Source organism: Beta vulgaris, chromosome 8 (genome assembly GCF_026745355.1).
Source record: "Beta vulgaris subsp. vulgaris cultivar EL10 chromosome 8, EL10.2, whole genome shotgun sequence".
NCBI classification, from domain to species: Eukaryota; Viridiplantae; Streptophyta; class Magnoliopsida; order Caryophyllales; family Amaranthaceae; genus Beta; species Beta vulgaris.
Window position 1 is genome coordinate 52,816,446 of NC_079209.1, and position 71,762 is coordinate 52,888,207.

Here is a 71,762-nt window from a genome sequence, read left to right on the forward strand (position 1 = left end):
CCATTTTCAGAGCAAATTGGATAATAAGAAAAAAATATAGCTTAGGAATACGATACACCTTATATATGATATAGGCTTTGTAAATAGCAATCAAACTGAGTTATACTCAAGATTATGTTACTTGATTTCGAGCTCAACTAAAACTTTATTTGGAATAATACATGTAAAACATTATAAAATTGTACTTATTACAAGAAAAGACATCTAAATGTATGAAAGATGAAAATCTCAGACAACTTATAAATATTTCGTGTTATTATGCTTAAGATTTGACAAGTGAAATTATGAAATTGGGCTTAATTTGAACACTCATTTACTTGATGGAGAGTTTCTTGTGGAATGAGATATAATACCTCTCATGATTGCTTTAAATGGATTTAATATGCTACTTATTTCAGCAAGATGAATATTTTTTTAGAGAGCTTATTTCCTGAGTTACTCCACAGTTAAGCGTGTTTGGCTGGGAGTAACCCAAGAATGGGTGACCTCCTGAGATGCTTCTCGAGGTGTGTACGGGTGAGGATAAAATGCGCCGGAAGAACGGTTATTGAGGATAGTTGTGGCCCTAGATGTGCATTGGTGACAATAAACTCGACTCCGTATGGGTCGGGTGTTACAAATGGTATCAGAGCAACCCTACGACCGCGTGCTGGTCGTGTGGATAATTAATCCAAGGTTAATCGCCTACTGGGAGAGGATTTCGGGGCTATATCACCTACTACGTGTCGAATATGTGATTAGTTTTCAGGCTGGGGCGACCCACATGCCATATGCCAAATATGTGGAGTCCTCAAGTGCAACGAGGGCGTTGTTGTTCTCAAATGGAGGTATATGCAATACCCCTCATGATTGGTTTAAAGGGATTTAGTAGGATACTCATTACAACAAGATGCATCTTTATTTTAGAGAGCTCATTTCCTTAGTTACTCCATAGTTTAGCGTGCTTGGCTGGGAGTTAGAGGTGGGCCTGGGCCGGGCCGACACGCGGCCCGACACGATTTGGGCCCGGCCCGGCCCGTTGTCCGCTACGTGGGCCGCGGGCCTGTCACGGTCAAGAAATTTTATTTCCGGCCCGCACCGACACGAGCCCGCGTGGGCCGGCTCGCGGGTCGAACGCTCCTTTTCTTTGTTTTTTACCCTAAAACTGTCAAAAATACAAAAATACAACATAAAACATGGGCCAGCCCGCGGGCCCGTGGACAAATTTTTAAAATTTCAAGCCCGGCCCGGCCCGCCATTTACTCAAGCCCGCGGGCCGAGCCCTTGAACAGGCTCGACCCGGCCCATGCCCACCTCTACTGGGAGTAGTTCAAGGATAGGTGACCTCTTGGGAAGTTTCTCGGGGTGCGCATGAATAAGGAAAAATGCGCCGAAAGAACTTGTGTTGGTTATTGAGGTTAGTTGTTGGCCCTGGATGCACATAGGTGATGATAAACTCGACTCCGTATGGGTTTTATAAGGCAAAGTTTTAGAACCCGTCTTCAAATCTAAATCCGTACAAGATCCCGTCTTTTAAGGCTATGAACTACTATCATGACCTCGCATTTTCAAGGTATAGTGGACTGAGCTTCACTGAATTGTATTGAAATCAAGTTAGACCTTTAGGAATTAAAGGATTACTTTGATGAATTAAAATGAAAACTTTAATACGGATTTAACATTTGAGTTCTACATCAATATAATTATTTGAAAGTGTAACAAAAGGAGTTTGTTTTAGGACTCCCTCCTCTCAACTCTCGAGGGTTAGTTCTTGCACATAAGGAAGTCGTTTCAATCCAATATGTAGGTCAAGTATCATTATTTTTATTGAAGGTTAAGCTTTATACATGGCATGATTGCATGAAGAATTAGGTTAAATTAAGACCTAAAAAGGTCCACCGAATCCAAGATAGTCTAACATTTGCAGCCTTGAAGCAAGGAAATAGATACTTTCCTTAGACGCTTTCTTCGAGAGTTGGGTTTGATGCAAAGTGAGTTTAGAGATACTCAGATCTTGGTTGTGTTTGATGCAAAGTAAAATAGGATGGCTTTCGTGGTCGAAGGGGGATCTTGGTTGTGGGGAGCCATGAGGTACTCGGATCCATTCAACTGTAGCCGAGAGGATCTCTACTCGTATACTACATAAATCTTTCTTTTTGAAATAAGTAAAATAACTCCCTCTTTTATGTTGAGAGTTAGTTTAGAAAAAGTGTTTCACTTGTTTCAGAATAAATAAAGTACATAACTTGTTTGTCTTATAAATATTATTTCCCACTTTTGATAAGGTGCTATCTTGGGTTATATTGATCTTTAAGGGATTGGACAATACCCATAGCTGGTGTTTAATATTGCTCTAATTCAAATTAAGCACTCCTTCCATCTCTAAAGAATTAGTCATATTTGCCTTTTTGTGATCACAAATAATGTACTTTAATCCATGTTTTGATAAGGTACATGAATATTTATTTGTAGGCTCTTTGGACTTTTGGAGAAGATGAAGCAACAAAACTTGTAATGGGTCATTTAATGGAGAAATGTTTGGAAATTTGGATGTTTAAGATGGTATTGTAATAGGTTGTTTGTTATGTAAAACTTATGTATTTATCTTTGAATTATGTTGGAGATAATTTCAATCATTTGTTTTTTTAGAATGGAGGCATGGAGGAAACATGAATTTTTGTAATTCTATGGTAATTTTTGAAGCAATTCTAATGTTTTTTCTTCAAAAATATTAAAAAAATTAACATAATAGTAATTTTACATTATTCAATCTTTACAAGCTAGGGAGCACTCGGGTCGAGCTGATCTAGCTCGAGTCGAGTTTACAGTGAAGCTACAAAAAAAATAACGAGAATGAGTCGAGCAAGGGGTTAGCAAACTTAACGAGTTCTCGAGTCGAGTCGAGCAGGGTCCTGCTCGCGACCGACTCGCTCGATTAGCATCCCTAGCTAGTAGGGACATTTATATTATGTTTTTAGGTGTAAGTACCAAAATGACGCTTGAATGCCCAATGGAGGTAGCTCTAACTCTGAGATTTTAGAGGCCATTTTGATGGAATTTCATTTGTCTTGTAAAGTGGACTTTCTCCCATTTTGATGGATGCAACCCATGCCCATATTTTCACATATGGTACCAGAGCCAAATCCATAGCTGGGACCGTTAATTTACTCTAGGACAATTATTGAAAAAGGAACCTTACATGTGAGGGAGAGTATTGAAGCTATGATGTATAGCGCACAACATATGTGAGTGTCCCACACTGATAAAAGAAGAGAGATGTGTTCACTTTACAAGACAAAGTGGCTACTCCCTTTATTACCATATGGTTTAATTTTAAAGTAGAACCTCATTTGTCTTGTGAAGTGGACTCTCTCTTCTTTTGATGGGCGCAACTCAGACCCTCATATAACAGCTACATGTGGTTAGGGTGGTCGTTGCCATCATCGCAATTGATCTTATTTGATCACTAGGCTGTTCCTTTTGGAGCGCCAGTTTGAACGGAATCTTGTTTCTTTAATTGAGTTACATTTTGCTATACATTGCCGTTCTCTCAGTTTTAATCATTGATCTATTATGGGTCACTAAGTTTTTTTTTTTTTTTCATATATGCTTCGATTATAATCAAGAACTTGATATTATAATGAAACTTTTTTCTTGGCCCTTGAGATCAAAGAGGTTGAGTTGCTCGACAAGCTTATGTAGGGACAAATATTTGGTCAAGTGAGAAATTCAATGTGCATTACGTGCTTTGACCCTGTTTCTTGTTCCATGCTTCATTGCTTCTTAGATTGACGACCTTATCACAAATTCTTGTATGTAGCCAACTGTACCTATAATATAGGTGTGACCGACCCATATGTATATGAGTAAACTCACGCACGATCAGTGACAGGAGAGAGAAAGCTTGTATCAAAAAATTTAAGTTTGTCTCTCTCTCTTGGCTTTCCATTTCCTTTTTCGCTCGACCACTCGACAACTTTCCCTAATATCCAAGGAAAACACTCCTTATTTGCTGCCCAAATTCGCACAATATTAAGGTGAACTTTGAAACCTTCGTTCTTTTAGCATACTTTGACTTTTTCAGACTTTCTTGAGGCTAACTCCTCCCTGTTTAGTTTAGCTTGTTAAAATTTCATAATTTTTCAAGTTGATTTAATACAGTTTTGAAGCGAAAGTTTGAAGTTGGTATGAAATCGCTGGTTATTAGACTAGTTGGAGTAAAACGACAACTCCGATCTACTGGAATTGAATTTTCGTGTGAAACTTTAACCGAGTGTTTATAAGGTCTATATCTAGTTCGGGTCAAAATTTCACAGGATTCCGAGTTGTTTTTGTCGAGATTTGCACGGAATTAAGGTGAACTTTCAAACCTTCATTTTCCTAACATATTTCGACTTTTTTTGAGTTTCTTGAATCTAAGCTGTTTTTCTCTGTGTTTAGTTTATTGTATTAAAATAAAAGAATAGAACTTCATGATGTTGAAATACCTTCAATGAAAGTATAAAACCAACAGTAATTTCAAATTAGACAAGTACAATTCCTTATATAACATAATTTACAAGAAGTACCATTGATAATGCTCCATTTCACATTAATAAAGTAGTATTAAATTAAATCTCACAGAAATAAACTAGTTTAATAATAAAAAAGCTCATAGAAACTATGTGTTTGACATAGAATATAGATAGTCATCAAATAAGACCATACAAGAAAACATCATTCACATCAACCTCCAGCAATACTTCCAGCAATAACAGAAGCAATTTCACCCAAAATAGTCACACCCAAAACCTCACCAAATCCACCTTCATCATCTTCACTAATATTGTTCTTACTTGACAAACACCCAACATGTATGTGAACATCACAAATCCCACAAAAATACCTCCAATGTTTGCATGATTTATCACAAACATCACATTTACTAGACTCCATTAATTGAAGCTTCAAAGTATGAGGAGGGTGCATGACATGTTTAAACAAAAACTCAGGAAATTCACTACAAACAGGATGCATAAAAAACTTGCACAGCTTACACCTATAAACCATCCCTGTAATAGGTTTTTGACATAGATGACATTTGTGTGCGAGATTTGGTCTCTCCATTAGTTCAACAGCATGTTCTGGATGTGTGAACGAGGAGAGCGAAACTGGGCACGTAGCACAAGCTGAATGGATGTTGAAATCGCATTGATCACATCGAAATCGCATTTCTTTACCATTACATTTGCAGATTTTGCACTCAAATTTTGAGTTTTTGTAGACTTCTTTCAATGGATGTTTTGTGTGTTTGTTGTGGGTGATCCATTTTACTTGATCCATATTGTTTGTTATTGGAGCTAATCCTGTAGAACTGTATATGTAGACTGTAGTGCTAGAATTCGTGGCTTCAGCTTTTCGAAATTTGGGTTGAAAAGTACGTTAATGGCTATATAACGAAGTTTGAATTTTCTCATGATGGATTTCTAGGATATTGTCTTTACATAGTCAAATGCATTTTCTTGGAAACTTGCATATGGATATTTCTTGGAAACTTGCATATGGATATTTTTCCTTGGGGACGTCTAATGTCGTTCTTCGGAAAGAGACTATCCGAGTTGTCACCCTTGAGGCCTTGATGTTATATCAAGTTCCACATCACCATAATCCAGGCCTTAAAAATTGTAATCAGTGGCGAATTCAAGATTTAGAATTAAGGATATTGTAATATTGTGATGGTATCAAACGTCAAAAAAATTTAAGTACGTTGATGGTGTAATATTGTGATGGTATCAAACTTTAAAAAAAATTTAAGTACGTTTTCGTCAGGTATCCTTCTTGAATATATAAAAAATATCCCTTTTCTTCATGATTTTGAAATAATTTATACCCATAACACAAATATACATTCACTAATCCTCAACCCATATAGTATTATCTTACTCGTATTACAGTTAATTGTAATACTAAAAAAAATAATTAACCTAACAAGTCACAAATTCACAACATAATATAAGTAGTATAATAATTTTATTATATTGAAATATTCACAAGTCACATATTCAATATTCACTATATAAAATCATGAAGAATGAATTCATGCTGCAAGATATTTAGCTTAGTACTAATGTTTCATTGATTTTCACAAAATGGCTCACTTTACAAAGAAACCTAGCTACTTGATCTATATATAGTTAGAATCAACCTAGGGAAAATGAGCAATAAGTAGATGTTGGTATGAGGTGTAGGATGAGTAGGGATGACAACGGGTCGGATCTGGACCGGGTCCAGGTGGACCCGGATCCAGATTCGTTTCCACACACTGGATCCAGATCCGACCCGGATCCAGTGGGTCTGAAAATGTTGGACCCAGATCCGACGGATCCTACGGATTCGGGTCCAAAACGGGTCCAAAAACGGATCCTTACTATCATCATGGAGTGACCTGAATGATTATCATATTCATGCAACATCATGAGTTGAAGGAACCCTAAACATCACAGAACTAAGTAATTTGAGTGTAACCAAGAAGAATAAACGCACTAATGAACATGCAAAAAGTAATTGTTTTGACAACAAATGTACATTCCCTTGCTTCCGGTGTACAGAGGAAAAATGCAAAAAGTGATTGATTTGACAGTTACTGTTCACCATTAAATGCGGGTAAACCACCATCCCACTTCTCACTTTCCCACACTCAACCTCCATCATTTCACTTCCCTCTACATTTTCTCTCTCCAAAAAAATTCAAAAACTCAATAACTTACATAACCTCCATATTTCCAATCCACAATAATTATCTTCCACCATCCCAAAATTAGTCATAAATTTTGCAAATATTTCATCCAATCCACGAATACAGGAGAGAGAAACAACGCGAGCAGGGGAGCGACGGAGAGCAGAAACAACGATATATAATTTCGACTGTTCTTGATTTCGTTTTTTTTCCTTTTTTTTTTCATTTTCTTACATTTGTCTTACTGTAATTTCGTTTTTTTTTCATTTTTCTTACTGTAAATTTCGACTGTTCTTGATATGTAATTTCGTTTTTTTTATTTTCGTTCGTTCTTGTTGATATATAATTTCGTTTATTCTTTTTTTTTGAGTGTAAATTGTAATTTGATGTTCTTGTTGATTGTTAATAAATAATTTCGTTTTGTTTGTTTGTTTGTTGATTTTTCCTGTTGTAAATTTCTTGATATATTTAGGAGTAAAAAATTGCCAATATTTTTTTTGGTCAAAAGGGTTGCGGTTGTGGTCAAAACCGCAACCCTTTGTAAAAAAAAGGGTTGCGTTTTAGGCCCAAAACCGCAGCCCTTCCATATTGGAAGGGGTGCGATTTTGGGCTAAAAACGCAGCCCTTCGTTGTGAAGGGCTGCTACGAAAAGGGCTGATGGCCAAAAACGCAACCCTTAGGCCTGTTTTAACTATAGCCCTTCCGTTTTTTTCCACTAGTGTTCTCTTTCTTCTCCATCACCAAAATCTCCCATTGCATTAGAAGAAATAACATTATCAATTGAAATTCAATCATTTCCATTTATATCCCCCATTTTACAAATTGAGTACATAAAACATGCAAGTTTTAAAAATGCAAAAATAAAATCAAATATCAACTTTTGGAAATTTATGATAGAAATGAATGAAAATCAGGGAGAAACAAATGAAGAACAAAATGAATGAGAGAGATAATTGAAATGGTTCTTGAAAAATAAATGAGAGAGAAAGAGAGTGAATGAGTGAATGATATAAGCAACAAAGTACAGAAGCTTGAAATGGGGGAGCTGGCCCACTTTTAAAAAGATTGCCAAAAGCCAGCCAAATTTTTGACCCCCCTAAAACATAAAACGACGTCACTTAGGGGAAGGTGTAGGATGCTCATCCTACTCCCTTCCCCAAGATCTAATTTGCTGAAAATGAGACATCCTGCTAGCCAAGAAATTTCCTGAAATCATCACAACAAGAATCCGCGCTTTTACCGTCCGTCAATAAAACAGACGGTAAAACACAAAATATCGTTCGTTTTTAATCTGACGGTAAATAGCATCGGAATTCCTAAATTTACCGTCCGAACAATTTTCTGACGCTATTTACCGTCAGCTCCATAATATTTACCGCTAAAAATCGGACGATAAGTGAGCTGATTTTTTTTTAAAAAATAATATAATTTACCATTCACTTTCTGAAATTACCGTCTGAAAAAGCGGACAGTAAAAGCAATTTTTTTGAAAAATAATTTAATCTATTTATTAGCCTTATCCATCGTTTCCTTTTCATTCTTTCACTCCTCCTTATCCCTCAACTTTAACTCTCAGTTCTCTCTCATTACTCAATCATCTCTCCTTCTCCTTTCTTTTTTCTCTTCTAGATCTGGAACTAGAGGTGGGCATGGGCCGGGCCGGCACGACACGATTTGGCCCCGGCCCGAGCCTGTTGTCCGCTACGTGGGCCGCGGGCTTGTAATGGTCAAGAAATTTTATTTTCGACCCGCACCGGCACGAGCCCACGTGGGCTGGCCCGCGGGCCGAACACTCCATTCCTTTGTTTTTTTACCCTAAAAATGTCAAAAATACAAAAATACTAGAGGTGATCATGGGCCGGGCCGCGGCCAAAAAAATTTGCCCATTGGCCGGGCCGGGCCTAAATTTGGGCCGAATTTTTGTGTCCAAAGCCCGCTATTTCGGGCCGGGCTTAGCGGGCTTTTGCGGGCCAAAACGGGCCGGGCCAAAAAATAGACTAAAAAATCGTTTTTAGCTTGCCTAAAGCCCGCCCAAAAACAAAAAAAAAACGACCGGGCCGGGCCCGGGCCGGCCCGCGGGCCGAAAAAATCTGCCCAAAACCCGGCCCAAAAGCGGGCCGGGCCAAAATGATCACCTCTAAAAAATACAACATAAGACATGGGCCGGCCCACAGAAAGCACGAGCCCGGACCGCGGGCCCGTGGACAATTTTTTAAAATTTCAAGCCCGGCCCGGCACTCATGGGCATGGGCCCGGCTCGCCACTCATGGGCCCGAGCCCGGCCTGACTCGCCATTTACTCAAGCCCACGGGCCGAGCCCGTGAACAGTCCCGGCCTGACCCATGCCCACCTCTATTTGGAACCATTGTTTGATCTCGACGAATTTTTCATGGCGGTTCCATTGAAGATTCTTATCTCTTAGATCAAAGGTTAGTTTAGTGCGATTTTTTTTGTTTACATTCATTTTCCTTTCTCAATTTATGTTTTTTTTTTTTCATTTTTTTTTCCTTCCTCAAATTATGAAATTCATTATTTTTGTTTTTTTCCTTTCTCAAATTTTGTTGGCTTTTTTTATTTTGTTTAAATTCATTTTCAATCTTTTTTTTTTTTTTTTGTTTAAACTCTTCAGATCTAGAAGGTAAGATAGGGGTGGTGAGGCTGGGAATTCGGAGTTGTGGTGGGGCTGGCGGTGCTTGTGGGGTTAGGCTGGATGGGTGAGAGTTGCGGGTTTTTTGGGTTGGAGGTTGGGTTTTTTTGGTTTGGGGGGTTGGGTTTTTGGGTGGTGGGTTTTTCGGTTCGTGGGGAGGGGTTTGGGGGTTGGGTTTGGGTGGGTGGGGTCGTGGGGTGGGTGGGCTTTTTTGTTTGTGGGTTGGTTAGAGTTTCCGTTAGTGGGTGGTTGTTTGGTTAGGTTGGTCGTGGGCAGCGGGGGGTTGGGTGGGGGTGGGCTGGGTTGGGTGGGCAGCCGGGGATTTGGTTGTTGGGTGGGGGTTTGGGGTGGTTTTGATTTTATTTCAATTTTGATTTAATTTTGGTAATTTGGTTAATATTCTGATTTTATTCCAATATTGGTTAATATTCTGATTTTATTTCAATTTTTGGGAATTTTTGATGTATTTCTTTCTATTTCTTGTTTTTCGATTTTTTTTTCTATTTTTGGTATTTAATTTTTTCAGATCTGGGTTTCTTTTTATGTTTTATATGAGAATTGATTTGATTTTATGTTGTTGAATTTGTTAGGACAGGCGGCAGCGGTGGTAGGGCAAGGCAGCGACGGTGGTTGTAAGGGTTGGGAGAATTTCTGGGTTGAAGTTTAGATTTGTAAAATGTAATTATTTTTTATTTTTATTTAGTGTAAAGTTGTAGATTTTAGTTTATAATTTTATATATTTTAAGTTGTATCAAATTCAAAGTTAATAAAATTGAAAGTTTTATGTTTTATATGAGAATTGATTTAATTTTATGTTGAATTTGATTTTATGTTCTGGTTGTTTTATCATTATTAAGTTAATATTAATTTGTCAGGGAAAACTGCAAAGGAAAAAAAAATCTATACAGTATTTACCGACCGCTAAAATTAATTAAAAAAATATGATCAATAAGCGTCTGCTACACTACCTATAGCGTCCTTTTCCTCGGACGCTAATTAGCGACTGATACCAGCAGACACTATTTCGCGTCTGAATTTGCAGACACTATTTAGCGTCTGAATTTGCGGACGCTATTTAGCGTCTGCTTATATTCGGACGCTAAATTCGAAATTTTAGACGCTAAATATTTAGCGTCGGCTTTGCGGACGGTATTTGGAGAATTAGAGACGAGGGGTTTTGCATCAGCCCTTTAGTGTCCGTTTGCGGACGCTGATCTATTTAGCGTCCTATTCCGTGTTGTTAGCGTCTGATTTTGGCGGACGGAAAGGAGTGACATTCTTGTTGTGCATGACTCACACAAGATGACAAACAGGCACATGATCCTAGAGAGTAGAAATAACGCTAGAAGACAAAAAACTATAAATGACAGAAAAAGAGAATACTAGTGGCATGAGACCATGGGCATAGGAAATTATCTCCTGCGCTTAAAACCATTGTGAGGTTGCACCTTGGCTTCTCTTTCAACACTCCCTCTCAAACTTGGGATGATAGACAGAACACCAACTTTGCGAAGTAAATTGGCATGCTGAGCAGTGGTCATTGTTTTGCTTAACACATCAACTAGCTGATCTTTAGTAGGAATGTATTTGGGATCAATAGAGCCATCAGATATATTTTCTTTTACAAAATGGTAGTCCAGCACTCCAGTTCAACATATTTGGTTCTTTCATGGTGAATTGGATTGACAAATAATTGAGTAGTTTTGTTGTCACATTTGAGGATTTTAGGACACAATTTTGTGAGGTTAACATCTTTGAACAGCTGTGTAATCCATGTGACTTCACATGTTGTAAGAGCCATGACTCTAACTCAGCTTCTGCTCAACATATGTTGCTTCTTGGATTTTCAAGAGATGGGAGATGCTCCAAGTAGAACACAAAAACCAATTGTTGATTTCCTTGACATTGGGCACTCTGCCTAGTCACTGTCTGTATAGGCAGTCAAGGTAGGAGCTGACTATGAGGCAAGGAATATACCTTGTCCGAGACAGGATTTCAAGTACCCGAGGACTCTCTTTGTAGCTTGCATGTGAGCCGTAGTTGGCTTGTTCATGAATTGACTTAGAATATGTATATATAGCATAGGCTATATCAGGCTCGGTGATTGTGAGATAAATTAGCTTTCCTATGAGCCTCTGGTACTTTACTGGGTTTTGTAAACGATCATCTAGTTCAGGTGCGAGCTTTAATAAGATTCCAAGGACAATTTTATAGCATTAGTTGTGTGCATGTTAAACTCCTTGATAAGATCTTGAGTCATGTAAAGACTTGTCCACCTCAATGCCTAGGAAGTCCTTAAGTTTCCCAAATCTTTCATATGAAAGTTTGGAGGATAGGAAGGCTTTAAGCTCAGTAATGGGATGTTGTTGATTGCCAGCAATCAGAAGATCATCTACATAGACGAGGACAATCATAAATGAAGTTCCCTTGCAATGAATGAACAATGAATTGTCAGTCTCTGATCGAGTGAAGCCAAAGTGTTTCAGAGATTCTGACAATTTGGCAAACCATTGCCTATGGGTCTATTTTAAGCCATAGAGAGATTTTTGAAGCTTGCACACCAATGAGTTGCATTCTGGTTTGACATCTTCTTGATTCAAAGTTATATGATTGTTCCATCTAGTGTACGTACCCTGGTGGTAGCAGGGTCATGAACCCATCTTCCTCCAATTCCTCATGTTTATCTCTTGTGCTTAAGACCATTGCGTGGTTGAACCTTGACTTCTCTTTCACCAAATCACAATATAAAATTCGATTTTAATCTTCCTCCAATTCCTCATGTTTATCTCTTGTGCTTAAGACCATTGTGTGGTTGAACCTTGACTTCTCTTTCACCAAATCACAATATAAAATTCGATTTTATGAAAATCTAATAATTCAGAGTGTTAAGGTAACCCAAAGGATTGTTAAATCTCTTAACATTGAATTTTCATTGGTCAATCATACATTAAAACATTAATTTTATTACACTTAGAGTTTAATTTATTACATATATATTAATATTTTGTTCTATGTGTCTAAGAGATTTTGCAATCCTTAGGATCATCTAAACATTTTTCCATGAAAATTATGTATATTGACACTAGGTAATAATAATATCGTTCAAAACATAAGATTTAAATTTTGTATTAAGCCACTAATAATTTTATGGGAAAGAAATTAGATGATTTACATCATTTATTTGATAAGTATACACCCAAAAAGTATACTATACCATGAATTATGTGATGTCATTGCTGTTGGAGCTGCTCTGCTAATACCTGTACTACTTGAGTGCCAAACTTAGTACACGAATTTAATTTGTCTTTGTTTAGGTAATCTTCAAGGTTGTTTGGACGACAATTTTAAAGGGAATATGAGTAGTCTTATTTTTTTTTTTTTTTGGCAGAATTTGTTTTACGAAGTTTGGCTGAGGTTGGAAATAATCAAAGATATATGAGTAGTTGAACTTTGTGTTCAATAGATCAATCTATACTAACATATCAAAAGGCGATTCTGAACAAGGAACGGTTCCAATGGCACTCTCCATATGAGCATTTTATTCCATGTAATGGATATACGATAAAAAGCAAATCTGAAAATTGCATAGTATAGGGTTCAATGTTGTGACTTCAAGTTTATATACTAAATTCTTAACCACTAGACCAAATGTTATTTAGTGCTATCATTTTAAAATATTATATTCATAAATGAAAATTTTAATTACTCAGGACATATCCCAGGCCTAAAACTAGTTATTTATTATAAGTGTTTTTACCGTTCAGTGAACCATACCTATTTCGCGCTTTAAAATCTTGTAAATCAAACTTGTATATTTCTATCCATTATTGCTTATCTTCTTGCAATTATATTAGAATAACTTGGGTTATGATTGTTGGATCCATATCAATTGTTACTAAGATAATGAAATACTTAAATTAACCTAGTTTCCTAGCTAGATGTTACTTCCTGATTTCTTTTTACTGTGGTAGGTAAGGAGATAGATTACAAGTGAGATAGAATATGCGGCAAGCAAAGTAGAAATGAAATAGTGTGCCATAGAAGGGAGTAGTATAAACGACACTTTGTTGTAACCTAAGGGAACACTCAAGAAGGGGGGGGTTGAATTGAATGACGAAATCTAATCGATTTTCACAAAAATCCTTTCACAGCTCAGTGCCAGGCTCTGAGCTGAACACTCGAAAATTGCTAATTTGCGTTTTTGCGAATAATAAACTTAAGAGATATTAGATTTGACACGAGATATAACGTGGTTCAATCTCACCTCTGAGATCTACGTCCACAAGAAACAAAAACTCTTTTATTTCTTTGAATCCTATGATATCAAACTCTTGATACAATACGATTCCCCTCACTACTAACCCTAGTAATGACTCACAATACTTAACTCTAAGTGTTGACACTCTTTATAATGTAAAAGTTACAAAAAGAACGATCCTCAAAGATGTGCTTCTTAGTTAAGCAAATAGAGGACAATTACAATTGTGAAATAGTAACTTAAACCTAACAGCTCAGTGCTATGCTCAGTGCCAAGGAAATAGTTTTCAGCTTTTTACTTAGACTCGATTTTCTCTCTGAAAACTTGAGATCTAAAAGTGAATTATGAATCCCTTTTATAGAGTATGGACTGGACGAATATCCTTCCAAAGGATATCTTTCAATTCCTTAATTCAAGGGATTTAATTCTCTTTTAGAAAATCAATCTTTATCTTTTTCATCTTTATCTTTATTCTTAAAAAGATATGTTTTCCATAATAGATTTTCTTTTCAACTCAAAAATTATTTTCCAAAATAAAATCTGATTTTATATAACTTGTTTTTAGGAAATTCCAGTTTTATAAAATCTCTTTGAAAAACACGTTTTTTAGAAAAACACGTTTTAAATAAAATTATTTTATAAAAAATCTTTTTAACACGTTTTAAGGAAACTTGATTTCTGTAAAAATCTTTTTTCTAAAATTCTTTTATTTTGTAAAACACATTTTAAGGAAATACAATTTTTATAAATCTTTTTCTAAACTAACGTTTTTCAAAACACAATTTTATCAAAACTTTTTCCAAAACACGTTTTACTAAAACACGTTTTTTCCGAAAATTTCTTTTTTCTAAAATTCTTTAAAATCGTTTTTATCAAAATCTGATTTTTGTTAAAATATTTTCAAAAACTCGTTTTTATCAAAATCTTATTTTTATTAAAATCTTTTCAAAAACTCATTTTTATTAAAATCTTTTAGAAACTCGGTTTTACAAAATCTTTTTCTAAAAACTCATTTTTCTTAATCCCTTTTTATTTCTGATTTCGAAAATCTATTTCCCTTATTTTGAAAACTAATTTCCTTTTTATATAGACATATAATATTAACATAATTATTTATTTCCTTAACTCTAAGAAAATAATAATTATACTAATATCATATAATCTATATTTCGACACATAGCATATCACCAAGTTTGAGCATATTACATTTTAATCTAAAGTTACTATTCTAAGAAATTATAAACTAAAACTTCATTCTTGATTCTTCTTTGATTCTTCTTTTCTTCAAAGTCTTCGTTTATCAATTTCTTTCTTCATGCATCTGTTGCAACTGTTACATACTTTCATGCTACAACATATTATATTAATTTTCATCATCAAAACATAACATGTGCATAAAACATAACATGTACATGCACAACAAATTCCCCCTTTTTGATGATGACAAACCATAAATATAATATTGTTAAATAAACAATTGTTCCCCCTCAAAGTATGCATATTGACTTTTGTTCCCCCTCAAACAATGCATGGATTGATTATTTACCCTTTTAGAACCTAGCCGTACATCAGATTAATAGCTTTCAATTATTCACTTGTCCCTACATGCTCATTTATATTCAATTCACATTAGCTCAACCTAGGATATCATCAAGACACAAAGTCAATATTATATACCTTCTTTTCCCCCTTTTGTCATTCTCAAAAAGTACATAAAGACAAAAAAATCATTCACACAATCAGAAGAGTTTAAAATAATCCAATAGCTCAACTAATTAAGCTAGTGATGCTGGTGCTACAACCAACACCAATTCACAATCTCCAAAATAATCCAAAAAAACATCCAAAAAGCATCAAAACAGTTTAACAAAAACCGACATGTTTTTCGAAAAACTACAAGGCATAGACAAAATTACATAGTAGGACTAGGATAAAAGGAAAGGTGTTTATGGTGTAGATGCTGCAGTTGTTTCTTCATGTCATGAACTTCTTCCACCACCATTAAGCACCCCACACTAATAGTGGCGTTGTCAATCCCTAACAAAAAGGCCATGTTTGGTATGGTAATTCCAAAAATCCACTAGAAGGGACCTCCAAAACTTGAGCCAATTCAGTGACAGTTAAAGTAATCACAACATCATTAACAACAGTGGATAAAACCAAATCATCACTTACCACCAAATTCTCATAAAATTGTTTAACCTCAGATTCATAAATTCCATCGTTATAACCCAGCAATTTAATCCATCCTTGAGTTCTCAATTCATCCAACAAAAACTTAAAGGCCGGTCATTTTAACCGAGTAGTCGGAAGAACACGTCCAGTCAGAATCTTGACCGGAGAAGTTTTCGGTCTCTTAGAAGGAGATTGGGGCTTACCGGAATTCGCACCTTTTCGTATGCGAGAGGAGGAGGCATCAGAAGTCGTAGCAGCGGAAGTAGTCGGAGAAGGCGGTGGGCGACAAGAAGAAGTCGTTGGCGCTGTGTTCAGGGACAATCTTGTGGTGGGTTTGTACTGGGCCGGAATGTTTGTCGGAGGGGTTTTCTTGGACGGTTTTTTCGTGGCCGGTATCTTTTTGTGGGAGTGTTCTGGGCCTCTTTTTTTTTTTTTTTTTTTTGAGAATTTCGAAGCAAAGGTTTTGATGCGTTTGACGGGTTTTGAGAGATTTAGGGGAAGGGCCGGTTAATGTGTTTAGGTTTAAGTCCATTATGCCCTTTTAATGCCTTGCATATAATTTTTAAAATGAATTTTGAAAACTATTTTTTGAAAAAGTTTTATAATTTTGACAAAGCAACATCAATGGATATTTTAGAAAACATGATACTTTTGGAATTTTTCATAGAATTTTTCTAGAGCAACTTAGGTGTCAGTTATCAGGACAGCATCAATAGCCTTTTCAGGAGTCTTGGATTAAATCAAAAATCTGACTTAGTGTAGATAGAATCTTTCGAACTCTTAAGCATGTAAAGGGGGCAAATAAGCACACAAACAACTAAGTACTAGAAATCAATCCCAAAGCTAATCTAAGTTTTTCAAATCTTTCACGAGCAAGTGGTTTAGTGAAAATATCAGCTATTTGGTCTTCAGTACAAATAAATTCAAGGGCTTCCTTTTCCTACATGATTACTTGTTTGTTTTAGGAACCCATATTTGCTTGGGTCCCTTTTTCTTACGTTGAGCATCTAGTATGTCTTTTCTAACCCAGATTTGAGTAACTGTTTGACATTCTTTGCAATTCGATTTTTCTTTTTGTTGCAGTCGTCAATTAGGTGCCATTATTTCCACAGAATTGCAAATAGATATTCAGGAAGCCCACTATTTTCTCTTTTCGAAAGTCTCTTTCGAAGGTCTGGCACTGAGCCTGGCACTGAGTCGCTGGTCAGATATCCTAATCCAGTTTTGTTCATGTTGTTTGTGGTGCAAGTTAAGTAATTTAGAGCATTCATTCCCATTGTCCATTTTTCGTGCATCTTTCGAGCAATAGAAAGTTGTGATTCCAAAATTCAACTGAGGTATTTAAATCACTACTTCTTTTTCGGGAAGTCTCTAAGTCTCTTTTAACTTTATCCAATCTTCTCTTATCTTTGCATCACTAGGCAGCATTAGTGGAACAATTCTAGATTGTTGTCTTGAGTTCTTAAGATCATTCAACTCGTGATTTAATTTTTCAATTTGTTCCTCAAGACTAGACTTTTCAGCTTGGAACTCAGTGACTGGCACTGAGTTGTTTACGAGATTATCAACTAGAGTCTTTTCTTGTTTTAGTGTGTTTATCTCTAAGTCTTTCTCGTCAATCCTTTTTATTAGAGTTTTGTTTTCTTTCAAGCAATTCCTTATATTCTGTTTCTAATCCAATTTTTAGCCTGGTCAAATTTTTTATTTCCTTTTTCATGTTATCAAAATTATCATTCATGTTTTGACAATCATCAATTACGTTTTCAAGCAATATGACAAGCTTACTTTTGGAAAGAAGATGAATTGAAGGTTTTAAAGAAGTTAGACTTACCTCACTGTCTTCTTCCTCTTCAAGAGGGTTCGAACTTTTAGCCATCAAGCATAGATGTGAGTCGTCATGGCTCAGTGCCGTCTTCAGAGTGGTCTGTACAGCATTCAGACATAATTTTGCTTCGTGGCTCTGAGCGTGGCACTGATCTTCGTCAGAATCCGAGTCTCCCCAGACTGCTGCGATCATGGCTTTCTTGTACTCCTTCTTAGACTGCTCTCGTTTTTCTCTAGGCTTTTCTTCATCCCACAGAGGGCATTCTTTAATCCTGTGATCATACTCACCACACTTGAAACAACCAGAGTTAGTAGCACTTTTTAGGGTTAGAAGAAGTGCCTTTACCTTTGAAGTTTCTACTTCTCCTGAAGTTGTTGCTCCTGTTCTCTTTTAAGAAATTTTGAAACTTTCTAGTTAGAGACGCTACTTCTTCATCACTTTCACTAACATCCGTTTCTACTTCAGTTTTTAAGGCCAACCCTTTATTCTTTGGTTCACTTGATTTAGAGTCTAAAACAAGTTCGTGAGTCATTAAGGAACCAATGAGTTGTTCTAGTGAGAGTTTTGATAAATCCTTAGCCTCTTGAATAGCAGTTATTTTAGGAAGCCATTTATTAGTCAAACTTCTTAACACTTTTCTAACTAAATCTTCAGAAGAATAGATTTTTCCTAAAGATCTTAGTTCATTAGTTATTAGTGTAAATCTAGTAAACATATCTTTAATAGATTCATCCTTAGTCATTGTGAACAGTTCATATTGTTGGACTAGTAAATCTATCCTAGACTGTTTTACCTCGTTTGTACCTTCATGTGCCAATTCCAATGTGTCCCAAATTTCCTTAGCAGTGGTGCACGCAGAGATTCTTGAATATTCATCAGGTCCAATTCCAGATTGGAGAATACTCATAGCTTTGAAATTCTTTTCTGCCTTTCCGTAGTCAACAGAATTGTACTCCTCTTCCTTTTTGTCGAACAGGTTACCTTTCGTCTTTGTTTTGGATAGGAAGAGGTCCAGTCTTGATGATTCTCCAGCATTGAAAGTCAGAACCTTGAATGTATATCCTCATCCTGGTCTTCCACCATCCATAATCTTTCCCGTTGAAAATTGGACACTTGGAATACTTGTCGCGAAAGTCGTCTTGTGTGTTCATGATTTCTATTCTCTAGATGTGAGTCTTACGAGAATAGCCTGCTCTGATACCACTTGTTGTAACCTAAGGGAACACTCAAGAAGGGGGGGGTTGAATTGAATGACGAAATCTAATCGATTTTCACAAAAATCCTTTCACAGCTCAGTGCCAGGCTCTGAGCTGAACACTCGAAAATTGCTAATTTGCGTTTTTGCGAATAATAAACTTAAGAGATATTAGATTTGACACAGATATAAGTGGTTCAATCTCACCTCTGAGATCTACGTCCACAAGAAACAAAAACTCTTTTATTTCTTTGAATCCTATGATATCAAACTCTTGATACAATACGATTCCCCTCACTACTAACCCTAGTAATGACTCACAATACTTAACTCTAGTGTTGACACTCTTATAATGTAAAAGTTACAAAAAGAACGATCCTCAAAGATGTGCTTCTTAGTTAAGCAAATAGAGGACAATTACAATTGTGAAATAGTAACTTAAACCTAACAGCTCAGTGCTATGCTCAGTGCCAAGGAAATAGTTTTCAGCTTTTTACTTAGACTCGATTTTCTCTCTGAAAACTTGAATCTAAAAGTGAATTATGAATCCCTTTTATAGAGATGGCTGGACGAATATCCTTCCAAAGGATATCTTTCAATTCCTTAATTCAAGGGATTTAATTCTCTTTTGAAAATCAATCTTTATCTTTTTCATCTTTATCTTTATTCTTAAAAAGATATGTTTTCCATAATAGATTTTCTTTTCAACTCAAAAATTATTTTCCAAAATAAAAATCTGATTTTATATAACTTGTTTTTAGGAAATTCCAGTTTTATAAAATCTCTTTGAAAAAACGTTTTTTGAAAAACACGTTTTAAATAAAATTATTTTATAAAAAATCTTTTTAACACGTTTTAAGGAAACTTGATTTCTGTAAAAATCTTTTTTCTAAAATTCTTTTATTTTGTAAAACACATTTTAAGGAAATACAATTTTTTGTAAAATCTTTTTCTAAACTAACGTTTTATCAAAACACAATTTTATCAAAATCTTTTTTCCAAAACACGTTTTACTAAAACACGTTTTTTCCGAAAATTTCTTTTTTCTAAAATTCTTTAAAACTCGTTTTTATCAAAATCTGATTTTTGTTAAAATATTTTCAAAAACTCGTTTTATCAAAACTTATTTTTATTAAAATCTTTTCAAAACTCATTTTTATTAAAATCTTTTAGAAACTCGGTTTTACAAAATCTTTTTCTAAAAACTCATTTTTTTAATCCCTTTTTATTTCTGATTTCGAAAAATCTATTTCCCTTATTTTGAAAACTAATTTCCTTTTTATATAGACATATAATATTAACATAATTATTATTTCCTTAACTCTAAGAAAATAATAATAACTAATATCATATAATCTATATTTCGACACATAGCATATCACCAAGTTTGAGCATATTACATTTTAATCTAAAGTTACTATCTAAAGAAATTATAAACTAAAACTTCATTTCTTGATTCTTCTTTGATTCTTCTTTTCTTCAAAGTCTTCGTTTATCATTTCTTTCTTCATGCATCTGTTGCAACTGTTACATACTTTCATGCTACAACATATTATATTAATTTTCATCATCAAAACATAACATGTGCATAAAACATAACATGTACATGCACAACACACTTATTAATAACTATAATCACATGATCAGAATCACAATGGCTATGAAAAAACAAACTACAGAATAATTATTCAAGCAATTTATGCTCAATTATCTTTAAGTTGAGGATCTTCAAAATTACATTTAGATGCAAACATTACAAATAATCACTCCTATATATTGCTATACTTATTTAAGTTATAACCACCCAACATTAACATGCAAATAAAACAAACTAGGTAAATAGTGACATATCATACAGATCACAAACATTGTGAAATCTAAACAACAAGCAAAACTTAATCAGGAAACTTTTCTCCCCCCCAAAAAAAGCTTGGGTTAAATGAATCTTAGTAGTTACCATCATCATCATCTCCTCCAGCTCCTGAACCAGCATGAGAACCAGCATATGAACCAGCTTCAGAACCAGCTCCCGACCCACCACCTGAACCTGAACTGCTAGAGGAGGATGAACTCGAACTCGAACTCGAACTCGAGCTACCTGATGAACCAGAACCTGAGCCAGCACCCGCCCCTGAGCCACCCCCGCCGAGTCCAACACCTATTCCTAAACCAACACCAACGCCACCTAGGTCCAAGCCTAGATCCTTTCTTGCAACACGTCCCTCGGAAATGTTTGCTAATGTGGACAACAATAATAAGAATGATAAAAGAGCTAGAGTTTTGATAGTTGCCATAATATTATAGGATATTGGAGTTAAATGTGATGAAGCTTAATTAGTGATGAGATGAAGTAGATGTGGTGGAATTGAGTCTGTTTAAATAGATGCAAGAAGTGGGATTGTTAGAGCCTTAGAGGAGAATGGTGGTGTTTACGCGGACAAAAACGAAATACGTACGTATTTTTTTTAGTTTTAAAATAAATAGGAAAAATGGTCGGAAACTATTGTTTAAAGGCACTTTCTTTAAAAAAAACTATCTTATATCACTTTTATCTTTCAAAACTACCTTATTATAAGTGGAAAATCTTTAAAATGCACTATCAGAATCTGAATTTGCTAACCTTAGTTAACTATTCCCTCCAAATCCCACATCAATACACGCAATATACCTCATGGGCTGATTTATAGGAGAAGCTTGACATCCTTCAGACTCATAAACCATAGAAAAAGATCTAATTTTGCAGCAAAAAAATTTCATTTTCAAGCATCAAAGAGGCAAATTTGGTGCAATTATGCTAGCAAATCACATAATCCTAAGTCAATTGTACACAATTTGCCCCAAAATCAGATACCAATTCTGAAAATAAGAATAACCCCAAGTTATAATTACCTGATTGAGAGAAGTGAGCATGAGGTGGGAGAAAAACAATTTAAAAGGAGAAGGGTAATGAATCTATAAAGGGGAGAATCGTGTGAAAGAAGAGGGGAGTCTCAAAAAATTAGAAGGATTTTGAGAGGATAGTTAATCATGGTTAAGAGATTTCGAAATTTGGTGGTGCTTTTCAAAGAATTTTCATTTATAAGTTAGTTTTGTAAAATAGATTTAATATAAAGTAATTTTTTTCTAAAAAAATGTGCCTTTAAAAGATAGTTATTAACAATTTTTCCAAATAAATATTTATTGATCATTCATAATTGTTTCCTCGTTTTTATGAATTGTAATAGTTTTCAAGTCAAACTTTATAAATCGTCACCATATATGCTTATTAATATATTAGATGTCTCAATCTTCATTTTTTAAATATCACCTTATTATTTTAAATTTTAATGACATGTAATTAAATGCTATAGTGGTACATATAATACTTCAAAAAGTCATTACCATCAAATTGTTATAGTGAATATGAAATGAATAATGGTATTATAATTTATAATTAAGCGTGCAAATATTGTATTTGGTGATTGGCAAGTGGATCATTTAGCTTTATTTCGTTTAATATGCGTAATAATTGTGTAGGTACACATAACCTCTTTCCCTAAATTAATTTGATTCTAGGGTTTATTGATAATTGGGCACGATGGCGTCACTCTCTATATAACATGTTTTGGAAAAGCATGGGTTACTCGCTCATTAAAAGAAAAAGAATTTTGTAAAAAAGTTGAACCCTTGATCACCAAACTATAATACCTTCTATTTATAACAAAATATATAAGAGCAAGTATTAAGGATAGGAGTTAGCTCAAGTGGGTAGAGCGCTCCCCCTCAACTTGACTCCTAAGGTCAAGGGTTCGATCCTTACCCCCAGCATAATGTTGGGGGTATTTCCTTAGCATGTTATGCATGCCTTACCAGCCAAGACTTAATTTCCTAATCAAAATATATATATATAAGAGCAAGTATTATAATTCTATAACTATAACCTTATACCTATTACAACTGTAAACAAAGACAAGAAATAATTAGGACTGATTAACAGATTAGGTCGGGTCGGGTTCTGGTTAATAATAACGGGTTGAACATGTTCCAATCCAACCGAACCCGTTTATTAAATGGGTTACCCATTTAATCCATTTACATATTTATAACTATTAAATCTTTATCAAAATTTTATTAGTTTTTAACAATAAAATCACATAAAAGTATATAGGATTAGATTTTCTTTTCATTCTACCACTAGAATTTTTAAAATTTTCACCAACTTTAACACAACTTTTTAGAAAATTTATATTATAACGAGTTAAACAGATCAAAGCAGCAGTTTAATTTTGGGTTGAAAATTTCAACCTTAACCTAACCCATTTAATTAAATGGGTAAGTCGTGTCAACCCATTTACTTAAATGGATAAAAAATCTCAACCTAAATCCATTTATTTCAGACTGGATCTGGATTTGGTAAACGAATTAGGTCAGTTTTCTACAACCCTAGAAATAACAATAAGTATGCCTCTCTAATAAACAACGATAAGAAATGCGAGTGAAATGAATAAAAAGCTACACTTTTCCAGTCAAAAAAATAAACAACGATAAGAAATGATTTCAAAATGACCTTGATATATAGACCATGAATAATTCCAAATTTTAATTTTGTCATTAAATTTGACTGAAAACTTAAAGCAAACTGATTACAGATCGTGGCGAGCTTAGTTTGTCATTAAGTCTACCATATTTCTCAAATATCATCAAGCACCTGGAGATATTTAATGGTGTATCGTTCATTTTTAACTTGTACTTAAGGCACACATGTTGTGGCAAACAAGTGGTAGTTGTATTATGATTTCTTTTTATGACAATTTGAAGTCTTTGATTTAGACATTGTTTTTTAAAGTCTCACTTATTTAGGGAAAAATGAGAAAAACTCAGTAGTTTTCCAATGGCTTTGTTTGTCAATACTAGTTGATCTATGAAAATAAACAGAAATTGTAAGTTAACTGAAAGTGATAAGATAAAGTTAAAACTGATAAACTGCTTAAATTGATAAGATAGCTAATTAGTTTAACTGTTTGAAAAAACTGATGATAAGTTGATAAATTATTTTGACAAAATTAGTTGTTATCAATATTTTTAAAAAAAATTTCAAAATTTCCGTCACTTTATTTTGAAAGGCAAAAATTTTAACTGTCATTTTATCCACCTGAAATTTTACTTTAGGTCCTTCACGAATAATATTAATCATTTTAACAACTAAAATATATTAGTACGATAGTACCTTATTATTTAATGTAACTAAAATACTTCCCTCAATAAACCCTCCAAAAAACGAAGAAAAAAACCCTAGCTAGCTATTACGTCCATGGCATATACTTCATGATATATTGGCGGCCAAACTAGATGATATAATCAAACTATGTGTTTGATGCATGATTAAACATATACAGTGAAGTTCTACATTCTTTAAATATGAACAAATCATTACATTATAGCATAAATTCGTGGTTGTAAATATTTGCCGTGTGAGAACACCGTCCCATGAGCTAGCGCACTACTTTGGCTTAGCTTGTTGATATGGTTATCCTAATGCATGACTTTGAAATTCAAGCTACAATGAAGAAACTTTTATGATTAAAATAAAAACTTGCTGCATGGGAATTGTGGCTGGCAATTAAGGTAAGAAGATGGAGTTAGTGGCTACCACCTTACCACTAGGTTCTGTCCACCATTAACAATTAGCTGAGGAAAACTAGCACCCAGTTACATGCATATGGGTATTATGTGGTTGACATTTTGCCATCTCAAATTCCTTTTAGGATGAGTACTTTGCTTGGGTAGTATGCATATGTGTAAATTAAGTTACGAGTAGGCCACCTTCTGGATCCGCCCCTAACTACGACGATGTTTACTTGGGAGAAAAATATTTCATAAAAAAGATTGTTATACTTTTTTATTTGTTGGTTTGTAAACTAAAATGTGGAAATTATTTTTTTTAAAGATGGAAAAATAGTTTTTATTACCATGAAAAACATTTTATATTCTCATGGAAAAAATGCCATATATATTTTCTTTCATTTTTCTTACCTTATTGATCCTATTTATCTTCTCTCCACTACTCTCTCCCCTTGATCATATTCATTTACCCTTTTCTCTCGAACTTTTTTCTTATAGGGATCAAAGTAAAGGAAAACCAATTTACAATGAAGTGTTTTTATTTTAGAAAATGAATTTCATGAAAAAAAAAAAACGTTTCCCATCAAGGCATAAGAAACATGTTAGTTCCCGACCCAAAATTTTATGTCCCATGCATAATATTTATGTATTCCTTTATGGTGATTTATGGGTATAGTGACAATAGTATGTATTTTATGTGAAAAGTGGCATATAAGTGATATACAAATGATACGAGGGAAGATTTCAATTTGTACGTTAGCCTATGCATGAATGAGTTTCCTCCCAATTATTTCAAAAATAAAGGAGTGTTCTAATTTAGTGACAAATTTCTATTTCTAATTCTATATAACCATTGATGTATCATTACTCATTTGACTTGTGGTTTTTTCATGAACGTAATGTGTGAATGTAATCTTCATTCTTCACCTCCTTAAAATTGAATATAGATTGAGATTAGAATCGAATTGTTTTAACTTTTTTTTTATGCAAAGTAGGATTTATTTATTTTATATGTTTTTGAATGTCAAAAAAAATCCACTCTTCCAAACAACATAATTCAACTTCTCTTTTGGTGCAAGAAGTATTAGTAAGGCTTACCGCTTGTGTAAGACTATCTTACAAGTAATAAAATTATGGCAAAATTACTCATTTTTGTTTGGGTTCTAAAAGGATCACTTTGTAAGTTAAACGAATCACTTTGCAAGTTTTAAGGGTTCAAATTGATTTAGAGAATGATTTTTAATTAGAATAATACAAACTTTTGTCCGTTCTCTCGCAATAATACAAACTTTTGATTATTTTTAAATAATACAAACTTTTGCCCAAAATTCCCCTGGTAGGTCAATTCCAGTTGTAACAAGTCATTATAACACGTGACATTATCTTTTTGGTTGGTTTTCTAATTTTTTATTTCCATTAGAAAAATAAAAAAAACCCAACATTTTCCTTTTTTTTCTTTCTTCTGTTGGTCCCCTCCACTCTTTTTCTCTCTCCCCCACTCCACCCCACCCCATCCCATCCCACCTCACCCCTCCCCTGGCCAGACACAACAGCCATGTCGCCACCTCCTTCACTTCTTCAAAGAACCGAATATATATCTCCTCTTTCACTGATCACACTTCCACTTTCCTCAATTTCAAGAAACACCTAGTTCCTTTCTCCCTTTTTCACACTCTCTCTCTTCTTTCACTTCTTCGTCTTACTCACGTTTCAACGGTGCCGACGAAATTCTATTTCTAGAATTGGATTCGTTTGAGATGTATTTGATATGATTGAAAATGGACCTAGACAACCGAGTACGGAGGAGGAGAGTTCGGTCCACATACACGTCCAAAGGAGGTTTTATACTAAAACCAATTGGCAATAGTAGGAGTAGCTCATCTAGCTTATATTATGGTACTTTCTCTCATCTTTCTCCAATGTGGGACAACTCACATGTGCACAACATACATGGGGTTCAAAAGTATTTGATTAATTGTGTTGTTGCGGCGAGGCAGAAGCATGTGATTAGCTATGGAGTGGAGGAGGAAGGAGTTGCCTTTATGATGGTTTGGTTTCGTTGCGATTGGTGGTTTTCAAGGGTGAGGGAGTGGAGAGGGGTGGTTTTCGAGGAGTGGGATGGCTGGGTTTGGTGTATTTCGGGGGTGGAGTGGCTAGGTTTGGTGTATTTTAGAGGTGGGGTGGTTGGGTTAGTTTGGTGTATTTCTGAGGTGAGGGAGTGAAGGGCAGTGGTTTTTGAGGCTGGGGTGACTAGGATTTGTGGTTTTCGAGGGTGGATGACTAGGTTTGGTGGTGTTTCGAGGTGAAGGAGTAGAGAGGATGGTTTTTGGGGGGTGAAGGAGTGCTGAGGGATGGTTTTCGGGGATGGGGGAAGGGAGACGTGGTGTTTTCGGGGATAGGGGAGGGGAGCAATGGTGTTTTCTAGGGTGGGAGGAAGATGTGGTGTTGCCGGTGGTTGGGAGGGCGGTTTGTGGTGGGGGATGGGGTGGTGAGGGTGGACTAGTGATTTTGTCCGTCGGGGAGGGGGAGGGGTTGAGTGTGGGGGAGGGGTGAGGTTTCAGTTGGTAGAGAAGGGGAGGAGAGAGAAAGAGATTTTGGGTTTTTTTTTAAAATTTTTTTTTACTTGTTTTACAGGTTGAAGGTCACATTGATCTACTGGAGGAATTTCGGGCAAAAATTTGTAATTATTTAAAAATAATCAAAACTTTGTATTATTGCGAGAGAACGGGCAAAAGTTTATATTATTCTGGTAAAAATTCCTTTTCATGAGGTTTTAGTGTTTATCTTTTGAGCAAAAGGGGTCCTTCCTAGAAGATTTTTACCCTTCCCCACATGAGATTTAGGTGTAAATATTTGTTGAGCTTCAATATATGCTAACTTACAATAAATAAATGTTAAATTTAGGTTTACCGGGCCAAGTTTAAGTAAGTTAAAGTTTAAAGCAAATAAGTTATATGTTAAGCCAAGTTAAATTAAAGCAAATATAAGAGTCGGCCAAGTTCAATTTACAGTTACAATAAGCTCTAATAAGTTTACATATATCAATTGTTAGAGCTAATAATTTCATAATGTAAAGTTAATCGCTAATAAGTTTATAAGTGAAAATCCGGTAAATATAATGCACGTGTTTCTATGTTTTCCATAGACTATAATTTGCGATAGTAGAATAATTAAAGTGAAAGGTTTCTAACTTTGATCATATTAGGTGATTTATATTTATAATAATGAATTTATTCATGTGATATTTTATTAAATTTCTTTAAATCTATAGTATAAAAATACAATATTAATGTATTTATCATTAATGTGTAATTAAATATTTCAACAGTAAAAAATGTGTAGGTTGAAAATAAAGAGTCAATAGATAAAGTGCAACTGAACTTCACTATAAAAATAAAGAGTAAATAGCTAGATAAGGTGCAAATTGATATTTAAATAAGGTGCAAATTTGATATTCACTATAAAAATTTTGCCATTACAATGAAAACACAAATCACAGGAAACTAGAAAAACATTAAAAACACGACGAACATGCAAAGCAAATTAGAATGACAATCTACTATGGGACACCCTCACACTTAGCTTATTCTGTTTGTACAGTACATAGATGCTTGCCATACATATATATATGGTGATCATTAAACAATAAACAAGCTCTTTTAAAAGCTTATCTGATCTTCAAATATAAGGTTTATCATATTGAGGGTACGTAACACTAACACATGAACTTGCACATGCATAGCATACGTCAAGTCTTAGTCCCCACCACCTCCGTAACCTCCACCGTGTCCACCTCCGTAACCGTGTCCATACCCACCTCCTTCGCCCGAACCACCGCCACCACCACCTCCACCACCGCCACCACCACCGCCTCCACCACCACGACCGCCACCTCGTGATCTTGACCCGGACCCGGCACTTGACCCGGCATAGGAACCTGCTTCCGAGCCGGCGTTGCCACCGCCACCACCTGAGCTTGAGCTAGATGAAGAGGAGCTTGAGCTTGAACTCGACCCACCGGACCCGGAACCGGCACCAGCTCCAGAGCCTGAGCCTCCTCCACCAAGGCCCAAGCCTAGACCCACTCCTAGACCGACCCCTACACCACCAAGGTCCAAACCCAAGTCTTTCCTTGCAACCCTACTCTCAGTAAACACAGCAGAAGTTGTAATAAGTAGGGCAATGAGTAGTGAAATAGATTTTAGATGAGCCATGTTGATTATTTCAAATTGATAGTGAGGAAATAGAGAAGAGTGAAAGGGCTATTTATAGTTGCTTATAGTACTGTGATTCACCAACCCCCTCCAAAAAAAAAAGGGAAGAAAAAGGTGCAAACTAAACCTTGTGGTTATATGTAGTCATGCATATGTAGTATGTACCAAGTAATTATAATAGTGGGTAAGATTTACCACCTAGAGAAGTTGTCTCTTATCAAAATAAACAATTTTAGTGAATGAGAGTAATGATAATATATTAAAATGTAATTTTATGAAAGAAGTTTTATGTCAATGTTCATATGGAAATAGATTTCACTTTTTTAAATGTTTTTTACATTTTAATTCATATTGTTGTCCAATAGTTGATATTACGTCTAAAATAATAATAAATAATACTAATGGAAATTATTTAAGAATAAAAAAGATAAACAGATGAATCAAAATTACCATTATTATATAATAAGCTTTATTATTTTGAATTGAAATTAGCTGCATTAAACTTAATTTAATTTAATAGAACAAACTAATTAAAACTGTGAAAGAAAATTTAAATTAAAGTTAACTAAAGTGATTTGGACTAAATTGAACTTGATAAAACTAAACAAAACTGAAATATGTTAAGATTAAGTTTAAAATAACAAGACTTAACTAAATTATTGATATTAGAGGTTCGAATCTTGCTAACTACGATTGTCTAAGTGTTGGACTTACTTTTAACTTTGCTTCCAACTCCCATTATAAATTTGAACTACAAAATTAAAATCAATTTATAAATAAGCTAAGACTTATATGGATTAAGCATGTACTTGATAAAACTTTAAATTTAATAAAACATGTATCATACATTCATACCTAACCTATAGATTCAAAAAATAATAAAAGAAATAATATAACTATGCATACAATTTCCCCATTACATGGAAGTGGAGTGATGATGTGATGCTTCGCTTCCTCTTAAAAAAAAAAATTGTGACAGTCCGCTAGAAATTAACTAAAATATTTGGTTTTATGTGGTTTTATGACATGTACAAATGTTAAGGTTGTGGTTATGCCATGTGATTTCCACTCAACAAACTATTGCATAGTGGAATACAATAATACATGGTACCGCCCATGATATAAAGTTTTTCCTGTACTTCGTGTAATATGTAATTTTTAAAAGTTGACTTATTATCATTTTGAGTTTCCGCATGCTCATACTTTTTGTTAAATTTTACCCTGTTACCTTACCAATTTACAAACTCCTATTTCATCACCAAGCTTTCGGCCAAATGATAATGAATCTTATCGTAAGACCTTGATATTGGTGATCTCCCACTGATCTGCAATGCCAGCTGAAATTTTCCACCCAACAGTCCTGATCTTCCACGGAACCATTACACGTTCATACTCCATATACATTACCAAATTTATTTCCTTTTTCTCACTTTGACGTGGGGAAAACATTTGGTTAGAGCTTTTAAGGTGGGCTAATTTGTTTCATTTACTTCAGTGATAAAAAGAAGGCTAATGTCAAGAGTTCGAATCACATGGTTAGATAGAGGAAGTAATTTTCGTACTTGGCTAAGTAGGGTGGCAAAGACTAAGGCTACCCAATCTTTTAATTTAGGCCTTTTTTTTTTGAAATAATTGAGTGTTTTTGTCTATAAATTACGGATTGTTGACGTATATTGACTCGAAGTAAATCCCTCAAGAACGTTCGTCTGAGCCAGTTGACCGTAGGTCAGAAACCTGAAAGGCAAAGTTATACTACCTCGGAGGTTGTTCCGGGATCACCCCTTCAATGCTCAAGTCATTTGAGGTTGAAAGAGAAAGTGTAGCGAGAGATGCTCTAGTTTGTTAGGTGAGAATTAAATACATGTTTATTGATGGGACTTGTGATATTTATACTATTGAGCTAGAATTCCCAAACAGGCAACATTAATACGATGGACTTTCCTTGGTATCAATCGCTATGTTAACTTTTCAATCAATTAGCCTTTCCAGCCCCTTTGGTGAATCCCTAGACACCCTAAAACTAGGTCAACTTCAAGGTGGGACTCACTTTGCCACCTGTTTGGTAACTTATGATGATTTGGCGAAGATACTAGCCTGGCTTTATTGAACCCAAACAATTAACCCCACGCCATGGAGGTAGGATAACTGCGGCCCGACCCAGGGGCGTGCATCCGTGGCGGAACAAGAGCCTTTGGACCTTTTAGGTACTTTCTCTTACGCCGATCGACCTTTCACCATTGGGCCCTCTATCAGCCTAGTGGGTCGAATGCCATATCCAGTGGATGCCGATCAATACTCAGCCATATTTGGCTAAGTATGAAAGCGGCTCGGCAATGAGAGAGAGTATCCTACTGGCCGAATGGGTCGGATGCCACTCGGAGGAGGGGTTAATGAGCCCCATGTTATCCAAGTGGGTGCTCATTGGTACTTAGCCATATTTGGCTAAGGTGTTGCCAAGAGTGAAGATTTTTGCGCGGAGGGCTTGTCTTGCAGCATTACCTACACGATAGGGGATTCAACGTTGTCTCCTCAATTATAATGCAACGTGGAGAATAAGTGGGAAGTGGTTTCTCTTAGGGAGTGGTGTGTTAAACTTCAAGATGTGTACAAAGAGGAGTGGTGGTGTATTTTCTGGCATTTGCTTTGGGGTATATGGTTATGAAGAAATAAGTGGGTCTTTGAAGCAAAGAAAACTGAGATTGAGGAGTTGATTCATAGAACAATGGGACGGGCTGGGGAGTATGTGGAGGCAAATAAGATGTAATACTCCGTATTTTTCGTAAGTTATTAATTATAATTTTTAAAAGGATTTTATTATTAATTATAAAGGTTTTATACATTATGGGTTTTTCAAATAAATTCTAACCCAATTATATATTGAGCCTAAGTTTACAAAATTATAATCCAAGTAGTTAGTTTAATAGTTGAAGATATTTCTTAAAAGAAAATCAGAAAAGATTTACAAAAAAAAAGATTTAGAAAAAGAAAAACAAAACAAAAAGAAAAAATGAAAAAGAAAAAGAAAAAAGGAATTTCGCGTATCACACGGTGGTGTGATAAGATTTTGGTTACCTTTGTTTAATTTTCTTTGTACTTATCTTTGATTTATATTTTAGTTATTTTACCTTATATAACTATGTATTATCGGATAGTTTATATCTTTTCCAAATCTTAGTTGGATAATCATAAATATTAACTATATCCTAGCTAGATTAATTTATCTTTTTCCTAAAATCATCTTTTAGTTTCCTAGTCCTATTTCTATTCTACTTATCCAACTAGTATAAATAGGGGCCTCCACCCATCATATTCTTCACATCAAATTTGAGAAATAAATCTCTTTTTTCAAGTTTAAACTCTCTCTCTTAGCCTACCTTCCTCTTCCTCTCTAGTAATTATTAATCTTTCAAAGTGTATGTATATGTAGATCTTTAATACTGTTATTCACATATAGTATTATGTTTTAGAGTTTTTATCTTGAATTGTTATATATGTTTTATGTGAGTTTTAGTATTAATATTATAAGTTTTAGCATACTCCATTAGTAAGTGTATGGTTAATTTGCTTTCTTAGTGTACTGTTAAGTCTATTAATTTAATAACTTTTTAGTGTGAATAATATAAGTTTCATGATACTCCTTGTAAGTTCATGTCACGATGGATTTGTTAATTGGTTTCCGTCAGCACTGAACTGGAGCTATGTAAGTGTTATATTGCAATTCCATGAGCTATGTAAGTGTTACATTGCAATTCCATTGTTTAATTACTTCTGTCAACTAACTAACTAAGTATCCCAGTAAAAATTTCGTGTTATTTGTTATGCTATTTGCTATTATCATAAAAGTTATTATTTCATATAGCATTGAAAATTTCCAGATGATTTTATGAACACGTTATTTATATCATGTTTTCATATGGCTAAGTTTTATATAAGAATTACTATTCTTTTTAAAGGAGTATTATTTTCGAAGGATTTTTATTAGTTATATGATCTTTTATGATCACAATTATAAAGAGACAACGACTTGTTAGTTATTAACAAGAACGGTAGCTATTATATTTTACCCATGTACTTTTTGTATAAGTCATGTGGACAAGGTAGTTCCCTTCGTAATAGACTCATTACGGAATACTAAACTTGGAGGGTGTGCACATTTTAGGAAAGGTACCTAGGCAAGGAAAAAGAGTTTTTATCAAAGTTATATACTTTATATTATACAAGTGTTACAAGTTTCCAAGGAAGGTTTATAAAAATATTTTGAATGTTTCATAAAGTATTTAAATTTCCGCATATACATGTACTCAGTATTTTTACTGACACACTTTGTTTGTTTGTTTTATGACTTTGTCCCTGTGATGACCCTTTTGGCGAGCAGAATTCACAGGTTGATTGATGCATACTTCTTATGGGGGAGCTAGTGAGGAGTAATAAATAGCTTAGTTTAGCAGTTATTATTTTCATAATTTCCTTTGTCATAGTAGAAACAATAATTTTTATTTATCAATAGAGATAGATAAGTTATTATTATTAATTCCGCTGCATTATCAAATTAGTAGTTAGTGGTTTTAGCCTTTAACGTTGTCACGTGACGGTAATACTCTTAAGTTTCTCAAGTGTATTATATTAAAATATATTCTTCAAAAAGAGAGAAATTTAGGGATGTTACATAAGAAGACACAAGGAAGGAAGAGTGCAGTGACTGAGGTGGTTAAATGATCTCCCCCTCAGACTGGTGTGACGAAGATAAACTCGGATGCGACCATTTTTGCAAACACCACCATTGGAATGGGTGGTGTAGCAAGGGACAAGGTAGGGGATGTACTAGTCGGCACTTGTGTCAAAGGAGAGGGAACTTTGATGTCGGTATAGCCGAAGCTATGGCAATGTGCCACGCATTAATATTGACGATTTTAATGGAAGCTGGCTTTCGAAACTTTTTACTTGAGATAGATAATATCAAGCTTCACACTCATCTGCACAAGAAGAAAGTAACATCCTCCTCTTTTGGCAGAGTGGTTAGAGATATTGTAATGCTAGCTAATTCATGTGAGAGTGTCTCTTTTGCTTTTGTTAGAAGGGAAGGAAATAAAGTTGCCCATCGACTAGCTAAGCTAAGTGAATTGTTTGGGGATGTGAGGGATGGTTGGAGGAATATCCTCCTGAGCTTAATACTGATGTATTTGCAGATATTTAATTGATGAATGAATAAACTAGTCCGTTTTTCTGTAAAAAAAAAACATAAATAAAACAACTCTGCACACATTCATCTCTTGCTACGGGCTACGGACAACTAACACTCAAGCAACTACAAACACGAACACGTGCAATCGCGACTTGCACATGACAATTGATTTAAATAAATTCATGATTTTGATCTCGACGGTAAAATAGTAAATTGCACAAACACCATGGATGATGCTACCATGAACACTAAACAACACACACTCAACTTTAGAAGAGATTGCTTTCTTCTTCTTCAACCTTTTGAGCAAAATTGCTTTGATTTCCTTGTTCATCCCTAGACATGTCTTCTTTGTGACAATACCTTTTGCAATAGTAACACTAAATTCTTTTTCCAAACTCACGACTCTCACCACAACCATCACGAACGCTTGCATAACTACGGCCTCGACCTCGACAAAAAACTAGCTCTACCTTGACCACGACCACTATTCTCATCCTATATTTCACTTGACTCATTCTCACTATAAGACTCCTCCTGCCCTTTAAAGCATTTTCTTCCTTTTTTCATAGGACTTGGAGATCCTATCTTCATGGGCTAAAGGGAACCCATCAATCATCAAACCCATAAGAGGACATATCTTTGGACTCCTCTATCGCGGCAACCACATGAGAAAATTTATTAGTGAGCGAGACTCCTTAACACTTTAGGTACAACAGTAAAGTCACTAATAACTTCACCAAACGACCTCATTTGATTCACTAGGCTAGACACCCTTGACAAATACTCTTGCACCGATTCTTTCTTTTCCATAGAAAGAGACTCAAAATTACCGCGTAAAGTTGGCAACTTAACATAAATTACCTTATTGTCGCCCTTATACTACTTCTTCAATATTTCCCATGCTTGTTTGGACGACGACACTGCCGAAATTTGAGGAAGAATGTCATCATCTAATGCGGATTGGATGAGGAATAAAGCTTTTGCATCCAGTTTTCGATTCTCACGTAACTTTTTATCGGATACCTCGGGTGGCTCCTGTGGTTCGTCATACCCGCTCTCAACAAGATCCCATAACTCTTGGGATCTGGATCAAGTTTGCTTTTGATGCTCCAAAGATGGAATTTTTCCCCTTTGAAAATTGGAACAATAGGTTGCGATGAAGAGTTCACACTATTATTTGCCATAATGTCTCTCACTGTGTTTACACGCACCGCTCTTCCGATCCTCACACGAGAACTTTTTTTTGTTCAAAAGAAATAAAACTACTCTCAACTCACTTAAACAAATAGAACAAGAATGGATCGAAACCCGAAACTCTTAATACCGTATTGATGTGAAGAGTTAAGAAGAGAGCAAGGATAACTGATATTGCTACGTAACGTTATTGCTTCTCATACACTTAGAAAAAGGAAATACAAGTGCTTAGATAATAAATTAAAGAAACATAACTACTACTTCCTATAAACTAGAAACGTGAGAACAAAGTGGAGGCAAAAGACCCACTTAACTACTAATATTCCTTAACTAAGTAACAAACACACTTTTTTTGACCGGCAATGTAAGGTATTTATATTGCATCAAAAACAAACCGCTGTGATCAAGTCTGCATACATACCTCCAGAACGAGAACAAACACCAGCAAGCTACACACAGCCTACAACAGTATCAATAGACATAGCTTGTGCAAGCAGCATAAATAACATCAAATAGTCCCTGCCTTACTATGTATAATTATAGCTAGTAGCTGTCCCCTAAATACCTAAACTACCATATAACATTCATCTGCGTTGGAGGAGAAATCAAATGAACCTAACAACAAAAGCAGTAGAGCAATTTCAAGATTTTTATAAATGATCAACTCGAGCTAGCTACATCTGTGTTATGGTGCAAGATTAGATCCGACGAGAGTTATTTGTCCCACGCCGTGATGATGCAGAAGATGTGTTAAACCTTTTGATCATGAAAATAACTATAATGTTAGTAAAGTAAAACGAATCAGTTTTAGAGCAATGAAACATACTACTAACATTTCAACAAGTATACTCACTTTGCTGCTGACTTGTTCTTATTGCCCGTTGGTTTTATTCTACACCACATCCTCATCACACCATCTCTAAGTTCATGTATGGCACTATGTGAGTAGAAGTAACAACAATTACAGCCTAAGGTCAGTTTACAAAAGTAAGACCGCCCTCCTTCATCAAGATGATACTCTTTTGAGCCCATTGGTCCAAAAATTATACAGTGATCCTTCTCCACCTTCACTTCGCACATTCTTGCAGTACTAAAACCCGGCATGTCAAGCCTGAAATACATCCCCCACTCATCCCCATCTTTTTCCTTGACGATTTTTGTTTCAAATACACCTCTAACCCCTTGCAGGATCGATGGGTTTATGTAAGACATATCTCCACTGCATCTTCCTGCATTTTTCCAACACTATTATGGTACCACTCTATCACTGCAAGAGAGGATAACATCAATAAACAACCAACTTTAACTCACTTTCTTCGATGTCTGCATGTTGTCCTTTACAGCAACGACAATCAGGCTTATGACGTTTTATGCTAACCAATCCGGCTTAAGGTTAGTTCAACAAAAGGAATCCAGATACAAAATAGCAACATTATTCAAGATATTATTGATTGTAACCAAGTAAAAAGAGGGAGAAAAAAAATACTCTAACCGAAAATTATACCTATAAGGACATCAGGTTGATGGACTTGCTCATTCGCAGGATTTTGACAAAGAACAGGTTCTTCAAAAGTGAATATCATATCGATTCAAAAAGAGTGCATAGGATGAAAAGAGTCAATAATTAACATTAAATTAGGAGAGATCGAGTTGAAAGAAGAGAAGTAACACCTTGATTTGTAAGAAAGCAAAGGTTTCCATCTACTCCGGGTAAAAACAGCCTGAGAGAGCCATTCTTGAATGTCTTTTCTAAAGGAATCGAGTGAGGATCACGATCAACACAGATAGAACCAGCATAAACTCTTTGAGAGTCATCAAGGGGCCAACCCTCACACTTTGGGGCTTTACCATAGAAGGTAATTGAACATTTATCAGACTTCTTGTGAATTTTAACATCATCTGATGATGCTACTCCTGGCATATCTACCCTAATGTACAACCCATTGTTCACTCGCTTAACTTCATATGCTCCTTTTGGTCCTGGTTTTGAGTTGTTTTGCAAAGGATTTTCGGGTGCTTCGTTCTCTTCATAATTCAAGAGGCACAATTAGCTTACTCTTATTTTTTAGGATACAAAAAAATCAAGGGCACATCATTAGTGATATAAGCACAATTACCATTTGCACAATTATCATGACAGTATTGCTACATCTACTCACTAGGTAGACTACCCATTACAAATAGAAAATCAAAATATAATTAATTCTGCTCAGATGGACTCCACTTATTATTAATGTCTATCTCTAGTGGTTAGATTACCCGGTGTGTAAACAAAGATTTTTCCTACTACTCCCTCCGTCCCATAATATAGTGTTCACTTCTCATTTTTCACAAGAATTAAGAAAAATAGGAGTTTTAGGATTTCATAAAAGCATATATTTAAGTAAATATTTTTGGGTACTTTTGTCTTGGAACTAGTTTCACTAGTGGAAAAATGAAGAAGGGTTGCGCTGAAAAAGGCCTGTAGGGTTGCGCTTTTTGACAGCAGACCTTTCAATAGCAACCCTTCACTTTTTAAGTAGGGCTGCGCTATACAAACGCAACCCTTCACAAGGAAGGGCTGCGCTTTTTACGTAAAAGCGCAGTCCTTCAAGCTTAGAAGGGCTGTGCTTTTAGGTAATTTTTTTTTTATTTTGACATTTTATTACTCATATATTAATCTCACATTTTCTGAATTTTAACATTTGCATTAAACTTTAAAGTAAACCATCCAAATCCAGAAGAGAAGAAATTACAGAAGAGAAGAAATTATAGATCTACAATGCAACTAAATCCAAATATACAGAAGAGAAGAAATTATAGATCTACAATGCAACTAAACCCAAAACAAAAAAAAAGAACGAAACGAAAAGGAACAAAAATTAATATAGGGAAGAAATTATAGATCTGAAAATACAAGAACATTAATCAAAACAAAGATTAAGAAATTATAGATCTGAAAATACAAGAACATTAATCAAAACAAAGATTAAGAAATTATACATCTGAAAATACAAGAACATTAATCAAAACAAAGATTAAGAAATTATAAATATGAAAATACAAGAACATTAATCAAAAACTGCCTCCAAACATTGACCTAATAATGTTTAAATACGTAAAACAAAACCCTAATACATAATTAAGGAAATAATAAAATTCGGAAATACTTAAAATGCCTATTTGGAGCCTCAAACGAACTCGTGTTTGACTCGTTGGCCCGTTCCGCTTCCGAAAAGGTATCACAATAGGCAATCGGACTCCGTCGGCATGATTAGTGCAAATAATTTCAGGCTTTTTGTCGCTTTTCCGTGAGTTTTTGATAGAGAAGAGAGGATGATAGAGAAGGAGGAAAGGGAGGAGGGACGTGAGAGAGGAGAGAGAATATTTGGTATACCTTCTTTTTCCTTGTAATGGTGTAAAACAATAAATAAGGGCACACATCTTAAAAGAAAAGTAGGGTATTTTGGAAAGTTTTATGTATAAATGAAGGATAATTTAGTCCAAACAAATTGATAAAAAGGAATACAAGCGCTATAGTATGGGACGGAGGGAGTACTAGTGATCTGATTGTCACCCAAAAAAAATCTAAGCATAACCAACATCCAATTGTTTTCTGAATAAAGCTAAGGCATATTTATAAAAAATAAAAATAACGAAAGTTATTAGACGAGACTGTCTAATTTTAATATAAAAGTAGACCTAGTTACCAAATGGATTAAACTAGTCACCGAAAGAAATTAACCAAGTTACTATTGGGCTAATTCTCTTTTTAATATTGGGCTTATCATTGTCTAATTTTAATTTAAAAGTAGGCGGTTTCTTATAAGACAAACTCTAAAAATAAAAACCAAACTGGACTAGAGGTCAGTTTTTGAAGCACAAAATTCCGAAGGACAATTTAGGTTTGCACTGAAAACAACGAACGAAAAATAATTCAAAGATATAAATAACCAAAATCCACTCTCATAAGTCATAAAATTGTCTGTACTCTCTCATAGTCTCATGTCACAAAATGCTTGAAACTGGACAAGTAGTTCAATTTTGTAAACGAACGCCGAATTGACGAAATGTAGGGCAAAAAAAACAGGTCATTAATTCCAGATTTCCAGTCACTACAGGTAAACCATAGCATGAAAATTTGCACATTTACAAATTGTAACATAAATATTCTTATCATTTGATTCCATCAAACATGAATTAAGAAGGTATACCAAATATCCGAATCATAACATGTAAAACTATCGTTAAAAACATGAATTAACATGAGATAAAGTGAAAAAAAAATTGAATTCATAAAACAAACAATAACAATCGCATGAAATCAATGGCATGAATAATCACATGAAGTAGATATTAAAATTGGCAAGAAATGAAATTTGTCATGAAAAGATCGCTACAAAAAATCGTCTCAACAAGTAGATTTATCTAAAGGGGAAAAAAACCTGGAAAGAGCTTCATCAATTCGAGCTTCAGAATTACATATCAGTGAGGGAAGAGTGAGAGGTTTATAAAGTTTAGGGTTGGGCAGGATGATCATATAGTTTAGGATTTCTGATGCAACTCGGCCGAAAATGTTGGGCCATGCAACTCCCCCCGTTTCTTTACTTTCCTGTTTGGTATCTTGTTTTTAGAATAGAATTCTTTTAATATGCTTGGTAAATTGATATATCTCATCAACTTTATCCTCTCTTTCCAAAGTTTTTCCATAAATAATGTCAAATAAAGTATTAATTCCTCCTATGCGCTGAACTTGAAATTAAATCAATAGATACCATCCACGTAGGACAGCACGCGAGAAAAAAAAATCGGCAAAGCAAACCGCTACTTAGAGTAGCGGTTAACTTTAAGTTAAGTCGCTACTGGTGGTAGTGGTCTATGATGCAAAACCGCTACTCGGTGTAGCGGTTTATACGGTAAATCGCCACTGAGGCAAAAAAAGGGTGCGTGGGACCACTATTACCTAAATAAGAATATACTCCGTTTCGATTTAATCGCAACAATTCACTTTTTACGCTTGTCGAGATATAACTTTGATGGTTATTATCTACTATAATATATATGTAAAAATTATAAAAAGTTGATATTACGAAAGTATTTAACGAGACGAATCTAACAAGATTCCACTTGATTATGTTTTTCATTATGTATAAAGTTCAAATCTTAGTCAAAGTACATAATGTGAATAGTGCAAAATGTTGACTATTACGATTAATTCGAAACGGAGGAAGTATATAAAATCTCTATAGTGATCCCTCTCAAATTTTTTGTAGATTATATATTTTGCTTAATTGAGCAAATTATGTTGCAAATGTGCAAAAAATTGTGATCGGGAGAACATAATTCTACATGATTCACGAAACACATAAAATTTTACATATGTATGTATACTTCCTCCAGTCTTAAATAAGTGAAACAATTCTATCAAAAAGCTTTTACAAAAAAGATAAGTCTTTCACTTCTTTTAGAACGGTGGACGTATATATATATAATTGAGGCACAGTTAGCATACGAGTTTTTGAATGGAATTTGGGATGGCAAGAATAGGGTTTACAGTTGATATAGTTGAGGCGCAGTCAAAATATGGATTTCAGAGAAGGAATTTGTGGCGGCAACCTAAAGGGTTTGTTGTTTTTATAATTTCTTCTCTAGCATAATACGAGAGATTGCCTTTTGATATACCGGAAGCAAAAGTAGAACTAGTAGCAGGTTATCAAACCAAATATATACACACATATATACATATATTTTTTGTCTGACTTCATTTATAGATTATTCAAACGACAATCAAAAACTTAGAACAAGTCATTTACAAAACCAAAATATGTTTTCAGTTAATAAAATAATAAACTAGTTTTTAGGCCCGGGCTAAGTCCCGGGTAATGAAAATTTTCATTTATCATAATATTGTACTTTAAATTGATAGCACTAAATACAATGGGATATAGTGGTTAAAACTTTAGTATATGAACTTGAGGTCATGGGATCAGAACCTATACCATGCAATTTTTAATTTTTTTAATTGTACATGGATTACATGAAATAAAGGAAAGCGCCACGTGGCGCCGTTCCTTGTTTAAGACTGTCTTTTAATATATTTATATAGATTTATCTATATATCCTCCATTAAAAGAAAATTTTTGGGTGTTGTGGATCATTAGATCTCTCAGCGGGATAACCTACCCACTGGGTAAACTCAAATGCTCAATGGAACTACATTAAATTCATAACTGATCATTTTGGCCCAGTCCGACACGCTTTTCGGGTGGATTTTGGGTAGAATTTTTCGCAACAATCTACCAGCTAGCCAATCCACAATCAATAGCAACCAAGTTGCTAACAAGCAAAAATGTCACCACTCACAAAAGGACTTTCAAGACAAATTCACCAAACCAAACTCAAATAGTGCACAAGAATCACAACACCTAACAATTCATGCAATGTATTTCACAAAAAGTCAGAATATTATGAATTATCACAAACAACATAAAATTGCACTTGTTTACCACAACATCAAACACAAATATGAGCAACGTTCATGAATAATCAAAAAAATTATGGAAAACAAGCATGCAATCTAAAAGAAAACACACTAGAGGTCCAAATTACTAGATTATTGATGAAAAATCAAGGATTAGAAGAGAGTTACCAACATGGAGATGAAAATCCCCAAATTTGAAACCCTAGAAATTCAAAACCTTGCAAAAATCCAAATTTGGTGCTCTTGGATGTTGTAGAGAGAATGATGAAGATTCGGAGAAAAGTCGTAGGAAGTCGCCGGAAAATGAGTATGGTGGCCGGATCTAGAGAGGAGGAGGAGAGAGAAAGTGAGTGAGTGTGAGAGAACTTTCAAAATTATGAGGAGAAAATGGTTGAGGGCCGAAAAAATGAGAAAAGGAACTCGGTTTTTTTTTGCCCCGCCCGTGTTTGGTGCGGGGGGACCTCTTCCTGGTGCAGGCGCACCAATCCAAAAAAGGATTTCAGAAAACGTTTGGTGCGGGCGCACCATGAAGAGGTGCGGGCGCGCCAAACCTTCTGTCTTTTTCTCAAAAAGTCCGGAGGAGCTGGTGCGGGCGCACCTTGTAGAGTTACGGGCGCACCAAACCTTCTGGTTTTTTCTCAAAAACCCGGAGGAGCTGGTGCGGGCGATACGAGGTGCGGGCGCACCAAACCTTCTGTTTTTTTTCTGAAAAAGTGTTCAAAATCTTGTGCGGGCGCACCAAATTTTTTCCGGAATTTTTACACAAGTGCGGACGCACCTCTAATAAGTGTGGGCGCACCAGACTAAATTTTCGAAAAAATTTAGAATGGTGCGGGCGCACTTCCATGAGGTGCGGGAGCACCTAACCTTTTGTTTTCTCTTCAAATTGGTGTTAAACATCCGTTTTCTCACTCTTTCTTTTTCGAATCACTCCTTTCACTCAACTTTTCACAATAACTCAGATGTCCCAATGTAGCTCTCATGGCTAACTGATAAATCAAAAGTCTAACTAACAAACAAAAGAAAAATAAACTAAAATAAAAGAAAGGTAAGAAAAGAAACGAGTTGCCTCCCGTGTAACGCTTGTTTTAAGTCATTAGCTAAACTAAAAATGATACGATATCCTTACGTTGCGGCGAACAATCAAACAACCAATGGAACCAACGGCATGAGAATCATGATAGAGCTTCAATCTTTGACCGTTTACCCAAAATGGACCGTTCTCACCCATAACTTCATAAGCTCCATATGGAGTAGTCTTCAACATGGAGAAGGGACCCGACCACTTGGAATTTAACTTTCCGGGGGAAGAGCTTTAGTCTTGAGTTGAACAATAAGACTTTGTCCCCAACCCGGAATTCTCATTGTTGAATCCGGTGATCATGCCATTTCTTCGTTTGCTCTTTGTATAGTCTAAAACTCTCATAAGCGTCAAAACGAAGTTCTTCCAGCTCTACTAGCCTTTCTTTTCGAGCTTCTCCCGCCAAGTAAGATCCATGTTGAGCTCCTTAACTGCCCACCAAGCTTGTGCTCTAGTTCGACCGGCAAATGACATGCTTTGCCATACACAAGACAATAGGGAGTGGTGCCTATAGGCGTCTTGAAAGCCGTGCAAAGAGCCTAAAGAGCATCATCAAGCTTTAAAGACCAATCCTTTCGTGTCCTATTTACCACTCTCTCAAGGACATTCTTAACTTCTCGATTCAAGACCTCAACTTGGCCTTGGGTTTGGGGTGATAAGGAAGACCTACTTTGTGATTCACCCCGTATTTCTTCAATGGTGCTTCTAGTTGCTTTGGCGAAGTGTGAACCGTCATCACTGATCAACACACGGGGCACTCCAAATCGAGGGAATATGATCTTCTTCAGGAGCTTTGTCACTACCTTGTGGTCATTGGTAGGAGAGGCAACGGCTTCAACCCATTTTGTCACGTAGTCGACCGCAACAAGAATGTACACATTGCCACAGGAAGGAACGAATGGACCCATAAAGTCGACTCCCCAGACATCAAAGCTCAACCTCAAGAATGTTTTGTTGAGGCATCTCATGTCTCTTTGTGATGCCACCACTCCTTTGACATCTATCACAAGCCAACACAAATTCCCGAGCATCCTTTTGCAATGTCGGCCAAAACATACCACACTGGAGCACCTTAGCAACAGTTTTGCTTGCTCCACCGTGCCCTCCACATGCCAATGAGTCAAAACAGAGGTCATCTCGTGATTAGGCACACACCTCCTAAACACTCCATCAGCATACTTCTTAAACAGGAGCGGGTCATCCTAGTAGAACCTCAAAACTTCTTTGAAAAACCGCTTCCTTTGTTGGGAATTAAAACCATGAGGCTCAATCCCACAAGCCAAATAATTCGCATAATCAGCAAACCATGGAACCTCGTTGTTCAGAATGGCGAAAAATGCTTCTTCTCTCAAATCTTCCTCGATAGGAATCTCCTCCAGATTATCAAGAGGGAGGCGAGAAAGATGGTCAGCTACCACATTCTCTGTCCCCTTCTTCTCTTTCATCTCAAAATCGAACTCCTGAAGAAGCAACACCCACCTAATGAGCCGAGGCTTGGCATCCTTCTTACTCATCAAATACCGGACCGCAGAATGATCCGTATACACCACAGCCTTATTACATGTCAAGTAAGAACGGAATTTGTCAAATGCAAAGACTACGACCAATATTTCCTTCTCCGTAGTTGCATAATTCCGTTGAGCATCATCCAGAGTCCGACTAGCATAGGCTATCACATGAAGCCTCCTTTCCTTGCGTTGCCCAAGAACAACTCCCACTGAAAAGTCACTAGCATCGCACATTAGTTCAAAAGGCAAGCTCAATCCGGAGCTTGCACAAGGGGGCAGAATAAGGGCTTTTTTAAGAGTTTCAAAGCCTTAGTACAAGACTCATCAAACTCAAAATCACATCTTTTTGAGTAGATTCGTCAATGGTTTGGCTATTTGAGAGAAATCCTTGATGAAACGCCGGTAAAAACCAGCATGTCCAAGGAAAGCACGAACTCCCGTCACCGAGTTCGGTGGCGGAAGCTTCTCAATAACCAAAACCTTTGCCGGATCTACCTCAATACCCTTTTTCGACACTTTATGCCCAAGGACAATGCCTTCCTCGACCATAAAGTGACACTTCTCCCAATTCAGGAGAGGTTCGTCTCTTGACACCTTTTTAACACACATTCAAGATTAACCAGACATGTGTCAAAAGACGAACCACACACACTAAAGTCGTCCATGAACACTCAATGGAATCTTCTAGCATGTCAGAGAAGATTGTGTCATTCACCTTTGAAAAGTGGATGGGCATTACACAAACCAAAGGGCATCCTTCGATATGCAAATGTCCCATACGGACAAGTAAAGGTGGTTTTCTCTTGGTCATCCGGATGAATGGGGATTTGAAAGAATCCGGAATAACCATCGAGAAAACAGAAGTGTGAATGACGAGCAAGCCTCTCCAACATTTGGTCAATGAAGGGAAGGGGAAATGATCTTTTCGGGTGGATTTGTTCATTTTCTGTAATCAATACAGACTCTCCACCCAGTGAGTCCTATGAGATTGTTTCTCCTTTCTCATTCTCAACTATAGTCATGCCTCCTTTTTTTGGAACCACGTGAATCGGGCTCACCCACTTGCTATCTGAGATAGCATAGATGATTCCCGCGTCAGCAGTTTCAAGATCTCCTTTTTCACAACCTCTTTGAGGTTGGGATTGAGCCTTCTCTGATGCTCGATGGAGGAGGCATTACTATCGATGAGATGGATACGATGCATAGCAAGAGAAGGGCTTATCCCCTTAAGGTCATCAATCGAATACCCAATGACATCTTTATATTTTTGCAAAATTCCAATCAGTTTGGATATAGAAATGTCATCAAGACTCGAATTGACAATAACAGGATAAGTGCATGCATCATCAAGAAAAACATATCTAAGAGAGGAGGAAGGGGCTTGAACTCTACCTTGTGAGGAGGCTTAGAACACTCCTCTTTATCAGTGGATGAGGTAGCTAGAACCTCAAACGCCTCATCTTGTATTTCCTCTTCCATGTACAAGCTAAGGGTGTCGGTAAGAATAGCATACAACTCGTCCCAATATTAACCACACTCATGGCGTCCTCTACCTCATCTTCCACTAGGCTTACCTGGCAAATTCTCTCCATCATAGGTCTCTTTAATGTCTTAAAGAACTCAAACACCACCCGCTCATTAGCTACCTCAACCGTGATTGTGTTTTTTGCAGTTTATCAGGCACCCAAGTCTTTAGAGCTTCTCTTCCCAGAATAAGAGGAGTCTCAGGATCTTCCTCCATATCCATCACCACAAAGTCGCATGGTACAAACACATGCCCAACTTGAATCGGTATATCCTCCAACTCACCACAGGGACTCTCACAGTGCGGTCCGCCAATTGAATCTTTTGCGCGTAGGATGAAGAGGAAATTTTAGGTGCTTTGCAATAGAAAGGGGCATCAAATTGACACTGCTCCTAGATCGGCCAGTGCACCCTTAGGTCTATCAATCACCTATCTTCACCGGCAAGGTGAAACTCCCGGATCTCTTTGCTTCTTGGGCATAGTTCGTTGCACAAGAGCACTCACTTGGTAAGGTAGGGAGATAAGCTCTTTCAAGTTTTCGCTTTGTGGAGAGAATCTCTTTCAAGAACTTAGCATAAGCGGCATTTGAGACATAGCCTCAAGGAATGGGATGTTGATTTGCAGGCTCTTCATCACATTAGAAATTTAGTGAACTTGTCACTCAACTTTCTCTCTACCAACCTATGAGGATAGGGAACCGGAGGCACATAAGTACTTGGTTGGTGGAGGTGATGGCAATGGGTTTTTGTCACCAACTTGAACATGTGACTCATCTTTTCCTCAACTTCTTCTTTCTCAGTTTCCTCAGCTTCGTCCTCCTTCTCAACAACCTCAACTTCTTCATCCTTCTCTAACTCCCCATTAGGCATCCTAGGACCCGCATAGCTTGTTCCCGACCTCAAATGAATGGCTTTGGCTTGATGGAGGTTGGGGTTAGGGAAGGGTTGGCCCGGCAGGGTTGATTTGTGGGGGTTGAGGGATTTTTCTCAACTACTTGGGCGATTTGGGTTTCAAGCATTTTGTTGTGGGCTTGTAGCTCTTGAAACCTTTGCTCATGGTTTTGGAGAATTTTGTTCATGGATTGGAGTTGTTGGAGAATTTGGAGAGAGGTTGGATCGGGAGATGGTGTAGGTTCGGGATTTTTTTTGGGGAATGGAAGATTAGAGGGAGGTTTTGGGTTGTTGGCCCTTTGATGTGGAGCTTGGTAAGTGTTGGACCCTTGTGAGGAGGAATCACCTTGGTTATAGTTTTGGTTGTACCCTTGCGCAAACCCTTGGTTGTGAGCTTGGTTATATCCTTGTTGAGGTTGGTTGAATCCTTGGGTGTAGTTTTGTTGAGGTTGTCTCCAACCTCCTTGTTGATTGTTCCTATACCCTTGGTTTCCTTGATACCCATCTCCTCTTGAATTTATTGCCGCCACATGCTCCGAATGGGTACCTCCACAATAAGAAGTATCATGGTTAGTACCACCACAAATATCACAAGAAAAAGAGTTTACCTGTGAAGGAGTAGATGAGGCAAGATTGATCTCAGAGAGCTTCTTGTCGAGTTGGTCCATCTTGGCTTGAATTTGATCCATGGGGTCTAATTCAAACTTTCCGCTCTTCTTGGGCTAGGCACCTCTTCGTCTTCCACCCCATGAGTTATCTTGATCACTTCCTTAATTGTGGACTCAAGTTGTTTTTGCGGGATCTTAGATAGTTGCCCTCTCGCTCCAGCATCCAGGTTGGCCCGTGAAATCGGATCAAGACCATCATAGAAAAACCGCATGAGTAGATTTTTGTTGAACTCATGGTGAGGGCATGAACGGATCATCTCCTTGAACCGCTCCCAAGCTTCGGCAAGTGTCTCATCGTTCTCTTGCTCAAATGAGGAGATCTTCCTCCTTATGTCCGCAGTCTTCCACTCCGGGAAGTATTTATTCAAGAACGCCATTGTGATTTCTTCCCATGTAGTGAGGGAATTAGTAGGCAAGCTCTTGAGCCATGACTTTGCCTTTCCGGTAAGAGAGGACCGGAACAAATGCATCTTGATGTAATCAGGAGAGACATCATTTGTTGTTATCATTGCACATATCTCAAGAAACCTGTCGAGATGGTCGAGAGGATCTTCATCCGATCCCCCACAAAATTGCTCTGCTTTCACCATCCGGGTATATTGAGGGTGAATGCTGAAATTTGCAGTGGTGGCGGGGAGTCGAATTCCACCTTGAAGAACATAGGAACCCGGATTTCCGAAATCCCTAAACAGTTAAGGATTTGCTTCACCCATTTCTACTTCAACTTCACTTGATGTACTTGAGATTGGTGAAGACGGCTCGGAACCCAAAGTCAAATTTTCCAAATTCTTTCGAAGCTTTCGCAAGGTACGGTCGATTTCAGGATCTAAAGGCAAGGTGGGTGAACCGTGAGCTCTTCTTCTCACGTAACACAACAAAGCTAAGTAGAGGATTAGCAAATAACAACCACAGTCAAAAACAAAATGAGAGAAAAATCAACTAAGCAAACTAAACTAAAATAAACTTCAATCAATAGCACAATTTCCCCGTCAACGGCGCCATTTTGATAAGAGGTTTTTAGTGTGTCGTTAAGGCGTCAAAGACCGCTTTTTAAACAATATTTATAGTCCTAACAAGCAATTACTAAGAGAATAGTAAGGGCAAGTCAAGGGTCGATCCACAGGAAAACAGGGATTGGTTAAAGTTTATCAAGTCTAGACTACCTAATTGAAAGGTATTTGGGGGTTTGAAAGAGTTTTGGTATCAATTAAGTTTAACTAATAGCACAAACAAGCAAATAACACGAGTTTAAATATCAGATAAAAGACACTAGAGTTAAGGTTACTAGTATGAATAAGAATAGCCAATGAATGTTAATGCGATTGTGAAGTAACGAAGACGATTATGCAGGTTTAGTTTTCCTCTAAAGTACTCAAGTTTTCTCTCGAATGGTCCTCAAGGGTAATCACTTAATCAATCAACTAAATCCTCTCTCGAATGGTCTTTAGTTAATCGATTAAGAGATTCAATAAGTTCGGAAAATCCCTAATGAAGGATCCCCTTGATTTCTACCCAATATCTTGGCCTAGAAATTAAGTTGATTCTTGGGGATGATAAAAGAGTTCAAAATTCGATTTAAGAACATTTGAAATCAAAATACCAAAGTATAAATGTGATCAATATCTATCCTAAGGTTTCAAAACACCAAGATCAATGCATAAACTTCTCTAAACATCACAATCACATCAGCAACACATTTAAACCCTAGTTCATACTTTCGCCCTAACCCTAGATGATGAAACTATTCGCTAATCATGGAGTTAAAGCAATTAAATAATAAATCTATGACTAATCTAAGGCTAAACATGATTAAGAAATTATTAAACTAATAGAAATCACAATTATTAAACTAAGAGAATGAAGATTTAAAATAACTTAAGAACATAAACAAACATCAAGAGAATGAATTAAAAACTGAAATTTTGAATTAAGATGAACGAAAAGTACCTTGAATGTCAATGGAATCACAAACTATGATAACTAATCTCAATTCCCAATGGAAACTAAAATGTTTTTCTCTCTAATACAAAACCCTAGAATATTGTGAAAAAAACTAGAATAAAGTGTAAGTCCCAAAATTAAAAGAAAGAAGGTTTACTGAAGCGAAGATTATTTTCCGGAATCGCATGGTGCGGGCGCACCATAAGGAGGTGCGGGCGCACCATGCACAGGTGCGGGCGCACCACATGTCAGGTGCGGGCGCACCTGGGTCTTCTGCCTCAGACTGAATTCTTCCGTCATAATGTGCGGGCGCACAGGTAGCTGGTGCGGGCGCACAGGTAGCTGGTGCGGGCGCACCTGTGCGTTCTGTATTTTTCTCCCAATTTGGTTGAAGGTGTGGGCGCACCAGTGATATGTGCGGGCGCACCTACGTGTGCGGGGGAATTTTAGGCGCACCTCATGTAATATCCCGAAAGTTTAAACTTGCTTAAATTAAATAATAATAATTAGTGGTTAAAATTTTCTTTTAATCATAAGTTATTATTGAAATTCTGTTATACTATACCCAAGTAATGATAATTAATTCGTTAAATAAATATATGTTGTAAATAATAACAAGTTATGTTAGGTTAAACGATAACATTAGTTAAAGTAAGGAAACAAAGTAATAAACAAACTAATTACTAGAGTAGTTCTAATGTTGACACAAATTTATTAGTATTAGGAGGAAAAGAAAAAGGAAAAGAGAAAAAAAAAAAAAAAAAAAAAGAAAAAGAAAAAGAAAAAGAAACAAACAACAGAACGTCATTCCCCCATCCCCATATTTTTCTCTCTTCAACGGATCAACCCGACGATGGAGTTTTAACTTCACTTACGAATTCTTATACACAAACAATCAATTCTACAATTAAAATCTTCAATTCAATCCAAACCCACCTAAAAACCTAATATTTATCAATTCAAACCCACCCAAATTTAAGTTTTCTTCATCAAATCCACCCATCACATTCAGAAAATTCAACCCCCTATAGTGGCTATAAATACCCATGGTTGCCTCACCATTATCACCCATTCACAATCCTAAACACTCGCCGGAAAACTACCAACCATCGCCGGAAAAAGCCACCAAAAACGCCCCCAAAAACCTCTGTTATTTTCGCCCCACACCACTTCTCTCTCTCCTCTGTTTCGAACCAAACCACCTGCCCACACCCTCGTACCACCGCGGCGCTGCCGCATTACCTGCCACAACCATCACCGCACCCCTACACGCACCACCTAACCACCGCCGCATTCTCCCTCACTCGCTCGCCCCTTCTTTCTCTTCTCTCTCGCACCCCATCTCTCTCTCTCTCGTGTTCTCTCTCTCCTCGTGCGCCGACGGACTCACGCACAACACCGCCGGAATCCCGCGCCTCCCGCCGCTGTCGCCGGAGCTTGAACGCCGCAGCCAACCTCCCTCGTCTGCTCTCTCTTCTCACGTGTGCTCAGTTGGAGCAGGTATAAAAATACCTCCCTTCTGTTGTTTTAAATATTTGATTTAAGTAGTTGAGCCAAAAACACCTATTGATATCTCATAATGTTAGGCCCAAAACTCTAGCTTTAATTTTAGTTAAACTAATTAACTGAATTCATATATTTAACTTATTAAGCTTTATATTGTGTTTTATTAATTGGACTAATTTTTATAAATCAGTAAATAAAAGTGATCAAGTAAGATAGCTTAATAGTTATTCAGATTAATGTTGATAGATTCTTTACCTAGCATCTAAAACATAATAAACAACTCACTATATCTTATATAATACTTGAAATTTGATGATTAAATAAGGATAATGCTTAATAATGTATTTCATATAACTTTAATATATCAACTAAAGAATGATGCAAGTTAAATATAGTTTACTTGTCAGATTTACGCAGGCACTTACATATATTACACGAATAAAATAGTTATATTACGAGGTCTATAATTACAAGTTATCAAGCTGGATTCATGAATCATGGGATTAATGGCTATTGTTTTGATTAAATAACGAATATGTTTAAAGGGGGTCTATGACTAATAAATGATTAAATGATGATGTAGTATGTGATAACCTTAATATTATATTTCATATAATTATAATATATCATCAACTAAAGAGTAATATTAATTAAGTATACTTGTTAAATTTATATATAATAAAGTAGCAGACACTTATGTATAGAGTTCAGATTTCAAGAATTAAAGTGTTATATTACGAGGTCCATAAGTACAAATTATTAAACCTGAGTCACAAACCATGACACCAACGACCACTGTTTTAATTTATAAAATGACGAATATGTTTAAAGGGACCCTATGACTAGTGGAACAAAGTTTCGAACTAAAGGTTAACAAGAGTATAACATGATCTTAATGTTCAATTTATAAAATACGAAATGGTTATAACAAGACGTTCATGCTCACAAATAATGAATTACGACTTAGACGCTAAGTTGTTAAGTGGAAAGGGAGCCTACGACTTTATATCAACCACCACAGAAGTTAATATATAAAACTCCTACACACCTCCTGAATTGGACACATGATGGAAACGGATCAAGAAACTCAAATTTAGAATAACATATTAACAAGTCTTTTTATTAATCCCTTAATTGACTAGATTAAACGGAAAGGATATTACAGCCTCCCCCGGCTTTCAAGGTTATTAAGCAGGAATTCAGGTAACATCTATTGCTAACACCCACGATCCCCTTCGAAAAGTGTTTGTGAAATGATGTTTATAATTATGTTAAGAATTTTATGATATGATTCTTATATGGATTGTGGGATTAAATTGTTTTCGAATGAATTTCATAAATGATGATCTTATGACTTATTGATGCTCAAGTATGATTCATGAAAGATCTATGGCTTATGCCGATGAATGCAAAACAAACGAAACATGATAAATAAAAGTGAAAGAGGTTCTGGCAGTATAATGTTATGCTTATCTACTTTATGGTCGTGCACGTACCTTCGCACCCGTCGTACACCCGAAAAGGGAGCTGGGCTCCTTGAGGGGTACCGCATGCTATTTTGGTGCGAGCGGTGTATCCAAAAAGGGAGCGGGGCTCCTTGAGGATCATCGCATGGTGGTGTATCCATAAAGGGAGCTGGGCTCCTTGAGGATCATCACATGGTGGTGTACCCAAAAAGGGAGCTGGGCTCCTTGAGGGTCATCACATGTCTATACTCGCCAGTTACCAAGCTAAAAGATAATGGGAACTTATGAAGTATCAAGATGCTATTCATAATTGTTTACTTTGCTATTATTTCATTACGAATTTGAAATATGTTTTACTATATTCTCTTCTCCCTGTTTGCAAATAAAATGAATTGAAATGAATTTACGCTGTTAGGATAGTATGTTACTGAGCTTCGCTCATATGTTTTGTTTTCTGTTTAGGTATGAGCATAGCCATTGCAAGTGCGCTGTTAATAGAACATGTTCAAGGGAAAGTGTGCGGTATCTGGTGTTGGAGAAATTAGTATTATTATTTGGGTCGAGTATTTATGTATAGTTATCAAGGACTATTTAAGGTTGCATTGTATTGGTGGGCCATATTCCACAGGCTTAAGTTCCATTTCCGCTGCTAAATATGAGCAATTGTGTTTAATTAAGGTTATGAATTTTCGGGGTGTTACACCTCATGGTCTCTCGCATCCTCTAGCTTGTTTCTTTAAGCCATGTCTCGCATTATTCGGCCCCGGAAAGGGTCATACCTGCAATAAAAACACGAGAAAACATGGTGAAAGCATATGTGCTAGAAATTCGATCAAAATAGATCGAAAATCTAGCAAAATGTCACTATGATCAAGTATGATCAAGTGAATGAAATAGAAGGAAAAGTGAGGAGAAAGAAGGAAGAAAGGGGAAAAAGGGAACCAAAACAAGCCAAAAGGAAGCCATAAAGTGCGTTAGGAACGCACTTATCAAACTCCCCCAAGCTTAGCGTTTTGCTTGTCCTCAAGTAAACCAAGAGTGAGAATGAAGGAAAGAAGAAGAAAAAGAGAATAAAAAAAAAAGGGAAACATGCAATAAACTAACCTATATGCTCTAAATGCAAGGTTACAAGCATGACATGCAAGCTAAATGAGTTCATAGCAAGATTTAGGAGACCAACCAAACACAAGAGGGAAGATGATTAGGAAGCACAAGAGTGATTCTAAGGGCTAAATCCACCGATCAACCAAGTCTTTTTGAAAGAAGGCTTTCCAAGAGTGATTTCTCACTCTTCTCCACTTCCAAGACCCAAGTTTGACTCCTCCCTAGGGATGTTCAACCATAATTGCTCGCCTCTACCACATTTTGATGACCATCATCATGACTTGCACAAAATCTCGCCCGCCACTACTAAATCGACCAAGTCCAATCTAGAAGTCAAAAGGACTTTGTTAAGGTTGTAACGGGGTTAGGTTAGGGGTGTGGATTATATTCTAGGAATGTGGTGCAAAAAGGGTAAGTGGAGTACAAACTAGGGGTAAATACTCCCCCAAGCTAGTCCTAACACCAAACTCAAATAAAGAAATCTCACACATAACCTTGATTTTCACTTGTTTCTTTTTCACTTTTTGGACTTTTTCATTTTACTCATGAATTTGATCTTTCTTTCTTTTCTTTTTCAATAAAAAAAATCCAAATCAAACAATAAGATCGTTCTTTCTTTTATTTCTTTTGTCTTTCTTTTTCCCAAAATTCTTCAACTTTTGTGACCATACAAGCACATTAACTCACTTTCAAATAAGACTTAGTATCATAACAACTCAACTCAACACAAACTAGAATGCACTCCACTTTGGGGAAAGTTTGACTATGACTCATTATGTGGGTTAAGCAAAAATAGGATAGAAAGGCTCAGATGGGTTGAGAAGCGGATATTATGTAGGTATTCAAGCTTTTGGTTTTGTAGCTCCTATTACTAGCAAAAGAAACGCCCTAAATCATTCTTCTAGAGGCTCGGTCTTATGTAATCTTGGGGAGCTAAAATGCAAGTCACAAGTTAGGCGATCAATGGTGAGGGTTGTGAATGAGTCTTACGAGGTTCTTGGCCCTCCTAAGGGATTCATCGCACAAGGGGCAAGGCAATCCATTCATCCAACTCGCCTAATTTCAAAGAGACTCTACCAAAAGTTATCGTTTTCTAGAGACACTTAAAAATCACAACAGGGCTTCCAAAATCATCAAGTCTAATGTAGGGAATGTCTTCCAATCAAGTCATGAACACTTCTAGCCACAAATCATGCATGCAACCAAGCTATCCTAAATGCAGAAAAAAGAAGAAAAAGAATAAAAGTGGAAAATGTTTTTGTTTTTGTTTTGTTTTGTTTTTTTTTATATATATATATATGCAAAGCAAAACAAATCTACCAAAACAAAGCTACCAAAGCAAAGCTGTACATGTGAGAGAGAAGTTAGTAGGGGTGGGGGAAGTCAAAACCAACAGACAAGAACAATCACCGAATGATACCGAAAACCAATGAGACCCCTAAATTCTAACCATCGATGACCCCAAAACTCCCAAAGATATAGACATACATGCACTGGGATCTGGACAAAGTTTGCATTTTGATGCTCCAAAGATGGAATTTTCCTTCTTTGAAAATTGGAATAGTAGGTTGAGATGAAGTGTTCACACTAGTATTTGTCACAATGTCTCTCAGTGTGCTTACGCTCACCGCTCTTCCTCACACACGCTACTAAAAAAACATTTAAAAAACTTTTTTTTGTTAAAAAAATAAAAATAAAACTACTCTCAATTCACTTAAACATATAGAACACGAATGGATCGAAATCCGGAACTCTTGATATCATGTTGATGTGAAGAGATAGGAAGAGAGCAAAGATAACTGATATTGCTACGTAATATTGTTGCTTCTCATACACTTAGAAAAAGGAAATACAAGTGCTTAAATAATAAAGAAACATAACTACTACTTCCTATAAACTAGAAACGTGAGACACGAAGTGGAGGCAAAAAGCCCACTAATAACTACTAATATTCCTTAGGGATTAAGTAACAAACACACTTTTTTTATCAGGGTCATATTTGGGCCTAGGCGAGAGGGGTAAGTGCTTAGGGCCCCAAAACACATCGCCTAAATAAGTAAAGGCAAAAGAGAGAATAAAAGGAAAAGTTTATATGAAAAAAAAAATATCACTGCAATACTGCAAATGCGGTCGAGAATTACGCTTACTCTTCAACCTATACTTCTTCAATCAAATTCAGTTTCTTATTCATTTCTCCCACTTGTTTTCCAATTCAATGTCAAACACTCAAAATTTTTGGGTAATTTCTCTCTTTTCTCTGCAATTTTTGTTCTTTATTCGATTTTGTAAGGTTTTGCAAATTCTGAATTTTATTACTTCATTTTAAATCTTCTATAGAAGTTAATAAAAAGTACATAAAATATTGTTAAATTAAATCTTCTATAGAAGTTAGCTAAAAGCCAACAAAGAAAATTATTTTCGGTCCGGACCGAAAAACAAAACTTCAAAAAATTCAGACCAAACAATTGTTTATTTTTTCGGTCTGGACCGAAAAATCAAACATTAAAAATTTTTAGACCTAATTAGGACCCCTAACATGTAGATTCGCCCTTGGGCCTCCAAAATCTCAGATTCGGCACTGTTTTTGATAGGCAAGGTAAGGTATTTATATTGCATCAAAAACAACCGGAGTTGAGCTTCCAGTAGTAGAAGTGGAAGGTTGCTTAACCGTGAGGCAGGAAGACGATTTATCACGGTTGTTACCAGTACTAGGACCATGACGATCCTTGGTCAAGCTATTTCCTATTATCCTCACGACTGTTTTAAGCACTCCATTAGAGAACACATAACATGAAGGTGGATGAATCATCGAAAGAGCAACAATTGCAACTCAATGAAAGTTCGCAAAAATAATCCCTTGTTAAATTTTCATCCAAATCAGGATCCTTATTTCCAATGATGAACATGGACTCCTTCGTAACATCAAGTTTTAGATACTCATCGGTGCAATCCGGCATATCAAGCCGGAAAAACATGTAGAAATTGCCTGATCCATCATCTATTTGTTCAAACTTACATTCAAAAACACCAGCCTTACCTTGAACGACAAAAACGATTGATGCAAACCATTTGTTCAGTCCAAGGTCCTGCATAATACAAAACTACTTAGAGCTCTCGCATAAAGGAGAGAAGTGTTTCACTTATTATGGAACGGAGGAACGAGAAAGTATATTATACCATTTGCTAGTAGTCCATTGCTCGGCCTCCGCAACAGTTACATTTACTGATGTGAAAGTCCACATGTTCGATCCTTCTTCAAAAATGAAAAAAATTACAATCATGAAAGAGTAGTACAAAACATAAATAAATGATGTATCGTATACTTAAAAATAAAATTATATACCTACTATAATGCTATCTTTTTGTTATAAATATTTTATGATATGATCAAAAACTTATACGACATTATTGACAACCTTTTGTATTAATCATCTTCTCTAACTTTTGTACATTATGACCAATAGGGAAAAAAAAATAAAAAATTATGAGAAATACCAAAAAAACATAATTAGCACAACAAGTTGTATATATCAGTCTTAATCACCTAAGAATTTGCCGTTTTGTGATCAGTATTATGCAATGTTTTAAAAAGTTAACAAATTTAAGGCTTACCATAAAATTAACCATATAACTGATTGTAAAAGGCAACTTATATGCATAGCTTTAGTAGGCGATACATTGACGAAAAGTGACAAATAGAGTGAGGCGTTAGAGAATGACATCTAGGTTAATTTTTCTAGGTTTATATATAGATATAGATATAGATAGAGATAGAGCTCCTAAACAAAAAAAAGATAGATATTCAGAGGAGAGCATTCATGGTACACCCAGGTATTTTTGTAATAAACTACAACTTTAGGAGCACGTTTGTAATTCCGCGACTCTCTCTCCTTTTCCTCCTCCGCATGCTTTCATTGTCATTTTTCACGGCGATGCTGTCAGGCCTGCCGCTGCTCATTTCCGGCGGGGTGTGCGACGACGGCGGTGACCGTTCAAGTCTTCGTCATTTTTGTTGTCGTCGTTGTTTCAGAGCTCATTTCTCTCAATTCTTTCTCTCTCTTCTTTCTCGCCGGAAACATATAAATCAAAACTTCCACGATCTGAAATTTGCGAGATGATGATGATGAGGCGACTGAAATTCCACAATCTGAAAGTCGACAGATCAGAAATTCGCAAAACAAAAAGAAACGAGTTGAAATTCGTTAATTTGTTCAAATTCTCATTGTTGCTCATTTGTTCTGTTCTTGTTTTTTTGCTCATTGTTGTTCATTTGTTCAATTGATCTGTTGTTGTTGTTGTTCTGTTGTTGTTGTTATTCTCTTGTTGTTGTTGTTGTTCTGTTGTTGTTGTTTCAATAGTTCTCTCTCACCTCCTTCCTTCCAAACACAACAATGGAGATCTAAAATTCGCGAAAAAAAAGAAATTTCCAGATCTGAAATTGAGGAAGAAGATGATGAGCAAATGATAAAGTTTGGGTAAAAGTGTGCTCATTTTCTTAAATGAGTAGAATTGCTTGTTCATTTTGCTCATTTTACTCATTTGCTCATTTATTCATTTGCTCATTTGCTGATTTTGCTCATTTGCTGAAAATAGCGTTGGGTGTACCATAGGTCTACTATAAAGATTCTCATATTCAGAGTCATAACAAATTTTCGATATACTATAAATTATTATAAACTCGTGAATTCAATTTTTTTTAAAAAAAAATCTTTTAGAGTCAACATTTTCGAGTGTTTTGCATCAAAAGAAAAATCTTAAACTACTTCCTCCGTTTCTTTTTACTCTCTACACTTCTACTTGTTACACTTCTTATATATGGATGTTTCATATTACTTGCTAGTTGCTACACTTCTTTTTTGGGCAATAAACTCTCTCTATCTCTCACCTTGCACATGGGTCCCTTTTCTTTTTACTCTCTACCTCTCTCTTCTCCCAAAATTGCCCAGGAGTCCGTGAAATAAGAAGTGTAGCGAGTAAAAAGAAACGGAGGAACTACATAGGTACAGGCGTAGAGTAACACTCCAAAAGACGCATATTCAATTCCTTTAGAACCTCTCATACGCAAATTCGTCACTCATACCTTAATTCCAAAGCTCGAATTACAGGTTGTCGTTTTGTTCCTTAGATGAATCTACTTGTTTTGTTGCGGATTTTGATGTGGAATTGCGATTTTTAAGATCTACTTGATGTGATAATTCATGCGATTGGTTTTATGTAGTTGTTATTGTTTGTTTCATGAATTCAACTTATTTTTTCTTTATCTCATATATGTTATTTCATGTTTTTAGGGATAATTTACATGTTATAAACTTATGATTCGAATGAATTTCTGGTATAACTTGTTAATTCATGTTTGTTTGTTTCATGGAACTAAATGATAAGAAAATTTATGTTACAATTTGTAGATACGCATATTTGTGTTCACTTGTTCTTGTTTAATTTCATCATGTCAATTTTTCAATCAGGGATGAATGACCTGTCATCCCCGGTAGTGGTTATTATAGCTTATGATCTTGGTAAGTAATTTTCTTCATGTATGAGGATATTAGATTGTCTAGCTAGTAGAAATATTGTTGAAAAATCCATTTATCAATCTTTTGTTTTCTTTTGCATTGCACTTAAAAAGAAGATTCAGGCAACGGAATCGTGTCGAAGAGTAGACAAACCCTTTGGGCTCCATAGTTTTGGATCTTGATTGTTTCTATCTTGGGCTAATTGACTGTCAATTTTTTCTATATAAAGTAGCACCAAGATTGGAGAGATAACTCTCCTTTTTCCATCTCTAGGTTATGGTTGTGTATTAAAAAAGTTTGAACAAGCAAATGCAATCATTATAATTTTAGCTGAGAATCATTGATGAAATTGAAACTTGAAAGAAACTATCTTGATGATGGCTGATTGTTTGTTATTTAGTTGGAAACATTAGACAAATGCATGGGCCTTTTATTCATAGGTCTAAAGTACATTGAAACATGATATGAGCTTTTCTATCTTGGTTGCCTCTTTAGAATTTTAGCTTAAGTTTGATAAAAGAAGAACTAGAAACTGACAATCCTTTTTCCTTTGCATGAACTGAATTATCTGTTGATGGGTTTCTGTTAATGTACTTATAGTCGCTTTATCAATTCGAATAGATGACTATAACAGTAGTTTTAAGGTGGTAAGTTTCTATTGTCCTGCTTAGGACTTAAATTATATGAAAAGATGTGTTGTAAATTGGAGTTACACAGTGACAACGGACAACAATCCTTTTTGTATTAGTTTTCAGCTACTCAGCTTCTTCTTGAATTCTGATGTTTATACTCGTGATTGGGCTTGAAGTTGGACCTTCTAGTGTTTCACCTGAATGCACTCAACCCTTGTTGTCCTAGCTACATGTTCTGAATATCTTGTTCTGTCTAAAGCAGAAGGTTTATCTCACATTTCATTAAGTACGGAACTGTGCAGATTTTGTATATATTTTATGGTTGTGTTTTGCTGACAGAGATTTAATTTTCAAGCTTAATGAATTCTGTCTTGTATTGATGAATTTTCTTGTTGCTGGTAGCACTGAAGGCAGAAGCACCACTTGGCTGTGCAATACTACTTATCATAAATCATAACCTTGCTATAGCCTGAGCCGATTACTTGGAGAATGTCAGGAAGAGGTCATCCCATAGCACCTGGAATGATTCGGCATGGCCGACCCCCTGGAATTGGTGCTCCTGCTGGTCAACACCTTCTAGATCCTGATGTAGGTGCACAGGTTAGAAAAATAGATCATCTTGTAATGGAAAATCGGAGACTGGCGGCATCAATAGCAGCTATGAGACAGGATCGTGCCATGGCTGTTGAGAAAATACATAGACTCAGGGAACACATTCGAAGCATTGAGACAGAAAGTGATATTCAAATTCGGGTTTTACTTGATAAACTTTCAAATATGGAGCTGGGCCTTAAAGCTGGAGAGAGTGTGAAGAAGGACTTGCAGCAGGCACACCAGGAGGTACAAAGCTTAATAGGGGCTAGACAAGAGCTGACATTAAAGATTCAGCTACTTAGTCAGGAGCTTGAGAAGTGGCATTCTGACATCAAGAGGATTCCTGATATGCTCTCAGAATTAGACAGTATGAAGCTGGAGCACCAACGTCTACGGTGAGTGTCTAGTCTGTTTGTGGCTTAATATTGAAGAGAAGTTATAATTTTCTTGTCTATTATGTATTGGTAATATAGTAAATCAGAAAGTAGCATGTTCATCAAAAGATTTATATAACTGTATGTGATTAAGTTGAGCAAGTGATGGCACCAAATAGCTGGCATCTGGTGAATGTCATGAAAAGTATAAGACATGACTTCTCTACTGGTCTTGCTGCCTGGTATCGATTATGCTGACTAAAGTAAACTACTTTTCTCTTTACCTGCGTGCTGTCACTGTTCTTTTCACCTCCTTATTCTAGCATAGTTTCCCAAATGTTTAGTTTGATGGTTAAAACTGGAACATTGTGGAGATTTCATGCCTACAGATGAAAGTTCTATAGCTTTGACTTAGCTTAGAGCGAGTGAATTGAGATATTACACCACTGTGTAGTTCAGTGAGGTCTCAGCTGAGGTAAATGGTTCATAGCATACTCTACATTATGTTGCTTTGACTGTTCTTTTTATCTTGTACTAGTCTTGTATGCACGCAAGGTGTGCGAAAACAAATAAAAGGTCATAATAATATATACGAAAAATTGTTCATAAAGTTCATTGTATATTTTTCTTCTGTTTTTTGAAAACCAATAAATCAAGGATGATGTAAATATTTCGTTAATTGAGGGTATAATGGTAAAAGATAGTGAATTCGTATTTTGTTACTTAAGTGTATAAAAGTGTTTACCATTTTTGGTGTCCCCCTCCTCTTCCCTTATATAATAGAGATACTCGTGTTGGACACTCACTCTATAACAAGGGCATGTAATTTCTTACCTTGAAACACATACTTCTAATTTTTAAAGTGTAAAAACAAGGTTCCAGACAAGAAATTTACACAATACATTCTCGTAAATGTTCCTGAGGTTGGAGGTATACAAGAACTAGCAAACGAGTCAACCTCAAATATACTTCTATGTAATTGTTTGTTACATGAAAGGCATATGAGATGAGTCTTCTAAATCAGGAATATCTTCATAAATGTCATGCCTCCCGACCCATGTCCTATCTTAGGGTACCATCTCCGTCTCTGAAATTCTGGGCCCTAACATAACATGTATATCACGTAGATAGTGAATTCGTATTTTGTTACTTAAGTGTATAAAAGTGTTTACCATTTTTGGTGTCCCCCTCCTCTTCCCTTATATAATAGAGATACTCGTGTTGGACACTCACTCTATAACAAGGGCATGTAATTTCTTACCTTGAAACACATACTTCTAATTTTTAAAGTGTAAAAACAAGGTTCCAGACAAGAAATTTACACAATACATTCTCGTAAATGTTCCTGAGGTTGGAGGTATACAAGAACTAGCAAACGAGTCAACCTCAAATATACTTCTATGTAATTGTTTGTTACATGAAAGGCATATGAGATGAGTCTTCTAAATCAGGAATATCTTCATAAATGTCATGCCTCCCGACCCATGTCCTATCTTAGGGTACCATCTCCGTCTCTGAAATTCTGGGCCCTAACATAACATGTATATCACGTAGATAAGTATCCATACCCAACAATCATACCTGTTTCTCAGTAATGTAGGATCTACTAGATGAGGCGTGGTGACGCCTTGAGAGTTCAATTATGCAACTTCTGGTTTCTGCTTGATCTTCATTATTCTGGAAGCTACTTTATCTTGCCGACTTCATCACTTATCTCATCACCATATCCTCTTTAAATAAATCTCCTGGATTGCATTGCAATTGTCATGACACCTTTTGATCGTGTTTTTACACCGACATCAAAATTGATTCTTATTGTAGTGAATTTATTTGTCTAGTTCTGCCTTTGAGCATGAAAAGAGCATGAACGTGGATCTAGTGGAACATATGGAGAAGATGGAGAAAAACTTAGTCAGCATGGAAAGGGAAGCAAAAATCCTACGAGCAGAAGTACCATATATGGAGAAGAGAGACCAAGGTTATTTTTCTTGACTATTAATTTTTAAAGGAAAAAAATGTAATTTCTTGGTGGGAAATGTTTGAATTTGCTGATGGTTCTCTCTCTTATGTGTCTGTGACTGTGACTCTGTGTAATGCCAGCTCCCTATGGTGGTGAATACCCAAATCGAGAAATCGAGCACCCTTCTCTATACCACAACAATGAGTCATATTATGGCATTGGCACATACAGAAGAGAAGCAATGGAAGGAACAGCCACTCATAGCAATAGTAACGGTCCATCTCCTGCAGTTGGCGCCACTCATAGTCCCCGGGTTTTGGGTGACACAGGCTTAGGCTCTTATAGGATCTTATGATCCAAATTTGTACGAAAGTAGAGAGAATGAAGCAGTGAAAATGAAACTTTTCACATGATTTGGGTTGCTTTATCCAGATCTAATGACTAGTGCTTGCTGCAAAGTCATTTCTTAATTACAGGAAAAATAGCATGTTTAGCAAAATTAGATGAAGTGGCATTTATTAGATTTTGCAATTGTTTTCAGTTGCTAATTTGTTATCGTAGTTTTTTTTAGGTATTAGCTCTTAGATGCATAAGTTAAAAGTCCATATAGATTAGTTTCTAGACAATTGGTGTTCATAATACTGAGTGTTGAATTAGCAGAATCATCAACAACGTTAAAAGGTTTTATCTCCCGCAGTTGTCTCCGTATATGCTATGCACTCATGGACCATGGTGTATGCTAATTGAGGAACATATGGGAGCTCAAAGAGCTACTACCTTCCACTTACATGGTTGGATGTTCAAATCTTTTTCACCACAACTTAATTAATATTGGGGCACACCATGTGGTGATTTCTACTTCTAGATAATCTTGTTCGAGTGACTAGAGTTTCTTCGTGAGTTGGGATTTTCTTTTTCTTTCTTGCTTCACAAGGGCTCTAGTAATTTTCCTATCAGAAACTAAATAAATATGTGCCTATGCAAACTTAATTTCTTTAGATTTGTCCTGATATCGTCTAAGCTAATTTGTTGCTCATGAATTCTTTTAAATTTATCATAATCACGATTTTACATACCCTTTTCGGTACATCTTTTGGTGGGCATTTCACATGTCTGAATTGACGTACTTGAATTGGTCTTATTCTTTTTTTTTTCAATATCCACAACTCCAATCTTACAAATATATCATTCTGACTTGTATCATTCAAGGTATTTTCAAAATTCCATCTTAATATATGTCCTTTTAGTATCCTTATCTTTTTATTATAATCATATTGAAATTCCAAACAATTTGACTCAAAAGCGTACCTTTTCAAACAAGAGCCACTTCAGACCCCTCATTCTTCTATAAAATACCCTAACCTAAAAATGAATTTTGCGAATTTGAATATCAAATCCCATGCAAACATAGAGTGAGTTTCAAAATTTACCAACACAGAACAATTGTTGACCTGCATCAAAACAAGTGGGAAAAACTTAAATGGTAAACTTCAATACTTTTTTGTTGATAAAGGAGAGTAACCTCGCATTCAACGTCGTACTTTTTTCCCATTTTCACTCCTTACCAGTTACCATGCATACATACCCTCTTATTGGACCAATCGTAAACAATAAAATATCACATAGTATTTATTAATAAATTAGTTTTTATCCTTAGACTGTATCCCAAGCAATTATAACATTTACTAGAGTTTGTCTTGTAAGAGACCGCCTACTTTTAAATTAAAATTAGGCAGTGGTAAGCTCAATATTTGAAAGAGAATTAGCTTAATAGTGACTAGGTTAATTTCTTTTGATAACTAGTTTCATCGATTTAGTGATTCGGTCTATTTTTATATTAAAATTAGACCGTTTCTTTTAAGAATTTTTGCATTTACTAATACTTTACTTTAAAGTGAATAACATCATATGTGACTTGGTTTAGTGACTATAGTTTGGTATATAAGACTTAAGGCATGTTCTTTTCGGCATAAAACAACTAAATTGAATTGAACTGAACTGAATAGTGATATGTGAGAATAAAAGTATTGTCCAGAGCTGAACTGAGCTAAACTGAACTAAATTGAACTTAACAGAACTGAATTGAAAATAAGCTGGGGAGAACAGACCCTTAAAGTCACATCTTTATATCTTATATGCCTTTTAATATATTAGTATAATTAGATAGATTGGATACCATCAAATTTTATTAACAATGCCTAACGTATAAATATCCCCTTTAAAAAAACATATAGATATACAATCGGTAATCACTAGGGGTGTTCATTTCGTATAATCCGACCCGATCCGAAATCTCAAATATTTGAAAACTAAAAACATCGGATGGAATTTCGAATATCCGAAAACTAAAAAAAAGAATGAATTTTTCAAAGGAAATGTTCATAAAATAGTTTTTAAATCGGATATTTCGGATATCCGACCTTGAAAACGGACATTTTCTGATATTTCGGATCGGATATTATAGAGTGAAAATTTCCGACCGCTATCCTATCTGAAAACTTGCGAATATTCGATCCGAAATATACGTAAACTACGAATCAAACATCCCAAAAACCGATTTGAATTACCTCAATCACGGATTGAATCGACCCGATCGGATATTTATAATAATCACATGCTAATTTACATTAAACATAAGGAAGGCCGGATTCCACATAATTTTAGTCTTCCAAGGTAACCTTGGATAATTTCAAAAACCATAAAAAAAGGGCAAACAATAAGGAAAAAGAGGGCAAAGGTATTTATACAAGAAATTCATCTTTTCTTCTAGCTTCTCTATTTGGTCACTCTTTCATTCCCAAAATTTTCATCTGTATAATAAGAAAAACCCTAATTTCCGTCTTTCTCTTTCATCTCCTCCTTCATTAGAGAGGCAATTCTTCTGCGAATCATGGCGGTCGCAGCTCCAGGACAACTCAACCTACATGAATCACCATTATGGGGTTCTAGAAGCGTCGATTGTTTCCATAAATTGGAACAAATTGGAGAAGGAACTTATGGGTAATTTCTTTTTTCCGCCTTTTTCTAATTCAAATTTATGTTTTGGTTTGTGTTTGTTAATTGGTGGATTTTGCAATTGCTTAATTTTGATTTTCTGCCGTATAATTGAGTAGCTTTCTTATAGTGTGCATTGTATAATTCGAATTGAAATTGTGGCAGATAAACGATTTAATTCGTGTTTTACTTGTAAAATAACATTCAAGGTGCGATATTTATGTTATTATATTGTTTTGATTTCCTAATTTTGAATTTCTGCCCTTATTATATAAGTGCTATATACAGCCAAAAAAAAGCACAGAAATTTTTATGTGTTGTTTAACGGCTATTGTAATTTATATACTAGTGAGAGTCTGGTTGGTTAATCTGCCAACTGATAGCTGGTGGGCTATAAGCCTATAACTCCAAGATGGGTTTTTTTAGAAAATTGATGTGCCCATATTAATTTAGGTGAAATTGTAATGGATTCTCATACTCAAGTGAAACTTCCACTTGACTTATGCCTAACAAAAGAGAAGGGAAGGATGGACGATTGCTAGAGCATTATGCTGGAAGGATAAAGTAGAAGAAGACTTGAGGAGAAAGTAGATGAAAGCTATGAACTATGAAGCACGGAAATTTATGGGACCTAAGATCTTCCCATCTCCAAAATGTATTTCTTCTCGGAAGCCTCAATTGTTTCCGTATTAATCAAGCATGAAATTGTCTGGAACATGATCTTTCCAGTTTCCCAAGCATCTTCATTTTCAAAACCTTGCCATCTAAGGGAACTGAGCTGAAAAGTTAGATTTAAGGAAAGTATAATGTATTGTATGAAGAAACCATATATTAGAGGGATCAGGCAAAGAGTGGGGTCATTCAGATTGTATGTCTCTTCTTGTCTAAAGGAGTATCAGGATGAAATTAAAACTCATCCCGTTCCATTACATAACGGCAGTTCTGTTATGAGTTTGGGAGTTGTCATTCCGAGAAATCTCGTTCTAGAATGCTGCAACAAAGATCACGTCCTCGTCGTGTCTTTCGTTTGAATCGCCGCGTTAAATCGTTCTTTTTTCGTTGTTTTATATGACATAATCGACGAAAGAAAAAGCACAAGAAGTAAGGAAAACAACATGCACACTCTTAAGAATGGAGAATAAATTATTGGAAGAACTTAAGTTTGGATGTATATGAGCTGTTTCATAAATAATGATGAAGACATACTTTTTAGACTATAAATTTGCAAATATGATAAATCCCTTGTATGTGAATTTTTTGAGAAAATTCACGCGGCGTTAGCTGCAATTTGTCCCGCACATACGATACAAGCCGCTTCCGCAATAACGCATCCATTACCGCGATCGCGACCGCATCAGCGATTTTTTTTTATGAGTATCTCAGTTACTGAAGCAGTGTGAATTATAGCAATTGGTCTGTAATCCTAAAATTCCCCACAAATTTCTGATGGTTTTAGTCTGGCAATTGAAATTTTCTTGGTACTTTTCATGCTTGTATGAATCAGTGGCCTGCATTTTACTCACTATACGAATTATGTGGTCCTTATCCTGAGCGAAATTCCTGTTGACTTGAAATGATATTTGTTAAATTGCTCTCTCATTATGTAATTATGTTACATACAATGGCAGAATGATCTGATAATGTTTTCTCTGCCCCCTAACCACAGGCAAGTTTTCATGGCTAGAGAAATTGAAACTGGAGAAATTGTTGCTTTGAAAAAAATAAGAATGGACAATGAAAAAGAAGGGGTATGCATTGAGGAAGCAAGCTATTTCTGTTAATTTCCTTTAGTGAACTTGGTAGTTATACAGTGCTCAAAATTTACTCACATATTGTGTAATGAAATATGGCTTCTGCTTCAGTTTCCAATAACTGCCATCCGTGAAATCAAGATTTTGAAGAAGCTGCACCATGAAAATGTGATCAAACTAAAGGAGATTGTAACTTCTCCTGGTAATATGCCCTGCTTTTTTTTTCCTGTCATTAACACTACTGTCTTCCTCGAAATTTTGCTGTTCATTTTTATGCATGTGTGGCATGGTATACTGATTCATTAACTGCATGCCCCTTTACAGGCCCTGAAAAGGACGAGCAAGGGAGGCCAGGTTATTAACTAGATCTTCGTTTTGTGTTTCTCATTTGATATCTTCTGTGTAAACAGTGTGTTTATAATCTTTTGTTTTCGTTATTGTTTTTCTAATTGATTGAAACTATGCAATCTTCAAATGCTTGCTGCAGATGGCAATAAATATAAAGGTGGCATTTACATGGTCTTTGAGTATATGGATCACGATTTAACTGGTCTTGCTGATCGTCCTGGTATGAGATTTTCAGTTCCACAGATCAAGGTACTGTAACAAATGCCATAATCTTTCTGAATTTCTTAATGAGGGAAGTCCTGAGTTGAGTTATAACTTATAAATTTTTGTGGATGCAGTGCTACATGAGACAGCTCTTGACAGGACTTCACTATTGTCACGTAAACCAAGTACTACATCGTGATATCAAAGGTCTCATTGTACCAGATCTTTGTTTTAGGATCATTTACTAAGTTAAGAATTTGGACCTGATAATGTTGCATGTTTATGCTGTAGGTTCAAATCTTCTCATAGACAACGAGGGTATGCTAAAGCTTGCAGATTTTGGCCTTGCCCGCTCTTTTTCAAATGATCATAATGGGAATCTAACCAATCGTGTTATTACCTTGTGGTATAGGTGTGTGGTTGATTTGAAGGATGACCATATGGGTTATCTATATCCTCCATCGTATTTTTTGAGTCTCGTTTACATTTCTATTGGAATTTTTTCTTGGTAATTTCTGATTCATTATTGTTGAAGCAGACCTCCAGAATTGTTGCTTGGTAGCACAAAGTATGGTCCTGCTGTTGATATGTGGTCAGTTGGATGTATTTTTGCGGAGCTGCTCCACGGGAAACCAGTATTTCCTGGCAAAGATGAGGTAAAAGAAAGAAATGAGGAACAGGAGGCAGGCCTAAGTCTTGCTTACCTCTCTGTGGATTCTTTTTTTTTGGGGGGGGGGGTGGTAGTGGTGGAAAATGAGATAATCAATAGCTTTGCCTGCCAAACAGACTTAGATATACTTTGTGGCTTTATAATAATGATGTTTTTATGTTTTGCTCCGTGCTTAATGTACACGAATCATCTACATTGGCCACCACCATTTCGTACCTTTGACTGTAAATCTATGTAAACATATTAAAGAGACTCCGTCATCATGTATTACTCTGCAACTCTTTTATCTTTTTTTGTAGTCTTACTTTGGCTCTTGTTGTGACTTGTGAGAACATGCACTTCAGCAGAAATTTGAGCATATATTTTGTCAATATTTAAGATTGGCTGTTGACTTTGTGCCTGGTCTATTAGAATTGAAGGCATTTGTTGAGGCTTGTGTCACTTATGTTGGTTGATTTTGCTAATGCATGTCAAAATCTTGAAAAAGAGCAAATCTCACTAGTCAATTCAGAGTTACTGGAATGTGTTATACTGTTATTCATTGTTGTGTTAGAGAATCTATTCTTCTTGTGACTTGTGAGTGTGTAAGCTTCCTTTTTTTTTTTTCAAATATAAATATTAGGCTTCCTATCTTTGATCTGAGAACCAATACACTGCTTGTAAATTATGTGTTAATTTTCCATTGTTCTCATATTGATCCTTAACTTTTATCAGGTCTTGAACCCAAGGCTGTTTGCTCCTAACTCACCACTTCTGTGCAGAATTAAGTAGATGAATTTTGTAACCTTGAGGCATAGGTGGTTGGTTGTCTTGCTGGGTCAGTAGTGGCCTATCATATTGACTTCAGGACAGAATCTAGCACGAGTACCTTGCTGCATTTTATCTTATTCTAAGCAGTGATTCATGTCATTCTACTATTTGATGCCTTCGGTTCTTAACTGCACTGTTGACTGAGATATTTGGCGAGCTGTGTTTGCCTACTGGCTAGAACCTTGTTCATTCTGAGCAATCTGATGCTTGGTTTGATCTGTTTGTATATTCCAATATTGTAGCCTGAGCAAATAAATAAGATCTTTGAGCTTTGTGGAGCTCCAGATGAGGTCAACTGGCCAGGGGTTACAAAACTCCCTTGGTATCCCAATTTCAAGCCAAACAGGCCAATGAAGAGACGCCTACGGGAGTATTTTAGACAGTAAGCTGAATATTTTTTTCTCCGTTCTTAATGCCATAAAAGCCACGAAGCATGTGTTAATTTTTTTGCCTTCTCCTCCAATTTTTTTTCACGTGGCAGCTTTGATCGCCATGCCTTGGAGTTGCTGGAGAGGATGCTGACGCTTGATCCGGCACAGGTATCAAGTGGCAGACTACCTATCTTTTAAATCTTATTATCCGTTGCTTGGAATACTGATAATCAAATTGCTTAAGAAGGAAATAATCAACTAACCCTTTGTGTTCTGCTGATCAGATGGAGATTTTTGTATCATACTCCTACAATCCCATATGATAATTTCTATTTTTTAATTAGTGTGAAGATTAAGAAAATTCGTGAAATTCAGAATTTGAAAAAAATATGAAGTGAGTAGGAACATAAAGTGTTGGATGGGAAAAAGAAAAAGTGTCGATGAGATCGTGAGAGGAATAGAAAAATGGTATCCCCTCTGTCTCAAATTATATGGCAATTGGAAAAAAAGAAGAAGAAGAAGTGGATAGAGAAAGAGAAGGTAGTAACAGAAAGTATTGGATTGAAAAAAGAAGAAGGGTTGATGAGATCAAGAGAGTAGAATGATATCCTCTCATTTTCAAATTATATGGCAATTTAGCCAATAGAATTTGTTTCTTAGTATAGGTATCAGCAATAAAAATGCTGCATCAACGTAGGATTAGAGGTTATGATGTATTTTGTATTCAATATATGAAATGGAGGAGTATTGGGGGTTTAGGGCATCCTGAAAAGAAAGTGGGAAGGCCTATATGGGATGGAGAGTATTAGTGAAAAAAAACGGTTGTCATGTGATTTGCAGTATGCTACAGTAATTTATTAGCTTTCTTTCGTTTGATGAGCCACTAGTCTTTCTTTTGCATGTTCTTTGGTTCTCATTATTTCTCCATGATTTGTAACAGAGGATCTGTGCAAAGGATGCTCTTGACGCCGAGTACTTCTGGGCTGATCCGTTGCCTTGTGATCCTAAGAGGTTTTTATGTTCCCTCATTTTTTTTTGAATCCCATGTCACTCACATCTTACACTGACTTTTTTTAAACTAATTTGACTCTCTAAGCAAAAACTTAATTCTGTGCTAAATTAGTTTGCCCAAGTATGAAGCATCACATGAATTCCAAACAAAGAAGAAACGCCAACAACAAAGACAGCATGAAGAAGCAGCAAAACGTCAGAAGCTACAGCATCCACCACCACATACTCGTCTTCCACCCATTCAGCAATCTGGTCAAACACATGGTCAGATGCGGCCTGGTCCTAACCAAGCCATGCATGGCTCTCAATCATCAGTTCCTGCAGGGCCAGGTCATCACTATGGAAAGGCTCGAGGAGCCGCTGCTGGAGGCCCCAACAGATACTCCCAGAGTGGAAATCCCAGTGGAGGATACAATCATCCTAACCGTGCAAGTCAAGGTGGCGGAGCAGGTTATGGAAATGCCCCCTACCCACAGCAAGGACGTGGCCCGCCCTATGGTTCAAGTGGTCCACGTGGTGGTGGGGCTAGTGGTTATGGAGGGGGTGCGCCGAATTATCAGCAAGGTGGTCCTTATGGTGGTTCAGGTACTGGCCGAGGTTCTAACGTAAATCGTAATCAGCAGTATGGCTGGCAGCAATGACATTACGATTCCTATAGGAGGCTAGAAAAAGAATCATGCTCTAGTCTACCATGAGCATTGAAAAAACTGAGCACCTTATATTTCAAATGTCCTAAGGATTTGGTCATGGGGCTGAACCTGAAAATTTCAAATTAAGGCGTTAAGGTTCGATCTAACAAAAGATTTTTTCGGGTCAGAGTAGAACATTGAAGATCCAAGTTGCAATAAGTGTGGTGAGGCTCTTTGATAAGTCTATCAGTGTATTGTAGAATAAGGCAGTTTCAATGGTGGTTGTATTTAGGTACTTTATTTTACATTGATGAGTGAGCTATAGATATAAAGCTGTAAGAGTTTCTCTTTACGTGCGCGTCTGCATCAGATAAAAGCTCCCTTCCCCTTCCTTCTGCCTAGCTTCTTCAGGCTGATGTAAGATCCTAATGTTCATGTTCTATAAGATTCAAAGTTCAATATTATTCATTTACCCTTTACCCTGGAGGATTTATTTATGAACTGTAATCTTTGTATTGGCATGTGATGACTACTAACTTCGTTCCTCGCATTATCAGGTAGTTTGACCGCAGAATACATTAACTGTTGAGAGTTGTAAAACTGATGACATAAACAATTGTTTTCGTTTTGTGTGGCTTTTATGGTTTTACCAGTAAGTTTGTTTGTCAGGGAGTTCTGTTCTTGAAATACAAAATAGTATGTCTTTTTTTTTTTTTTTTTTTTTTTTTTTTTTTTTTTTTGACATCAAGAAAATGTGCATTGAT

General features: G+C 36.1%; 6 protein-coding genes and 1 non-coding gene across 9 annotated transcripts; 3 read left to right on the forward strand and 4 right to left on the reverse strand.

Moving 5' to 3' along the window:
* Positions 1-4,533: 4,533 nt before the first annotated feature.
* LOC104901769 (protein VACUOLELESS GAMETOPHYTES) lies at positions 4,534-5,423 on the reverse strand. Its single transcript, XM_010689379.3, has one exon. It carries the CDS (start codon positions 5,299-5,301, stop codon positions 4,705-4,707), a length of 597 nt encoding a protein of 198 aa, XP_010687681.2. The 5' UTR covers positions 5,302-5,423; the 3' UTR covers positions 4,534-4,704.
* Positions 5,424-20,413: 14,990 nt separating this feature from the next.
* Positions 20,414-21,228, reverse strand: LOC104901771 (uncharacterized). Its single transcript, XM_010689380.4, has one exon. The coding sequence runs from the start codon at positions 21,086-21,088 to the stop codon at positions 20,741-20,743; it is 348 nt and encodes a 115-aa protein (XP_010687682.1). The 5' UTR covers positions 21,089-21,228; the 3' UTR covers positions 20,414-20,740.
* Positions 21,229-27,825: 6,597 nt separating this feature from the next.
* LOC104901772 (putative glycine-rich cell wall structural protein 1) lies at positions 27,826-28,649 on the reverse strand. Its single transcript, XM_010689381.3, has one exon. It carries the CDS (start codon positions 28,607-28,609, stop codon positions 28,151-28,153), a length of 459 nt encoding a protein of 152 aa, XP_010687683.2. The 5' UTR covers positions 28,610-28,649; the 3' UTR covers positions 27,826-28,150.
* Positions 28,650-35,153: 6,504 nt separating this feature from the next.
* On the reverse strand, positions 35,154-39,576 carry LOC104901773 (uncharacterized). The gene is made up of 6 exons (XM_010689382.4): positions 39,413-39,576; positions 36,660-37,013; positions 36,493-36,552; positions 36,300-36,374; positions 35,842-36,217; positions 35,154-35,744 (listed from the first exon to the last, which is right to left on the reverse strand). Exons 1-6 carry the CDS (start codon positions 39,426-39,428, stop codon positions 35,687-35,689), a joined length of 939 nt encoding a protein of 312 aa, XP_010687684.2. The 5' UTR covers positions 39,429-39,576; the 3' UTR covers positions 35,154-35,686.
* A 7,772-nt stretch (positions 39,577-47,348) lies between these two features.
* On the forward strand, positions 47,349-47,455 carry LOC125493067 (small nucleolar RNA R71). Its single transcript, XR_007269448.1, has one exon. It is a non-coding gene; the product is annotated as a small nucleolar RNA R71 (small nucleolar RNA).
* Positions 47,456-58,093: 10,638 nt separating this feature from the next.
* Positions 58,094-62,902, forward strand: LOC104901774 (protein FLX-like 4). 3 transcript variants are annotated; one of them, XM_010689384.4, is made up of 4 exons: positions 58,094-58,242; positions 59,685-60,271; positions 62,089-62,228; positions 62,351-62,902. In XM_010689384.4, exons 2-4 carry the CDS (start codon positions 59,772-59,774, stop codon positions 62,563-62,565), a joined length of 855 nt encoding a protein of 284 aa, XP_010687686.2. In that variant the 5' UTR covers positions 58,094-58,242; positions 59,685-59,771; the 3' UTR covers positions 62,566-62,902. The 3 variants fall into 3 exon arrangements, with proteins under 3 accessions (XP_010687686.2, XP_010687687.2, XP_048490642.1); XM_010689385.4 differs by having other exon boundaries at positions 58,130-58,242; positions 59,693-60,271; XM_048634685.2 differs by lacking the exon at positions 58,094-58,242 and adding an exon at positions 58,258-58,653.
* A 2,038-nt stretch (positions 62,903-64,940) lies between these two features.
* Positions 64,941-71,477, forward strand: LOC104901775 (cyclin-dependent kinase C-2). The gene is made up of 13 exons (XM_010689387.4): positions 64,941-64,963; positions 65,001-65,210; positions 66,871-66,952; positions 67,067-67,157; positions 67,280-67,309; positions 67,443-67,552; positions 67,642-67,714; positions 67,799-67,919; positions 68,046-68,163; positions 69,230-69,369; positions 69,469-69,526; positions 70,299-70,369; positions 70,482-71,477. The coding sequence occupies exons 2-13, from the start codon at positions 65,101-65,103 to the stop codon at positions 71,008-71,010; spliced, it is 1,533 nt and encodes a 510-aa protein (XP_010687689.2). The 5' UTR covers positions 64,941-64,963; positions 65,001-65,100; the 3' UTR covers positions 71,011-71,477.
* Positions 71,478-71,762: the final 285 nt, after the last annotated feature.

Excerpts from the sequence above, each read along its gene's own strand:
- LOC104901769 (XM_010689379.3), bottom strand. The coding sequence starts at position 5,301 with ATGGATCAAGTAAAATGGATCACCCACAACAAACACACAAAACATCCA.
- LOC104901771 (XM_010689380.4), bottom strand. The coding sequence starts at position 21,088 with ATGGCAACTATCAAAACTCTAGCTCTTTTATCATTCTTATTATTGTTG.
- LOC104901772 (XM_010689381.3), bottom strand. The coding sequence starts at position 28,609 with ATGGCTCATCTAAAATCTATTTCACTACTCATTGCCCTACTTATTACA.
- LOC104901773 (XM_010689382.4), bottom strand. Across the intron at positions 36,375-36,492 it reads TCAACCTGATGTCCTTATAG|CCGGATTGGTTAGCATAAAA; the intron begins GTATAATTTTCG and ends ACTAACCTTAAG. Across the intron at positions 36,218-36,299 it reads ACATGCAGACATCGAAGAAA|GAAGATGCAGTGGAGATATG; the intron begins GTGAGTTAAAGT and ends GGAAAAATGCAG.
- LOC104901774 (XM_010689384.4), top strand. The coding sequence starts at position 59,772 with ATGTCAGGAAGAGGTCATCCCATAGCACCTGGAATGATTCGGCATGGC. Across the intron at positions 60,272-62,088 it reads CTGGAGCACCAACGTCTACG|TTCTGCCTTTGAGCATGAAA; the intron begins GTGAGTGTCTAG and ends TTATTTGTCTAG. Across the intron at positions 62,229-62,350 it reads TATGGAGAAGAGAGACCAAG|CTCCCTATGGTGGTGAATAC; the intron begins GTTATTTTTCTT and ends GTGTAATGCCAG.
- LOC104901775 (XM_010689387.4), top strand. The coding sequence starts at position 65,101 with ATGGCGGTCGCAGCTCCAGGACAACTCAACCTACATGAATCACCATTA. Across the intron at positions 65,211-66,870 it reads ATTGGAGAAGGAACTTATGG|GCAAGTTTTCATGGCTAGAG; the intron begins GTAATTTCTTTT and ends CCCTAACCACAG. Across the intron at positions 67,715-67,798 it reads ACTACATCGTGATATCAAAG|GTTCAAATCTTCTCATAGAC; the intron begins GTCTCATTGTAC and ends TTTATGCTGTAG.